Raw genomic sequence first — 71,752 nt, 5'->3', positions numbered from 1 at the left:
TTTTGTTTTGTTTTTTTTTTTTTTTGTTTTTTTTTTTTTTTTTTTTTTTTTTGTAATTCGTTTTCTATATAGGCTTGTTTAAGCCCTTCATTGTACGCTGTAATACCTCTTTATATTAATAAAAGTCAACATTGCTTTATTTTGTACATTCTACCTCTTCTTTCTGAAATGGTTATGCCATGAATAGACGTACTACCATATGACTTCTTTTTTATTTTTATATTCTGAACGATGCTTAGGGTCGAAATCCCAGTTAATAAAAAGACCTTGCTCTGTGCTTATTGAAACTATCCGGCATAATAATACCGATTTGAACAAATGATACTTAGGGCAGAAACCCTTACTAAAAAAAAGAAAAAGATATTATGATGAGCTTATTAGAGCTGTCTGGCATAATAACGCCGACCTGAGAAAACAATACTTAGGGCCGAAATCCCTTACCAAGAAAAAAAAAATGTTATTATGAACTTATTGGAGCTATCGTGTACAATAAGACCGACTTGAAAATGGGTTGTATACCCCAAACTTGAACGAGATGATGGTTGAATGCTCGGTGTCATGTAAGAAGTAATCATCCGAGGATATATAACCCAAAATGAACAACCCCTGATGGTCGCTGAGTAATAAGGCGTTTCGCCATCTTCCTAATGACCTTCATAGACTTAGCCTTTTCTGGTATTTGGTCCGAGGACTGAGCGACTTAGAATTTTTCTTAAGTAGTTGACTTTTCCATAGGTTTGAGTCCGAGGACCATGCAATACCTTGGTTCTGTTCAAAACTTGATTTTTTAAATAGTTGGTTTCCCCATAAGTTTGAGTCCGAGGACCATGCAATACCTTGGTTCTGTCCAAAACTTGATTTTTTAAATAGTTGGTTTCCCCATAGGTTTGAGTCCGAGGACCATGCAATACTTTGGTTCTGTCCAAAACTTGATTTTTTAAGTAGTTGGTTTCTCCATAGGTTTGAGTCCGAGGACCATGCAATACTTTGGTTCTGTCCAAAACTTGATTTTTTAAATAGTTGGTTTCCCCATAGGTTTGAGTCCGAGAATCATGCAATACTTTGGTTCTGTCCAAAACTTGATTTTTTAAGTAGTTGGTTTCCCCGAGGACCATGCAATACCTTGGTTCTGTCCAAAACTTGATTTTTTTAAATAGTTGGTTTCCCCATATGTTTGAGTCCGAGGACCATGCAATACCTTGGTTCTGTCCAAAACTTGATTTTTTAAGTAGTTGGTTTCCCCATAGGTTTGAGTCCGAGGACCATGCAATACTTTGGTTCTGTCCAAAACTTGATTTTTTAAGTAGTTGGTTTCCCCATAAGTTTGAGTCCGAGGACTATGCAATACCTTGGTTCTGTCCAAAACTTGATTTTTTAAGTAGTTGGGGGAATTAACCCCTCGGCTATGGCGTGGGACCTTGGTTTAGGGGGATTAGCTCCTCGGCCAAGCCCCTAGAACCATCCGTGCTGCTGACGCTATGAAGCGCAGCCCCTACTGAAGAAACGTAGCCCCTAGTGGAACTTTACGCTAGAACACTACATCCGGCTGTTGGAAATGATGTGAGGGATTGTCTCAACCCACCACATGTGCCAAGACACAAGCCTTTCCCACAGACGGCGCCAATTGTAGGGACTCGATTCGTTACGACCCCAAGATAATGTTGGGCTCGTACGTAAAGAGGGCCCAAATAATATCATTTGTAGAGTGTGGGTTTGAAAGGCTAGGTCTTGGTCATCGGACGGTAGTTCGGGTTGGCTCCGGTTAGTGAATCTCATTCGAGGAGTCTGGGGAGCTCTATGCTCTTCTTATTCTCCTTGTTTCTAGGACACCATGGTTGGGAGGACGGATCGTCCCCCCCCCCCCTTCTCTCACACTGCCTCTTTTATCCTTTTATACGGGCATTTATCCTCTTACCAGCGTCCACGTGTAAGCTCAATTTCCTAGGACTTAAGACTTGTCCCGTCAACCCATACCTAGAGTGGTTGGGGGTGGTTGTAAAAGCTGAAGAGCATGGCTCTGTCAGGTGAAGAGTATTGAATGGCAGTAATGGCAGCTTTCCCTTTATCCTTGGTCGTTATACTATCCAGCGTCTCCTTCTCTATTGACATAGATATTTTAGATTTTTTCCCAAACTGTTCCTATACCGTTTTTGCCCTTTCTTCTAGGGGGACCTCGGATATGCCGAGGACAGAATCATCCTCGGCTATGTCTCAAGACTATTTGGACTTTTATTACACATCCTCGGCTATACCTTTCCTCAGCTCGGGCCTTGGGCCCCAATGTAAAAGTGGGCCCGGGCCACAAATTATTGGGCCAAACAGTAACTATGATAGTTCTCTCCAATTAGCCAAATATGCGACACGTTCATTTAATTTTTTAAATATCACATGTCTTACATCTAAATAAAACTTAAAGAGAATTGGAGGATTCAATGAGAGGGGAACTTGTCCCAATTTGTTAAACAATAATTTTCAAAAAGTTTGATATGTCTTGGTATTAGACCATGACTTAAATTAGAGGTCATATTTTAGGGGTACATATGTGTAAAATGGCAATCTACATAATATTTTGTTAAACATTTTGTGAATTCTATAGGCTTACTCAGTATTTAATTATCCATGGTCATTAAAATTATTTTATATATGATCCATATTTTATTAATGAATATTAATAAATAAAAAAATAAAATTGAGAATTAGAACAAAATAGCATAACTAATTTAATTGTATTTGGTTTAGAGAATATTATATTGGTTTCTCATTAGACCAGTAAGAGTTTAATTCTTAATAACAAAGAATTGTCACATCATTTAGAAGGTTGTCACGTCATTGGTTCATTAGTAATGTAGACATGAAGATTAATAGTAGTCAAAAGGAAATATAGCACTTATTTTTTAAATGAAAAATTCTTAGTCTACATTGTATTAATAATGTAGACTTATATTATAGACACACAAAATGTGTATAATATTGTACACATCAATATATATATATATATATATATATATATATATATATAAGCAGAGATCCTATGCGAGAGAGTATGAGGTTCTACCATGTGGCGCACTCTATGAAGAGAATTGAGATACCCTTAAGCCATATTTAAGATAAGAACAAATTTAAAAGTAGAGACTCTTTATTTCCTTTGGTTCAATGTTTCAAGACTAATTTTTGTTACATTTTGTATTCAATGTTTTAAGACTACTATTTATTTCATTTCATTCAATGTTTCAGGACCTTCCATCTCTCACACACACAAAAAACTCTTTGCATTTCCATTCTTCATTTTTACTTTTACTCCTTTATATACACATGTCCATAACCTTTCATATCATCCTATCTCAAATACACTTAGAAAAAAATGATGTCAATTTAGTTTCAACCTTTCAATGACACCTACATAACTCCAACATTGCAGTATCATTTGATTGTAACCCATATGAGTAGGCTATGACCAAGAAAAGGAGCTTGCGTTTTTTATTCAATGATGGTAGCTTACGGTTTTGATGTTGAAGTTAGACATTGTAGATTTTGTGAAGGTTATGATTCGCTTGGAGCCTTTGGGTGTTTGAGAAAATTATAAATGTATTTTATTTTAGAACTAAAGAAAAATAAACATTCTAATTGATTATTTATGAAATTAGTTTTTTTTTTAAAATAAATTTTGTGTTAGAATTCATAATTTGTAGATTTCTTTGTATGTAGCCATAGTGGTAAAAACAAAAATCGATGGTGACTTAAAATTATTTTTCGCTTTTTTTTAAAGAACACAAAAGCCCAACTAAAGTCAATTGAATTTTGATAAATGAATGTGTTTTTAGCAAAGTTTTCTTTGTTTAATCACGTTCTCTTTATGTTGACACTTACAAATGATTTCCTTAATTCCATTGAGATAATTAATTGGGTGTTTATGATCAAGGTCTCCATATATATATATATATATATATATATATATATATATTGAGAAACCAAGGTCTCCATATTTGGTTGTGAGAATAAAGTGATTGAGAAAGTGTTTGGTAGGTTGCTTAAATTGATGTAATTTTAGGATATAAAAGTATTTTATATTTTGAATTCTTATTTGTAGATTTCAAAATCATTTAATCAGTTTGAAAAATAAAATCTACTTTTAATGGTAAATATTATAATATATTATAATCTTACAATGTTAAACAATTTTTTAAAATAAATTATGAATTAAAAAAAAAATCAAGTTTCAAAGTATTTAACAATATTGCAAACAAACATAAATATTATACAACAAAATAAGTATTAAGTATTATATGTAGATTTTAATATACATAAAAATGATTTCAAATGAAATTGTAAAGTAGTTCGAGCATCGCATGAGATATCATCTTGTTTGCAAACAACGATACAACCAACATGATAGAATAGCCACTCTACACTAAATCTCTAATCTCCAAAGATGCCTTCTTCAAGAAAACTTTCCAGTCCTCTCAATGATGTCCAAAGACAAATAGACTAGATATGAATTTAGAAATATTGTAAACATTTTGTGTGTCTGCGATGTAAGTTTATATTGCTAATATAATACCTATAAAGTCCTTTTAAAATTTCAAATGGATGCTATAAAGCCCTTCTTAAATTTCAAATGGGCGAAAGCGCCCATTTCGCAAACTTTAGAGAACAATAGGTTTGTCCTTTTTTTAGAATCACTTTTGAGACGAAATTAGTAGTTCAACACAAAGCCACTCTACACTAATCTCCAAAGAAGCCTTATTCTTCAAGGAAATTTTCTACTCCTTTCAATAATGCATATCTCCAAAGACAAACATATTATACCTGAACTTAGAAACGTTGTATACATTTTGTGTGTCTACAATGAAAGTTTACATTGTTAATAATGTAAACCAATAAAAATTGTCAAATGGACTCTATAAAAGCCCTTTTTAAATTTCAAATGGATGAAAGCGCACATTTCACAAACTTTAGAGAACAATAGGTTTTGTTTTTTTGTTTTTGTTTTTGAGAATCACTTTTGAGACAAAGTTGGTAGTTTAGCGCAAAGTCACTACACTATCTCCAAAGATGCCTTCTTCAAGGAAATTTTCTAGTCCTTTCAATAATCTCCAAAAACAAATAGATTATACCTGAACTTAGAAACGTTGTATACATTTTGTGTGTCTACAATGTAAGTTTACATTGTTAATATAATGTAAACCAATAAAAATTGTCAAATGGACTCTATAAAAGCCCTTTTTAAATTTCAAATGGATGAAAGCGCACATTTCACAAACTTTAGAGAACAATAGGTTTTGTTTTTTTGCTTTTGTTTTTGAGAATCACTTTTGAGACAAAGTTGGTAGATTAGCGCAAAGTCACTACACTATCTCCAAAGATGTCTTCTTCAAGGAAATTTTCTAGTCCTTTCAATAATGTCCAAAAACAAATAGATTAAACCTGAATTTTAAAATATTGTATACATTTTGTGTGTCTATAATGTAAGTTTACATTAAGTTTACATTGCTAATATAATGTAAACTTATAAAAGTTGTCAAATAGACTCTATAAAAGCCCTTTTTAAATTTCAAATGGGCGAAAGCCCCCATTTCACAAACTTTAGAAAACAATATAGGTTTTGTTTTTTTGTTTTTATTTTTTGAGAATCACTTTTGAGATGAAATTGGTGGTCCAGTGCAAAGCCACTCTACACTAATCTCCAAAGAAGCCTTCATCAACGAAATTTCCCAGTGTCAACGATGTCCAAGACAAACAGACTAGACAGGAACGCAGAAATCATACGATAAGAACACTTTAAATCTTTGTTTTTTTAATTTGATAATTAAGAATACTTTAAATCTGATAGTTGTAAACAGCACCTTCAATGGCAAACAAGACGTTGAAACCAAAGCTGATTGAAGAAAAACTACAGCACCACGTAACTTGGGAAGACAAGAACAAACTTAAAAAATAAAAGAACCTCACTTTCTGAGAGTAAAGAATAATAATTTATTAGTTATTTGGTTTCAACTTTCAAGTTTTAACTTGAACGCATAGATATCTTATTCTTATATATTATTCTTCAAATCCTGCAAGGAATCTTAAAGCTTCCAAGTACCAAGATACTCATGAAGATACCTATCAGCAGAAATGCTTTTTCTCTTTTCTTCTTCTTCATTATTCTTTCCGAAACTAATTTCTTGGCCAAGACACAAAACACGACAATCCCAGTTAATGTGGGTGTCATTCTTAGCGATGATACATGGAATGGGAAGATGGGTTTCAGTTGCATCAACATGTCCCTTGAAGACTTCTATGCTTCCAATAGTCACTACAGAACCAGGGTAGTTCTTAACTCAAGGGACTCCAAAAGTGATGTTGTTGGAGCAGCTGCTGCAGGTTATCTCTCTCTCTCTACCTTATTCTTCTTTGCTGTGAATTCATTCCAGACTGTAGTTAAGTCTCGTGGTAGATGATAAGTCTCGTTTTCTATTTCTTTATTCTATCATTCACTCTCCAATATTTTCCTCTTAGCCCTTCGAAATTGTAGCTATGGGCCGGGATTAACAGATTAAGTGATTAACAATACTATAAAAATCTGATTTTGAGCTCAATAAAATAAGTAGCGGATTAATGAATTTATTATGATCGAATCATTGATTAAGTGTGCATTTGATACCAACTTATTTAGCATTTTGTTGAAAATTTGTTAAAATATATTTGTGTTTTGAAAGGGTGAAAAAAATATAGTTTTAAAAAACTATACATAATTGCTAAAAACTAAAAACTAACAAAATAAGTTGGACACATATAGACACTAAGCTATGAGTTAAGGACTTTGCATGACTTAAAAACTCAGAATTTTCAAGGCATATACCATTCATTAAATTTAGGCCAAAATACCATATTGTTTCCTAAAGTTTACTTCGTAAGCGATTTTCATCCCTAAAGTTTCAAATAATGGTCCCTGAATTTTAAAAAATGAGGGCTTTTAATACTTTCATTGACTTCCGTTAGTTTCTTTGCCTATGTATCTAATGGAGCAATGATGTGGCAAAATTTTTGTTAAAAAATATTGGGAAAAAAAACTACCCCCCTTTATGTTTGGGACAGTTTTCAATTCTCCTCCTTATCTTTGAAACTAACCAATTTTCCCCATTATGTTTTGGAAATGGGCAAATACCCCAAATCTGTTACCCTTTTTTTTTTCCCTAGTTAAATCCAATGAAACCTTTAAAAAAAATTATTAGTCTTCCACAGCAAGGAAGAGAAAAAGTTGAGAATTGCATTATTTTTTTTTTGGATTGCATTTGTAATCATTTTGATTCCATTAGATTTAATTATAAAAGTATAGGATACCAAGTGGGGTTTTTAGGTCTAGGTTTATTACTTCAAAGTCACCCTTTTTTCCCTTTGACATATTCTGTACCTATTTTTCTCCATCTATGTTTGTAATTGAACTTTCCTTCGATTTGTGCTTTTTTTTTTTTTTTTTTTTTTTTGTGTTTTCCAAATGGTTTTGCAAAAAAGCACGCTGCCGTTCTAAATTTCAATCTCGTCAACCAGCCAAATCTAGACAAGATACTTAAAGCCGAGGTTTTTTTTCACAGTGATGGTCAGTTATGAGCGGCCCACCTCATCCTTGACTACAACCCTCTTTCGTCGAGTTTCTAGGTGCCGAAGTGTGTGTTAAAGGAAAAGGACCTGTGCTTGCACCTGATCAACGATACTGTGCCTGGCTCTCTCAACCTAGGTCTGGGACCACAAGGTGTACAAAAGGTAGAGCCATTCCTTCAGTACAAGGCTGAGGACAAAGTAACCCCTTCACAGCCAGCCACCAAAGAGGAAGAAGAAGAAAAAGAAGAAGTAGTTGAAGTGCTTGATTCCGAGGACAATTTCGAGGTCTTCAACCGAACTTAATCCCTAGAGGCTCCTACCGGTGACTTCAGTCATCTACCTTCAGCATAAGTAAGCCAGACACAAGGAGATTCCTCCGTTCTAGAAGTTATGGGGATACAGCACAAGCCTAGGGCTAGTCTTCTAAAGATCATGGAGTCTCAAGTTGGGGGCAAGGCACCTGAGGCGGCTGGTCAAGTTAAACACTTCTCTCTCCCCACTCTTCATAACCCTCAGCCCAAACTTGCAGACAAAAAGGGGAAACAGGAGCAGAAGGGGAAGGACGTGATGGAAGAGGGACGAGGTGTCCCTCCCAAAGAGAATGAGCCTCAAAGAGGGGCCAAGATAGCCAAGACTACCCAGACGAGGTCCTTGAGCGATGGGGCACCTAGAGACAGGGGGCGTGATCTTCGCACCAGGGTTCCAAACTGGAATCCCCCCTAGTGTTAGACAGATCCCCTCTCCTTGCGAACTCCTCAATAAAGGACTTCCAGTAGGGGAAGGCCGGGTACGTAGCAGACGCTATAAAGCAAGCCTTGCTACTACCCGACGACATGGCCGATCTGAAGACCATGAAGAGACATGGGGTGTTTCTGGGTCTGAAGAAAGACCTCGCCATGGTAAGTATTTCAAGGTAAGCTCCCTTTCTCTTTGATGTTCTATTATTTATTATATATATATATATATATATATATTTTACTTTTGTCTTTGCTCACTGCTACAATTCCTTTGCAGGCTGTTTAAGCCACTTTTAGGGCTGAGGAGTTGGTGAATATCACTCATCGACAAATGAAGGACGAGGAGGGCAGGCAAATTGCTGTTGTTGAGGCCTTTAACGTGGCAGAGAAGAGGGTCAAGGAGTTGAACACCAAGTTCACTGAGGCCGAGAGGGAGAAGAAAAGTGTTGAGTCGGCCTTGGAAGGGGCGGAGAGGCAGGCTAAGACTCAGCACAAGCAACTCTGCCTGGCCGAGGATGAGCTTGTTGCGGCTTAGAAGCAAATAAAAGTGCTGAAGAAGAAGTTGGACGATGATGAGAAGGCTAGGGACCAGGTCAAACAAGATGGCTACGACGTGGGGGTAGCTGAGACCGAGGAGGCCCTCAGGGCTGAGGTCTTGAGGGTATGTAGAGAAAACTGCCTCCAGGTGTGGAATGAGGCCCTCAACTTGGCTGGGGTTGAGGCTTCCTCAACACTTAGGAGAGCGGAGAATGTTTACTACCCTTTACAATCTGGGCACCGGGCTCCTCAGCCTCCTAGGATGATGCAGCCTTCAAAGGTACGAGCCCTATTGAAGAGGTTCTGACCAAGGACCTTCGTCCTCCCAGTAGTCCTCCAAAAGAGGCAGAGCAAACTGGCGTAGCCGAGAAGGAGAAAGAAAACCCCAAGGAGGTCGCCCTTGAGATTACAAAGCCCTCAGCTGCACCCAAGGATTCTTCTGAGGGAGGGGTGGTTTCCCAAAGCCACGAGTTGGTTTTGGAAACTTTCTCTATTCTTGCCAAGGAAGAACCCAAGGGTAATGGCCCAGCATCCTCAGCAGCAGCAACTGCCCAGCCCACTAAGACTCCAAAAAACAAGCTTATAATAAAAATGAAGCCATAAGTTGTCTTTTTTTTTTTTTGGACTGTTTTTTTTTTTGTTTCCAAGATTTGTAATCAATTTACCCTTTTATAATTTATTTTCCTTTTTCTAAGACTCAGCTTAATGATAATTATAAGCTTTTCTTTCATACTTGTACTGTTTACATGAATCTTAACATACTTTCTGCTTCATTTAACACTTAACCAATGTGACAATGAGATATAGCTCCATTTAGTTATCTGCATAAGTGGTAGCACAGTTACTACATCCCACATGATCAGCAACAGGATAAGCTAAACCTACTAAGTCTACCATCTCAACAAAGTATACCCTTAACTTCAAAAACATACATAATGATAGAGCATCCATCCATGTCAGGCTCCACCTAACCCTCCATTTATCAGTAAGTCTAAGGAACTGGTGGTGATAATCAGTTCTCAAACAGATCATAGATATCTTACAAATGCTTTAAATGATGCTTATGAGTGCCCATTTGATCAAGTCACTACAATGAAGATCTTTGCCATTCAACATAGCTGGTTCTATTTGATACTTAAATAAATAATAGAAAGTATTAATTTACCCAAGGCACGTGGCCTGAGGAACCAGACATGACCAAGCTTCTATTTAACACTTAGACAAATAATAGGAAATGTAAATTTACCCAAAGTATGTGGTCCGAGGAACCAGACATGACCAGGGTTCTGTTTAACACTTAGAAAAATGATATGAAGTATTAATTTACCCAAAGTATGTGGTCCAAGGAACCAGACATGACCAGGGTTCTATTTAATACTTAAACCAATTATGAAGAGTATTAATTTACCCAAGGTATGTGGTTTAAAGAGTCAGGCATGACCAAAGTTCTGTTTAACACTTAGAAAAATGACATGAAGTAGTAATTTACCCAAAGTATGTGGTCCAAAGAGCCAGGTATGACTATAATTTTGTTTAATATTTAAACTAATTATGAAGAGTATTAATTTACCCAAGGTATGTGGTCCAAGGAGTCAAGCATGACTAAGGTTTTGTTTAACACTTAGAAAAATGATATAAAGTATTAATTTACTCAAAATATGTGGTTCGAAGAGCCAAGCATGACTAAGGTTCTGTTTAATACTTAAACCAATTATGAAGAGTATTAATTTACCTAAGGTATGTGGTCCGAGGAGCCAAGCATGATCAAGGTTCTGTTTAACACTTAGAAAAATGACATGAAGTATTAATTTACCCAAAGTATGTGGTCCGAAGAGGCAGACATGACTAAGGTTCTGTTTAACACTTAGAAAAATGACATAAGTATTAATTTACCAAAAGTATGTGGTCTGAAGAGTCAGACATGACTAAAGTTTTGTTTAATACTTAAACCAATTATGAAGAGTAATGCATAACGTCATAAACAGAAAATATGGCAGGAATGACTTTCATTAATAATAATACCTTTGCAGGTTATTTATATTCCAGGGGCGTGGTACAACCTTTTCATCTAGATTTTCCAAGTAGTACGCCCCTATTCCAGCCACCGAGGTGATACGATATGGCTCTTCCCAGTTGGACCCTAACTTTCTCTATGCTGGGTTCTTTGCAGTACCCAAAACTTTTCTTAATACCAAGTCTCCAGGTGCTAATAGCCTTAACCTCACGTTGGCGTTGTACCCTTGCTTATGCTTGTGTTGATAATACGCCAACTGAACCATTACATTTTCCCTTCACTCTTCAATTAAATCTAAATTCTTCTCTAACAGCCCATCATTGTTGCTCGGAGTGAAAGAGCTCATCCTCAGTGTTGGGAATCTGTCTCTAGAGGGATCACAACTTCGGCTTCATAAGTCATTGAAAATATTGTCTCTCCTGGTGATCTACGAGGTGTAGTCCGATATGTCCAAAGAACATGTGACAGCTCTTCCACCAATTTTCCCTTTGCATCATCCAATCTCTTTTTGATTCCATTCACTATGACCATATTGACAACCTTGGCCTGTCCATTCCCTTGTGGATAAGCCGGGGTCGAATACCTATTCGTAATGCCTACGTCACAACAATACTTCCTGAAGGCTCAGCTATCAAACTGAGGACTATTGTCCGAGATAAAGGTATGAGGATCCCAAACCGAGTGACAATATTTTTCCAAATAAATCTCTTGGCATCCATGTCCCTGATATTTGCCAATGGTTCAGCTTCAACCCACTTAGTGAAGTAATTCGTGCCGACCAACAGCCATCACTTATTCCCTACTGCCTTAGGGAAATTCCCTACAATATCCAAGCCCCATTGAGCAAAAGGCCAAGGGCTGGACAGAGAATTGAAGACACCCCATGATTGATGAATGTTTGGGGCAAATCTATAGCATTGGTCACACTTCTTTATGTACTCTTGTGCTTCCTTTTGCATATTCAGCAACCAATATCCCTGAGTGAGGGCTCTGTAAGATAAAGATCTACCTCCTGTGTGGCTTCCACAAATCCCATCATGTAACTTTTTTAGGAGTAGCTCTACTGCCTCAGGGTGTATGCATAGCAAATATGGTCCAGAAAAAGAGTGCTAGTACAACTTTTGGTCCTCAGACAGCCAAAAACAAGGAGCCTTTCTCCGCACGTTGTCAGCCTTGGACTTTCCCTTATGCAAGATATCCTCTTTAAGGAATAGCACAATAGATTCCATCCAGCTAGGTCCCACCCTTATTTGATGAATATGGACCATCTCCCTCTTCATCTCAGTAGGTTTGCACAAGTTTTCAACAAGGATAACCTAAGGTAAGTTTCGCGCCAAGGAGGTTGTGAGAGTGGCGAGAGAGTCAGCATTTGTGTTTCTGCTTCTAGGGATTTGCAGTAAGTTGAAAAACTCAAAACCTGATTGTAAGTGCCTAACCTTACTAAAATATTCTTGCATTCTCATATCGCTGGCCTCCAACTCTCCCTTCACCTGGCCTACAACTAGCCTCGAATCTAAATATACCTTCACTGTTCTTCCTCTCATTTTCTGAACCATAGTCATTCCAACCAATAAAGCCTCATACTCGGTCTCATTGTTTGTAGCCGAGAAACCCAATCTTAAGGATTTCTCAATAGTGATCTTCTCAGGAGATATTAAAACTAACCCCACTCCAGATCCTTTTTGATTAGCCATATCATCAACGTATACCCTCCAGGATAAAGGCTTTTGCTGGGAGACCACACCAACTGAGTTTCCATCCATATTCTACTTGTCTCCTTCCTTTTTTAGTGGGGATTCAGCAAACTCGGCCACCAAGTTAGCAAGGATCTGGCCCTTGACAGAGATGCGAGGCATATACTTGATATCAAAAGCTCCTAAGATTGTACCCCATTTGGCAATCCTTTCTGTGTAGTCAGTCATCCGAAGTATTGACTGAAAGGGGAGTTGGGTTAGAACTACAATTGTGTGAGCTTGGAAGTAGTGAGGGAATTTACGTGTAACATGTACCACTGCCAAAATGGCCTTCTCTACTGGTAAATAATGAACTTCTGCCTCATGCACGAACTTGCTCACATAGTAAACTGGCCTTTGCAAATCACTATCAACCCGTATCAGCATCAAGCTCACGGCATAGGAAGTCACACCAATGTAAGCAAACAAAACCTCATCCACCTCGGGCCTAGACATAACAGGTGGTAGAGAAAGGTATTCCTTGAGCTACTGGAAGGCCAAGACACACTTCTCGGTCCACTTAAATCTCTTCCACTTATTCAACAACTGGAAGAAAGGTTTACACCTGTCCGTTGACTGAGAGATAAATCGGTTCAAAGCGGTAGTCATTCCTTTTAATCTTTTGACTTCTTTGGGATTTCGAGGTGGTTGTAAACTGTTAATTGCCTTAATCTGATCAGGGTTGACCTCAATTCCACGATGAGTGACCATATAGCCCAGAAATTTACCTAATTCCACGCCAAAGGAGTACTTGGAAGCATTGAGGCGCAGTTTGTGTCTCCTTAGTATTTCAAAAATATTCCCGAGGTTCCCATGTGCTTGGACACTACCTTACTTTTCACCACCATATCATCTATATAAACCTCAATATTTATGCCTAATTATGGCTCAAACATTCTAGTCATCATCCTTTGATAGGTAGACTCTGCATTCTTCAATCTAAAGGGCATCACCTTTCAGTGGTAATTTCCAGTAAGAGTAACAAAAGTCGTCTTCTCTTGATCACCCATAGCCAGTGGTATTTGATGGTATCCCTCAAAGGCATTCAAAAAGCTCATCCGAGGATGGCCTACAGTTGCATCAACTAGCTGGTCTATCCGAGACATGGGAAAAGGGTCTTTTGGACAGGCCTTATTTAAATTTGTGAAGTCCACACATACTCACCACTTTCCACTCTTCTTTTTCACCACTATCGTATTGGCTAGCCACTTACGGTAAAACACCTCTTTAATAGCCCCGGCTTGCTTAAGTTTGATCACCTCGTCCTTAATAGCATCAAAATGCTCTTTAATGAATGCCGAGGTGGTTGCTTTTTGGGGACGACAGCCGGGTTGACATTTAAATGATGGAAAATGAAGTTTGAGTCCACCCCAGGAGCTTCGTAAGCACGTCATGCGAACACATCAATATTCCTCTTGAGAAACACTATCAGCTCTTTCTTCTCTTGAAGAGGCAGCTGAGCTCCGACTTGAAAAATTTTTCCGAATCATCATCTATAACATTCTTCTCTAACTTCTCACACTTTGCCCCTCCTGATTCTGCATCCATGGATAACATCGAAATCCTTAATTGCTATAAGGCCCTGAATCTGGTCCTTGGATGGATATTTCACTTTCAAGTGCAAGGTGAAAGAAACAGCCCTCAGGGCATGAAACCAGTGTCTTGCCACAATGGCAATGCAGGGGGAGTAAGCATCCATTACAATGAAGTCCACCTCCACCACTTCCGAACCTACTTGCACCGGTAATCTAATCTAACCATTTGGAACAATAACTTTCCCATCGAAGCCTAACAAGGGTGAATCATAACCTGTCAAATCCTTAGGTTTCAAGTTTAGCCCATTATACAAATCAGGGTACATGATTTCTGCCCCGCTTCCCTGATCTACCAACACCCTCTTCACATCATACCCTTCAATCCTGAGGGTGACTACTAGGGCATCATCGTGTGGCTGTAGGGTTCCAACCTTGTCCTCATTCAAGAAACTCAATGTTGGTCGGACCTCCATTTTAGCCCTCTTCGGCTCAGGGTTGGAGTCCTCCGCAGGTGGCGGAGTTACAAACATTACCCTAGAGGGGTAAGAACCAGTCCTTCTTGGAGCGACGAGGATGACATTAATTGTGCCTAAAGATGGCCTTGAAGAAGTATCTCTTTGAGATCTGGATCCCGCCTGGCTGCTTTGCCCACTCGGTTGATGTAGAAATTTCTTTAACTTTCCATCTCTGACCAGCTGTTCCAGATGATTCCACAAATTTTTACAATCTTCTGTGGTGTGTCCTCGCTCTTGGTGGTATTGGCAATGAAGGCTTTGATTGCGCTTCATAGGGTCTCCTCCTATCTTATTTGGCCATTTAAAGTATGACTCATTCTTAATCTTTTCCAAGACCTGATGCATTGGTTCCCTGAACATTATGCCAACCACCTAAGTAACAATAGACCCTGACTGCCCAGCAAAGTCCCCTCGGGGCCAATTATTGTTGTATCTGTCCCACCTGAAATCCCTCCTATCCTGAGGGATAACCTTAGACTTTCCTTTCCCTTGTTGTTGGTCTTCCTCAACTTGCTTATACTCGTCAATATGGTCCATGAGCTAACGTACACTCCTAGCAAGCTTCCTAGTCAACGACTTTCTCAAATCATGCTCGGCGGGTAGGCCAACCTTGAAAGTCCTTATAGTTATGTCATCGAAATTCCCATCAATCTCATTGAACATCTCCCAGTACCTGTTGGAGTATATTTTCAAGGTCTCCCCCATTCGCATGGTCATGGATAACAAATAGTCCAAAGGCCGAGGAACTCTGTTGCAAGTAACAAAATGAGATCCAAACGCCCAAGTGAGTTCCTTAAAGGAATCAATAGAACTTCCTCCCAGGCCATCAAACCATCTCATTGCCACAGGCCCCCAACTGAATGGGAACACCTTGCATATCAAGGCCTTGTTCTTGGAGTGAACAGCCATCCTCTGGTTAAAGTGACTCACATGTTCTACAAGGTTTGTTCAACCATTGTACATGGTGAATGTTGGTTGAGTAAACCACCAAGGGAGTTTTCCTCCTTCAATTTTGCGTGTGAAAGGCGATTTGAAAATTTGGTTTAACGCTTTGCTTATAAAGTCATTTCCCAAGCCTTTGCAAGACGAGCTCTTATTTCTGCGTTCATGGTGGCTGTCCTCATCACATGAGAAAGACTTACTGGGGAGAGTCCTTGACCTGGGCCTGTAACTGCCATCTCTATCATCGTCAGAAGAGAAGTCAGAATTGGAAAGAGTTTGTCTTTGTCTTTTGTGATACAACCTCCTTCTCAGACGATTAATCTCTAGTTGCATGGTTCTGGTATTCTCCTCATGAGAGATGTGGCTCCCACTTCGAGACTGGCTCCTGCTAGTATGGGTAGTATGCACACTAACTTCTTGATCCATTCTTCACTCAAGATTGAGAAAATGATCTTGACATTGGGATCCCGTAGATTCCTCCCGATTCAGACCTGAACCTACTATAACTAAGCGTTAAACTCACTACAACACAAGAAATCCCCATAGACACCACCGATTGTAAGGACCCAATTTGAGTCCCATGTCCAAGATTCAAAAAGATCTTGGCCCAAAGAGCTCAATACAATGAATTTGTAGAAAGTGGGTCAAAAAACTAGGCTCTAATGAATTGGACAACAATTATGGTGGGTCTAGATGACCTAAAAGCAAAGCTAAACAGGTTTTATCCAAAGAAAATCGTCATTGGCACAATCCGAGGAGATGTGTTCTTATATATATCTCTTTTGAATTTGATTACAAGTTATGTTCCTGTTGTTAAAGTGTTTTTCCTTTTTTTTTCGATCCCCCCTCCTCATTGTATTCTTTCTCTTTTATATTGTCTTCCTTCTTTCATCTCCACCCTCCACGTGTAGACCAGGCTTCTGGTGTTGATCCCTATTCCATCTGTACCTTCTTGATGTCTTTGGGAGTAGATATAAGGCTTAAAATTACTGTTCAAATATCACTTCCACATTAATGCGGTCAGAGAGTTAGCTATAGAGCATTCAATGTGGTGGTAGCAACTTTCTATTAGATATTTCATAGTTCCCCTTTGTCCTATGCTTTCATGATGTGTATCCTTATCAATAGAATCTCCCGGTTGCTTTGGATGGCAGACCACACCTTCTAACCTCTGCTTTGCTTAGCCGAGGAGGCATTCCTCTTCGAACCACCTTCCTGAACCCTCATGACCAGACCCCATTTCTTCATTCACTAATGCGGATTTCTATGATAACGTTTACTCGTCCTCGGACTACTAGATGTCCTCGGATTGGCCCCCGGCCCAACATATATATAGATATATACTACTGAGCCTATCATACCTATAGTTTTTATTGTGTGATTTTTTCTTATTATGATAATAATTTATTTAGATGAAACTCTATTAACCAAAATATTGTGTGACTAATTAATTACTAGGATAGTATACTGTCCAAGTTTAGATGAAACTTAAATTCTATTACCAAAAGCTTCTAGAAGACTGGGCATGGTGGGTGTTGAACATCTTCTCACTCTGTAACTTAATCTTCAATTTTAGATTACTGATTTGTACATTAAGCTTTATCATATAATTTTAATTCTTTTAGAATGTAATTAGGAATCAAATCCATGTACTTTCTTAGATTGTATCTAAGACTAATGCAATGTATTTTTTTCCTATCAAATATAAATTCAAAATTTAAATTAATAAAATGATGAATTCTTTTATTATATGGTTTTTTTTTTAACCTTAAATTAAAATAAGTTGTAATTCCAAGTGTAAAACCCTTAATTTAGGGCAATATCATCAGTCGGAAGCACCACTTTGGAAGACAATAACACAATTTTATCTATTCATATGAGTTTGGTCCAATGAAACAAATGGGTTAAATTCACAGTTTCTCATGGACCCATAAGTTAACATGATGTAGCATTGGGATTCAAGCTCTTTTTTATATGCCCATTAATGAGATGGCTGTTAAAGGCCATTTCAACTTGTAGTTTGAAAACTACAAGTCATTTGGTAATTTTTACTTTCTCTCTCTCTTAGAAACAAAAATAAAATACAAAATAAAGGAGAAATGAAAGAAATATGACAGTATTAATAGATTTTAGGATACTTAAAAGTTAAAAAAAAAAAGAAAAAAAAAGAAAAAAGAAAAAAAAGGGGGCATGATTACAGTTGGAACTCCAACCATAATGGCAATTTGGATAGAGAGTAAGAGAGGGAGAGTAGAGTACAGTTTGCCGGAATTTGAATTTTTTTTACCACTAGAGCTACCCCTAGCCAATTGTAATCATGCCCTTTCCTTTTTCTTTTCTTTTTGTTTTTGAAGGAAAGAATTTCTTAGAAAGAATCACATCATTTTTTTTAACTAAATGGTCAAAGAGTTCAAAACCTATTTAAATTTTTACATTAAAAAATTATTTAATTTTTTATTAAGGTTTTAAATGGTTTTTTTTCTCTTTCTATCTTAATAAAAAATAGTGAGTTAATCTCACAATGGAAAATGAGTGTGAGTAAAACAGGTTTAAAACCTGTGTTGTGTATCCAAAAGTTAGGCTTTTTTGGATATACATCACTGTAAGTTTCTTTAAAAAACATTTTTCCTTCTCCCCATAAAAGAGGTTTAAAGTCTGTACTGTGTATCCAAGAGTTAGACCCTTTTGGATATATACCACTGTAAGTTTCTTTAAAAAACATTTTCCCCTCTCCCCATGTATGCATCTGTTAAAAATACTTATTATTCTCAAAAGAAAAAATAGTGGGTTAATCTCACATTGAAAAATGAGTATAAGTAAAAGAAGTTTAAAGCCTGTGCTATGTATCCAAGAGTTAGGCCATTTTGGATATACACTATTGTAAGTTTCTTTCAAAAACCTTTTTCTCTCTCCCTGTGTATGTGTGTGTTAAAAATACTTATTATTCTTTAAAAAAAAAAAATCTTAATAAAAAAAGTTACTAGACTACTAGCAAAATATATATTTAGTATGCATGATTTAGTACAATCACTTAAGTATTTTAGTGGTTAGATGTGTGGTATAAAGATTTACTCTCTCATGTCTCACATTCAACTTCTAACCTGCAATTGGGGGGCTACTAGGCTGCCATGGGGTATTTGGTGACCCATAACCTAAGGTTTGGAGTCATTTTGATTTTTCTCTCAAAAGTTTCAAAATTTTGATTCACTCCCTTAATGTTAGGGGGTCATTTTAAGTTTTTAACTAGCAACCCCACTATCTATTTTCTGTTGATTTGTCTGTTAAATGATACCTCAACTTGCCATGTATGATGTATCATGTATGTTGATTGATCCAATGAAATCATGACATATGTTGTTTACAATTCCACATCAAATAAATAGCGTAAATCACTTTAAAGAAATAAAATAAATTCTTTAAAATTCAAAATCGCATAAATCATAAACAAATTAAATTAAAGAAAACTATTTTTTTTTTTATCTTCAACATTTACTGGGTATCCAAACAAAGAAGACTTTCTCAACATCAAATCCAACCCAGCAACAATCAAAATTATCCTCACCTTCCTATCCAAGTTAAGAACTATAGACTAGAGTTGTTCTTAGGACAGAATAAGAGAAACCCATAAACAACAAATTCTTCTAACTGTAACTAGACCCATGAAACATAAGTTTCTTAACTAAAAATTGTGTTTACGTAATTTTCATAATAAACTTAACAAAACGTATGAACAAACTTGAGCTAATTTAGGAAACTTAATGAAAGTATATTAACAGTTTTCAAGGGCTCTTTCTGGGGTTTTTGGACTCTCTTGATTTGGGTGGTCACTTAACTCAATAGCTAGTGCTAATTGAAATGCTTGACCATTTGGATCGGGATCACCAGATTCTCTAGTAGGCATTCCGGATTCTTCTGAGAAAGAAAAGTGGGAGTTCGTGTGGACTAAAAATCTTGATGAATTTTGTGGGCAGTTAGTGTTTGTTGAGGCATCAGTTGTTCCAATAACGTGATCACTGTCTTTGCCATTTCGAGGTGCACTATTCCTAAAAGCATGCGAGCTGAGGTCTCTTCTGTCAAAGATTCTTAAGGTATGATAAATTCTTCTCCATATTGAGCTTTCTGAATTAAAGCGAATCAAGATTTGTTGTCTCTCCTTGTAAAGGAACATAGAAACAGATATGATGAGAGCAGACAAGGAAGCAATCCCCGCAATGAGGAACAGGCCAGAAAAGCTTGCAAAACTGAGGCTACCAGAAGAATCTTGGGTGTTAGAATCTGGACAATTGGTTTGTTCCCCTAGCCATTTTTTTTCAATCTCTTTCATCTTCTCTCCTTCAGTTACATTTAAGATTGCTCTTGAAACATCAGATACTAGAGGGGAACCTATTGGAAAGACCTATGACACATTAAAATAAAAGAAAACTACATGAGCAACTACACACATAAACAAACAAACGCACACATGAGAGAGAGAGAGAGAGAGAGAGAGAGAGAGAGAGAGAGAGAGAGAGAGAGAGAGAGCTTACAAAGCCAAACCCATCAGTTTTATATATCGATCCAACCATAGTATATTTGGAGCAATATTTTCGTTGAAAAAGCTTCATGCAAGGGGTGTTACCAAAAGCAGCAGCTATACCACCATTTGCACTTCCTTTTGATAAAAGTTCATCACATTCTTCCATAGATTTATATTCCTTCAGCTTATTTTCATCAAAATTCATTTCTTTTAGGATTCCCGAAACAAAAGAAGCTTCATGGTAGCCAACATATGCCCCACTCTTAATAAGTTGGTTGACATCAGTAACAGTTGGTTGAAGCTGTTGAACTGTTAAGAGTGATGCCAAACTCGCTGTGTAACTTTGAGTGAGAATGAGCACCACAAAAACCCATATGATCATCACAAACCTAGCAAAGTTGCTTACCAATGCCTCCCCTACAAATTATATTCAAATGGGTTTTGGAAAAGAACATAATTGCATCATATATATGAAAAGTTAATATGAGATTGAGATATTATCCAAGTATACCATTAGTCTATGGGAAATGTTAACACTATTATCGCTTTATTATAAAAATCTTACAAACTAACATGACATTGAATGTGATTACTATCTCTTCAATAACATAATAAATAAATATTTGAATCGCTTTTGTGATTAATGACATATCAATTTGTAATATTTATATGGTAACATTTATACTATCACTATCATCCCTATTAGTTTGACTTGTTTTTATGCATGATAAAAGAGAATTTAAGGAATCTTAGGCAGTAATATTATAGTTTCAGACAATTTTTTGGCATTGTAGATAGGCATGCAGGATGGACAAATAGTTTACTACTTGATTGTTTTTGAAGTATGGATATTCCTTACTTTCTGGTTTCTATGAAAGAAGTTTCTAAAGCTGTAATTAGCCTACAAGAGGTGAATATATGTAGTTGATGCATTTTGCATGGTCCTTGTCCCAAGTATTTGAACTATTCATTAGTATTATAATAAATTTGAAAATGGTGAAGGGAACTCACTTTGCGCAAAAACCATGGTTGAGAAGGAGTACCACAAGCTTGTTCCAATCTCATGCAATGGAGGCCCGCGGAATTCATCATTTACTCGATGTTCAAGAACCCAAACTACAAAGCCAATGAAGACAAAGAAACAGCCACTTGTCATCCAAAGGTCCCAAGTTAAAGGCTTCAAGAACACCCATGCATTTTTCCTATTGTTGTCATTGATTGGCACTACCATTGTTACCCCAGATTCCGTGTATGGCAATGTGAAGTCGACATAGTTAGACCTGTTTGCAATAATAGTTGTATCTCCTACCACAGCATCAAAATTCTGTCAAAGTAAAATATTTATATCCGTCAATCTCAGTACTAATTAAGCACCATTGTTTAGATATAGTAGGGAATAAACATGATTTCTAGATATATTGGACATATCTTTCTAGAAATGTACTTAGTATTATTCATGTATGAAATTAATTATATTCATGTATAGCATTAGGAGTTATACATGTAACAAATAATTGTTTATACCTATGTAATCTTCTCACTTGTTGTAAGAAAAAAAAATATTGTGTTCTTAAGTGTTTCTAAAACATTTGGAGTAGTCAAGTGTTTCTCATATCCCCTCTACGTACTTGTGTGTGCCTTCAAATTCCAATAAATTGGTATCAGAGCACCATATTTCTGGAAAATATAGCAATGAATGGGATGCACTTTTGGCAATTTAATACTCGGATCATAAGATGTTTGGTAGATAGTTGAGAAAGGATATATGGAGCCTGGAAATTAATGAAGCCACTTTGAATCCAACTCAGAAGGATTAACAAGCCGTTACTCATTTATCCATTACTAGATGATGCCATATATGAGAAATTGGCAAATGCAATAAGTGTGGGAGATTCTCCAAACCTCTCACAAAGACATCAATAAAGTGAAAAAGACTCACCTTCTAACACAAATAGGAGAGTTTGAAGCTCTTCACATGAAGGAGCCTGAGTCAGTTTCGAACTATTTCACAAGAGTCTTGGTACGTAGTTACAAATCAAATGAGGAGAAATAATGAAGATGTCTGAGGTGTTTGTATCATTGAGAGGATTCTTACTCTTTGAAGCTAAAATTTGAACATGGTGTCGTGGCCATTGAAAAGTGAAAGAACTTGGACAATTTCGTTTGATGAACTCATGAGGTCATTGCAATCCCGTGAAGAACGGTTAACTAGAAGTACGTTCGAGAGGAGCTATTGAGAAAATTTTGTTAGTTTTCTCTAACTGACAAAAGGACATGCTCGACATCAAAGTCCAATAGTTCAAAGGGATCGTGATCTTGGTCGTGGTTTGTTGGGAAATTTCTGAATAACAATGGAAAGATGAAACAAGTAAATAAAGAACAAGACCTGGTACAAACAGTCGTTTTCCTTACTCAATATGTGTCCCCACACCTGTTGCTAATGAGTTACTACAAATTTGTTCTCAAAATACAACCAAGTCTAACACTTTTGAAAAAGACCCACACTATTTTTATTGTTTCTAAGATAAATATGTGAAGTTTTTGTGTAAAATAAAAAATAAATATTATTAAAAAATTAGAAACAATTTCCCGTCATTAGAAACATTTACATATCAATTATTACAACTTTTGGCTAAAAAACTGCGAAAAACCGCAATTTTTTCTGCATAATTTTGCCTCACACACTTCGCTCCTTCCAAGTGTCAAGCGAACTATGAAAATTTCAAGTCAGAGGGCACATAGAGTTTGCCTTTTGATTTTGCCTTTCTCTTGTGAGGCGAATTTTCGCCTCTCTCTTCTATGGTACAAAAAATTTCATATCTCTCGGCAAATTTTCTACTTGTTTCTTTCACTCTACCTCACCTATAGAGGTAGTCACACTTTTCCACATGCACAAAACAAGATTAGAAAGCAAAATCTAAATGAATACATACATATATATATATATATATATAAAATAAAGGTTCTCCTTGAATGTTTGGGCAATCAGTCTATTAGTGACAAATTCACCCACAGAATAAAATGAAATGAATTTCTATCATCATCAGTCCTTTTTTTGGCTAATTTCTTCTTGAATAGCATGAGTATTTTCATTGTAGGAAATGGTTTAGCTCAAAACATATTTGAAGCCTTGAACTCCAACTTCCAATAAGTTACTTGTGTTCTTTCACGTGCAATGCACATAACATCACTTGATTGATTGGGTTAAGTGAGTCATGTGTATTGCACATGATAAGGATTTAATGTCCTCTTCCTATTAGTGGTTGAAGCACAAGGCTCTAAATATGTTTAGAGCCAAACTTTGTCTTTTGTGGTATGTATGTACTTATATTAGATATAGTTCAAAATGTAGTAAGATGTAGTTTGTTACTAACCCCAAGATATACTTGATAGACCATATCATTATATGTACCAGCGCTGTCCCCATTAGGCTTTGCAAAGGGAATGAACTCGTAGCTAACAGCATATGGCAGTGTTTCCATTGCAGCTTTGAAGATGTCTATGCTATAACCTGTGACATGTTTTGTGTTAGTGCTAGGATCATGTGTCACCTTAACAAATTCAGTACAAGCATCCTTCACAGGAACTCCTATTCTCAACTTCTTCCCGTTTGGTGGAATTTCCCAACCTTTTGGGACACACCTTGAATCACCCGGCCATATAATGGGTCCTACATTTTCCTTGGAAGTAGAATACATGCTTTCGTTGGTAGAATTCAATTTCCTTATGAGTCCATTTTCTGGAGTCCAAAATGCAATCACTCTTTCTCCATTACCATTCACATTAATTATCTGAAAATTCGATGATTGTTGTTGCCCATTATGGAGACTAAACTCTCCAGCAAGGCCATTAAATCTTGTGCTCAATAATGCTTTGCTAAGTTTGGGACCATTTAGAGAGATTGCAAGATCAGTTGAGTTACTTGAAGTAGTTGTCTTTTCAAAGCCAAAATTTGTAGTCCAAGCCTTCTCAATTGCCCTTGCTAATGCTGAAGCAGCATCATATGCCCATAGACCTATAACATCTAATTCAACATTCAAAATGGTTGGGTTGTCTTGATGGAATTTCCTTTTCCATCGAATTGTAAAATTTTCAAGCTCAGATGTTTCTAAAATATCAGTCTTTACACCCAATACCCCTTGCATTGAGTCACGGAGTACTAAAGATTTTATCAGGTGAATGGAATTGGTGATAGCACTGGTCATGATCCAAACATAGCCTTCACTCATCATTCCTATCTCTTTTGCATTGGTGAAAAGCTGAGAACCAAGATTGGGTGGCATGTGCACTATGAAGACTCTAGTTTGCATTGTTTTCAACTTACAAAGTTCTTGTTCAATTTGTTCATCTGTGGCCATTGGAGGAATGACACTTCGATAGGAGATATGAGCATCAACATCTTGCAAGGCATCAATCAAGAAAGGTATTATACTTTGCCCATAGTCATTATCTATATAGATTGGCACAACTTCTCTCCAGCCGAAGGCTCGGATAATTGCACTTATAGCTTTTAGTTGAGATGAGTCATTTTGAGCGACTCTGAAAAAATATGGACTGCGAAGGGAAGTAAGAGAAGGACTTGTTGCTGAGAATGATATAATGGGCACTTGGGCTTTCTTCCCAAGATCAATGACGAAGTTGGCTTCCATAGAATTTTGTGGCCCAATAATGGCTTCCACTTCCACAGTTTTAATCAGGTCTAGGGCTGTAACTCAAAAACAAAGAGAAATCCAATCAAAATCTAAGTGATTAGGAAATTAAATTCAAAGATAAAATTTGGTAACTATCCATTATACTTAACTAACTTATAACACGGTGCATATGCATAGTGCGTTTTAAAATATGCAATTAGATGTATTTTATAATTCTTACATAAGCTAAACATAGTGATTATTATATTTTGCTAACTCCTAATTCCTAAAAAAGCCTTGTAAGAATATTCTTAGTAGAAAGTACAAATTGTTCATGCTTATGTATTTTAATTGAGAAAAAATATATTATTTTACTTCTTAACTTAATTTTTGTTATTGTGATGCAATAAATTTATTTCATGCATTCATTTTTTAAATAAGAAATGAAAAATTAACTTCTAAAACATAATATAATTTTTAATTGAAATTTATATTTGAACTAGTAATAAGTTTTTGTAAGAAAATTTAGGTTTTAAATAAATTGGACGTAATTTCAAATGGAATCTAAATAGAATGAGTTAGAAATATTTTTAGATTAAGTAATTTTAGATGGACTTAAAATAATTTTATGTAGGTTAGAAGTATCATACATTCAAAATTGTATAAATAAGATGAAATGACAGTTAGCACAAATTGAAACCCATTTAAAAAATAGGGACATTTGGCCTCAAATTACTTGTCTATAGTACCATCGATATCTCAGATTTGATATAACATAACTTTAGCTTTAGCTATATGGTAGTAGTTTATTTGTATTAGTAAGTCTAATGAACCAAGCCATGCTTGCAAAGCAATTTTGGAGAATAAGCCATAACCCTTAGTCCCTTCTTGCCAAAACTTTCAAAGCCAAATATTTTCGTAGGTGCTCTATACATAATTGTTCACCTAAACCTCACCACTCCTAGTTTGGAGGAATATCATCAAACAGGATAACCCAAAACTTAGGGAAGGCAGATGGTGGATTGGAAAAGGGTCGGATATTCCTCTTAACCACCCTGATTGGTTTCCATGTCATTCACAGAACCTGCAAAACCCAAGCCTAACCACAGGCACTGCAGCTGATCTAATTGATCATGGTTCTGGTGCTTGGAAATCTGACTTGGTTAGAGCTATTTATCCTTTCCCTCAATGCCCTAAAATTATGAGAATTCCCATCTCTAAGACAGGTGCAGTTGCGGATAGACTTCTGTGGAAACATTCTAGCTCAGGGGATTTTAAAGTCAAGAATGCCTACAATTTGCTGCTTAAGGAGTCTGCTCACCCTCCCCCCAATTTAACACAGGCCAAACCAATTCCCTTCTGAGGTGTGGAATCTCATATGGAAGGTGAAAGTCCTCCAAAAAATTGGCAATTTTGTGTGGAAACTTAATGCATGACGGCCTCCCTACCTTCCTTACCTTAAGAAATAGAGGAATCCCAACTACCAGTACTTGTCCTCTGTGTAATGCAGAGGATGAATCTGCTTCCCATTTGTTCCTCTATTGCACCTTTGCTAGAGCCTGCTGGCATGGTTCTCCTTTAGCTGTCCACACATCTGAGTTAAGCAGTACATTGGTTCAAGTCTGGGTTGGTAACATCTTGATCAGATATAAGCAGATGAATAAAGATATGATGGACTATCTTCAATCCATCTTCACCTACCTTTGGACTATGTGGAATCACAGAAACCTTGTGGTTCATGAAGGCAAGACACCCAATCCTATGGAAGTAATACTAACTGCTCAAACTTGTGACAAGAATCAACATTAGGCAGCTTGTGAATCACTGTTCAGCAAATCAAAGAATTGGAGGGCCTTGGGATTTAATCATCAAAATTTCTGTAGCTAGGAGAAAAAATCAAAAAGGAGTGCCTATGCTTTTGAAGCCACTAACCTTCAAGGAATGACCATGTTCACGGGGTGTACTAGTAGTGCAGCAGCAACAGGTTTTGATGCAGCTCAGGAAGCTCTTGTGGAGGCAGCTATTCGAGCTAGGAGTCTTGGGTTTAACAAGATTTTGGTTTTGAGTAGCAGTAGAAGAATAGTCCAAGTCTACAATATGTAATGTGTACCTAGTTGGCAAGAAAAGTCTATGGTTGCCGATGTCCTAGCCCTACAGCAGCATGGTCTTGTTTTTAAAGTTCTTTTTGTTTCCAGGACTATTCTTAGTAACGTTTACTCTTTAGCTGACTTGGCAACTAGAGTGCCTATCCATCACAGCTGGGTGCACCCAGCAATTTTGCAAACTCAAGTTCTAATGCTTCCTTTGATTGGTATCCAAAAAAAAAAAAAAGTATTTTGTCTTTTGTCTTCTTTTTTTTTTTTTTTTTTTTTTTTGGTTTCTGGACTATTATAGTTTGGCTTTTGTTGTTGTATTATTTGGTTTTCTTTTATTATGTCTATCTTATGACTTTGATCTGTGTTATGTTTTAGAGTCAGTTTTATAAACTATGGTTTTGATCATTATATTTTAATTCTTGATGGAGACGTTGGAAAAATAAAAAATGAGAGTTCAATTTTTTCCTTTTAGATTTTATTCTTGATTATATTCTTAATTTAAGTTTAAATTTTCCCTATATTATGACTTATGTTTTTTAATTATAGTTTTAGAAAGATTTCATTCTTGAATTATCTAACTCAATTCAAATTCAAAATAATACTCTTTCTATCAAATGATAAGGGTCTTTTTTTAATTTTTTTTAAAAATAAAGATTTGTCTAGTTGTCTAAATAAAAAATTTTAAATTAAAATTTCTGTGGGGTGTAGAAATTTGATGAAGTGGTGTTGCCACGTGTCATACCTAAACCCGAGGAGGCCAATGCCGTTCCAAGGAGATCACACCCTCGGACGATAAGGCCCCGTCAATGGCATGTTGCTAGAGGAGGTCCTACCATTGAGAAAGAGCTACGGAAAGGGGGTTAGCCCGGACATGACTGAGGGGATGGTGGTTGCCTCCACATTTAATGCATCCTATGAAATCTCTTGGCTGCATTTATGTGGAGAAGACCCTTGAACAATATTGCCCTGGCTGCCGTAACTCACAAGGGGTTTGGGAAGGTGTTTGATGGGACAAGCACTCAAGTAGTGGCCTAGACGATTAACAAATGAAGGGCCAAGATCATCTAAAGGGAGCTATATAACGTAAGAGACCCTCCAGGGAGAGAGGACCAAAACATCTGTAGAGAAAACACTGTAGCAACAAGAACTGAAATTGTACTCAAGTTTAAGAGTGATATATATATATATATATATAAGGACCACTCTCCTCGGATTTAGCCAAGGAAGGTTTTCTTAGTACAAAACTTGTTTTCCTTTATTTTCTTGCTATATTTGATTCACTGTGCGTGTTGTTTAATCCATTGAAGTCTAAATTTTTAGCCCACTCTCTACAAATTCATTGTATTGGGCTCTATGGGCCTTAACCCATTCATCTTTTGGGTTTAGGAACCAAAGCCAAGCCCTACAATTGGCATCGTCTATGGGGAAGGCTTGAGCTTTAGTGAGTTCAACATCCAATCATGGTAGGATTAGGGCAAGAACAGGAGGAGTCTATTGGTTCCCAACGTCAAGATCAGTTCCTCAACCTTGAGCGGAGGAGGGACCATGAGGTTAGTGTGCACACCACGCATACTAGCAAGAGTCAGTCTTAAGGCAGGAGTCACATCTCTCACTAGAAGAATACCAAAAGCTTGCAATTGGAGATTAACCGTCTTCGTAGGAGGCTACGCCACGAGCAATGAAGAAGGACTCCCTCGGATTTTGAACCTTCTTCCGATGATGAGGGAGATGGTAGCTACAGGCCTAGGTCCAGGACTCCTCCCAATGAGTCTTTTTCGTACGATGAAGACCATCATTACAAACGGAGGAGTAAAAGTCCACCTCGCAAAGGTCTGGGCAATGATGCTATGAGCAAGGCTCTTAACCGAATCTCTAAATCATTGTTTACACATAGGATTGAAAGAAAAAAGCTTCCCTGGCGTTTTACTCAGCCAACATTCACCATGTACAATGGAAGAACGGATCCTGTGAAGCATGTGAGCCACTTCAACCAGAGAATGGTTGTACATTCTAAAAGCGAGGACCTAATGTGCAAGGTGTTTCCATCCAGTTTGGGGCCTGTAGTGATGAGGTGGTTTGACGGCTTGAAAAAAGGCTTTATCAACTCCTTAGCTTACTCGACCTTTGGACCTCGTTTTGTGACTTGCAATAGGGTTCCTCGGCCTTTAGACTCTTTGTTGTCCATGGCAATGCGGAAGGGGAAGACCTTGAAAACGTACTCTGATAGGTACTGGGAGATGTTCAATGAGATAGATGGAGATTTTGATGACGTAGCTATAAGAACTTTCAAGGTCGGCTTGCCTGCCGAGCACGACCTGAGAAAATCTTTAACCAGGAAACCAATCAGGAGTGTGCATCGACTCATGAACCGCATTGACTAGTATAAGCAGGTCGAGGAGGACCAGCAATAGGGAAAGGGGAAAGTTAAGGTGGTCCCTCAGGATAGAAGGGATTTCAAGTCGGATAGGTACAATAACAACCAACCTCGGAGAGATTTTGCGGGGCATTCAGGATCTACTACTACTCAAGTAGTCAATACAGTGTTTCGAGAGCTAGTACACCAAATCCTAGAGAAAATTAAGCATGAGTCATACTTTCAATGGCCAAATAAGATAGGAGGAGACCCCACGAAGTGCAACCAAAGTCTCCACTGCCAATACCACCAGGAGCGGGGGCACACTACTGAAGATTACAGGACGTTATCGAGTCACTTAAAATAGTTAGTCAAAATTGGAAAGTTGAAGCAATTCATGTATCAGCCTAGTAGGTAAGGTGGTCAAGCGAGGTCGAGAGCTCAGAGAGACGCTTCTACAAGACCACCTTTGGATACAATTCATGTCATTCTTGCTGCTCTAGGAAGGACTAGTTCTCGACCATCCAGGGTGCTGTCTATAGCTCAGCCATCTATCGAAGACTCGCCCCCTGATTCGAAGAGGAGTAAAGTGGGGGTCCAACCAGCTTTAAGCTTTTCCGATGAGGACAAAGTTGGGACCTTGCAGCCACATGATAATGCTCTGGTGGTTACCCTTAGAATAGGTGGGTATGATGTGAAGAGAGTGTTGATAGATCAGGGCAATAGCATAGAGCCCTGACCTATTTAAGGGACTGAAGCTGAGGTCCAAAGACCTAAACTGCTATGATTCCCCTTTAATAGGGTTTGATGGGAAGGTTATCTTTCCAAAAGGCTAAATTCGACTATTCGTTTAGATAAGGATAGGGGTCGTGGAGGTGAACTTCATCATGGTAGATGCATCTCCCTTACACGGCTATTATGGCAAGGCCTTGGCTTCACGCCATGGGGGTCATGCCTTCCACCTTGCACTTGAAAGTGAAGTATCTGTCTGTGAATTGGGTTGAGGACCTAGTGAGGAGCCAATCCATGGCCAGACAATACATGGTAGCCGCAATTAGACATCAAACCGGGGATGAGTCCTCAGCTTCTATAAGGACGAACTTTATAGCAATCCAAGGTGCCAGTGCTATCCATGGAAGTGGAGGAAGAAGGGTTGAAATGCGAGCAATTGGAAAGAGTTGTCATTGGCGATGATGAGGAGAAATTCTTTCAGTTCGGAGTTCAGATGCCTCCTTGGGAGAAGGAAGAGCTGATAGATTTCCTTTGAAAAAACATCGATGTATTTGCATGGAGCGCCTACGAAACCCTTGGGGTAGATCCGGACTTCATTTTTCATCATTTAAACGTCAATCCATCTGTCGTCCCCAAAAGGCAACCACCTCGGTGCTCATCTAAGGAACATTCTGATGCTGTCAAGGATGAAGTACTTAAACTTAAGTGGGCTGGGGACATAAATGAGGTGCTTTTCCTAGAGTGGTTGGCCAACACAGTAGTGGTGAAGACGAAAAGTGGAAAATGGCGGGTGTGTGTGGTCTTCACAGATTTAAATAAGGTTTTTCCAAAGGATCCTTTTCCCTTACCTCAGATAGTTTAGCTGGTGGATGCGACTGCGGGACACCCTTGGATGAGCTTCTTGGACGCTTTCCAAGGATATCATCAGATACCGTTAGCTCTGAATGATCAGGAGAAGACTTCTTTCGTTACGCCCACAGGGAATTATCATTACAAAGTGATGTCCTTTGGGCTGAAGATTGCGAGGTCTATTTATCAGAGAATGATGACCAGAATGTTCGAACCACAACTAGGCAAAAATACTGAGGTCTACATAGACGATATGGTGGTAAAGAGTAAGGTGGAGTCTGAGCACATAAATGATCTCACAAATATTTTCGAGACACTGAGGAGACACAAATTGCACCTCAATGCTGCTAAGTGTTCTTTTGGAGTAGGCTTTGGCAAGTTTCTGGGTTATATGGTTACCCATCACGGAATTGAAGTTGACCCAGATCAGATTAGAGCAATCAATGACTTGCAGCCTCCTCGAAATCCCAAAGAGGTCCAGAAGTTGACAAGAATGACTGTCACTTTGAATCGATTCATTTCTTGGTCAATGGACAGGTATAGGCCCTTCTTCCAGTTGTTGCATAAGTGGAAGGGATTCAAATGGACGGAGGAGTGTTCCTCGGCCTTCCAGCAATTGAAGGAATATCTTTCTCAACCACCTATTTTGTCCAAACCTGAGGAGGATAAGGTTTTGTTCACTTACATTGCTGTAGCCCACATGCGGTGAGTCTGGTACTGGTGCGGGATGATAATGGGGTGCAGAGACCAGTTTATTATGTGAGCAAATCATTATATGAGGTAGAGGTTTGCTACTTACCACTAGAGAGGGTCATCTTGGCAGTAGTGCATGCTATGCGAAAGCTCCCACATTACTTCCAGGCTTATATTGTTGTGGTTCTAACCCAACTCCCTTTCCGATCACTGCTTTGGAAAGTTGATTACACAAGGAGGGTTGCAAAATGGGCAACGATCCTAGGAGCCTTCGATATTAAATACATGCCTCGCACTTCTATAAAGGGTCAGGTCCTTGCCAATTTAGTAGCTGAGTTCGTTGAGCCTTCATTTAAAGAAAACGATGAAAGACCGAGTATGGATAGAAAATCAGTTGTGATGGTCTCCTTGTAGGAGCCTCTATCTTGGAAGGTGTACGTTGATGGCGTAGCAAACCAAAGGGGATCAGGAGTGGGGCTGGTTATAGTATCTCCTGAAAGGATCATCATTGAGAAATCCTTAAGACTGGGCTTCTCGGCCACGAACAATGAGGCTGAGTACGAGGCTTTGCTGGTAGTAATGACTATGGTTTAGAAAATGGAAGGAAGAGCAGTGGAGATGTTTTCAAATTCGAGGTTGGTTGTAGGCCAAGTAAAGGAAGAATTGGAAGCCAAAGATGTGAGAATGCAAGAGTATCTGAACCAGGCTAGGCACTTGCAATCAGGATTTGACTATTTTTCCTTACACCAAATTCCTAGAAGTAGAAATACACATGCTGATTCCCTTGCCACTCTTGCAACCTCCTCGACGCAGAGTTTACCTCGGGTCATCTTGGTCGAGAATCTATGCAACCTTATCGAGATGGAAAGGAAGAAGGTCCTGATTCATCAACTTAGGGTGGGACCTGGTTAGATGGATCCTATTGTCCTATTCCTTAAGGATGACATCTTGCCCGAGGAGAAAGGGGAGGCTGACAAAGTGTGAAGAAAGGCTCCTCAATTTTGGCTGTCCGATGACCGAAAGCTGTACAAGCGCTCTTTTTCAGGGCGATATTTGTTGTGCATCCATCCTGAAGCAGTGCTCCTAGAAGAATTGCATGAAGGGATTTGTAGGAGCCATATAGGAGGCGAATCCTTGTCTCATCGAGCCCTTACTTAGGGATATTGGTGGGCCAATATGCAAAGAGAAGTATAAGAGTACATGAAGAAGTGTTACCAATGTTAGAGATTCGCTTCCAACATTCACCAGCCAGGGGGCATTCTTAATCCTCTATCTAGTCCCTAGCCTTTTGCTCAGTGGGGCTTGGACATTTTAGGGCCTTTCCCCAAAGTAGCAGGAAATAAGCAATGGCTTTTGGTCGGCATTGATTACTTTACTGAGTGGATTGAAGCTGAGTTGCTGGCGAACATTAGGGACGTGGATGCCAAAAGGTTTGTGTGGAAGAACATTGTCACTGGGTTTGGGATTCCTCACACCCTCATCTTAAACAACAAACTTCAATTTGATAGCAAAGCTTTCAGAAGATACTGTTATGAATTAGTATTATAAATAGATATTCCACTCCAGCTTATCCCTAGGAGAACGGGCAAGCCAAGGCTATCAATAAGGTCATAGTGAATGGACTTAAAAAGAGATTGGATGATGCAAAGGCCAAATGGGTGGATAAGCTTCTACATGTCCTCTGGACATATCAGGTTACCCCTCGTAGGTCGACGGGGGAGACACCCTTTTCAATGACTTACGGGGCCGAGGCTGTGACTCCTCTAGAGACTGGATTCCCAACGCTGAGGACTAGCTTATTCGCTCCAGACAACAACGACCACCTACTAGAAAAGAGCCTAGATCTAGTCGAGGAGCGGAGAGAAAGTGCCATAGTTCAATTAGCATACTATCAGCAGAAGCTCAAACAGGGGTATGATTCAAGTGTAAAGTTAAGGCCATTGGCCCCTGGGGACTTGGTACTAAGAAAGGTTGTGGATACTGCAAAAAACCCAGCATGGGGGAAGTTAGGGCCCAATTGGGAAGGGTCATACACCTTGGTGACAAGCATAGGTGTGTACTTCCTAGAAGATTTGGACGAAAAAGTTGTACCGCGACCTTGGAATGTAAATAACCTGCGAAGGTACTATTATTAGTGAAAGGTAACTCTGCCATGTTTCCATTTATGACATTATGTGTTGCATCAATTACCTGTATGAATATTAAATGAAACCTTGGTTATGTCTGGCTCCTCGGACCACATATCTCGGGTAAATTAATATTCTTGATTACCTGTAGGAATATTAAATAGAACCTTGGACATGTCTGGCTCCTCAGATCACATACCTTGGGTAAATTAATATTCCTAGTTACTTAAAGTGGATATTAAACAAAATCTTAGTCATGCCTGGCTCCTCGAACCACATACCTTGGGTAAATTAAAACTTCCCATTATTTCTCTCAGTATTAAACAGAATCTTGGTTATGCCTGGGCCCCTTGAACCACATACCTTGGTTAAATTAATACTTCCCATTATTTCTCTAAGTATTAAACAGAAATTTGGTCATACCTTGCTCCTTGGACCACATACCTTAGGTAAATTAATACTTCCCATAATTTCTCTAAGTATTAAACAAAATCTTGGTCATGTCTGGCCCTTTGGACCATATACCTTGGGTAAATTAATACTTCCCATTATTTATTTAAATGTTAAACAGAACCTTGGTTATGACTGGTTCCTCAAACCACATGCCTTGGGTAAATTAATACTCTCCATTATTTGTTTAAGTGTTAAACAGAACATTGGTCATGCCTGACTCCTCGGACCACATACCTTGGGTAAATTAACACTTGTACTTATACAAGCCCCCTATGGAATGAAGTGCTAAGTGAAATTATAAGTATAAGGGCCTTCCTGGATTATGTACCTTGAATAGGCATGAGCTTCATTATCATTTGAGGTTAAGGAGTAAATCCAAAAGTACCCTTCATCCTTTGAACTATTTACCTGGGGTACACAGAGTTTGTTTCTTAAAGTTGAGTTACTAGGTGCCAAATGCCCTGAATAAGGTAAAGCTGTCCAACCACACTGCTAATCACATGAAAGACAATAGTTGGACTGTTAATTGCATGACTAACTATTAACTTAAGGGGTCAGAATATATCTTAGTCAAGGTGATGGTCATCCTTTTCACTATTTACACGGGTTTAATTCATTTGACTTAGCAAAAATTCATTACTATTAGCTTTTGTTAAAGTATGGGTATTCACCCTTAGAAGCAACATTAATCTAAAGCCTCAGCAAGGAGCAAAAAAATAACTACAGCCAACCAAAGACAAATATTGCAAGAAAAACAAAGTCCCACAAAAGCAAAAGTCTATGTCTTTTCATTGATTAAGAAAGGAGTTACATCTCAAACATGGAAAACTGCCATAACAAAGGAAAATTATATACAAAGAAAAGGAAAAAATAACAATAAGTAAAAGGAAAAGATCCTAAAGCTATGCCTTGGTTGGAGAAGGGTCATCTTTGCTTCCCGGCTGGGAGACAGGAGGATTGGTGGCCTTGGGATCAACTTCCTTGGATTGGGGATTAGGCTCCTTTACCTTGGGAACAACATTCTTGGCCTTGGGAGCGGCATCCTTGAGCTTGAGGGTAGCTTCTGGACCCTTGACCTCTGGCAAGGGCTTGACCTCCTTGTCCTTACCCTTGTCCTCTGGCCAAGAACCACCCTGGCCAACCCTTTTACCTTTAGCCACCTCAGCCCCCTAGCCTTGGTCACTAGCCTTGTCAGGTCCTTTGGAGACCTCAGTAGGAGGAAGAGAGGCCTAGGTGATGAAGGGCTGCTCAGAGGAGGTTGGTGTAAGGGCAGCGAGAGGAGGGACTGCAGTTGGAACTTCATAGATGTCTGTAAGGTAATAAATGTTCTCAGCCTTCCTTCACTCGGAAGCAGCAAGGACACCTGCCAGGTTGAGCGCCTCTGCCCACACTTCTTGGTAATAGTCCCTACAGGCCTCCGCCAACTCCTCTGCCAAATGGACCTCGGTTTCCTGCACCCCACGGTCATAGGATGCCTACTCCGAAGCCCTTGCAGCTTCCTTGGCCGTCCGAGCAACCTACTTGGCCTTCTCTAAATCTGCCTTCAGCTCCAAGACCTGCTGTCTGGCATTGGCCAACTCTATTTCAGCATAGTGAAGCCTTTTGTGCTACTCCTCAGCTTGGTCCTAAGAATTCTTCAGGCCAGCCTCAGTGCTCTTCGCTCCCTTTCCTCAATTGTCAACTTCGCCATGAGCTCCTTTTTCTTTTGTTCAGCGACGCCTAGGGCCTTGTTGGTCTAGCACGGGGGTTGGCCTCGACCCTAATCTCATTTTGGAATACCCTCACCCATTCCTCGACTGTAAACACCTCTTGGATGGCCTGCACAAAAACGACAGATGAGTATGTTATTAAATAAGAGAAAAATGACCTGACATGATATTAGTAAGGCATGCCGAGGAACTTACCAAGGCCAGATCCCTCTTCAAGGACAGAAAGAGGTCTGGTTGCCTCATATTCTTCAACGCAGCCATGTCCTTTGGTAGAAGGAGAGGCTTTAAGGCCTCAGCCAGGTAGTGGGCGTGCCCTTTCTGGAACTCCCTGATGGTGGAGTTCCATGGAATGGCTGCCTCGCCTAGCTCCAGCCGAGGGCCCCATGCAGGATTTTAGAGGCCCACGTCAGTAGAGTGCTCGGCCTCCTTACTTTCAACTGAGGAGGCCCTCCCCTGGCCCTTGGCCATCTTCTGCTACTTGGGCTCCTTTTGGGGGACCACCTCCCCTTTCTCGGCCACCTCCTTCTCCTTCCTTTTCTTCTTCAGATTGGCAATGACAAATGGGTTTACCATGGGAGGAGGAGGGGGAGGGGAGAGCAGGAAGAGGCTGGGACCCTAAGGTGTCCTTGGGCGCCGGCCCCTTATTCTTTTCCACAAGGGGCCCCTTATTCCTTTCCGCAAGGAGCTCTTTCGGCCTTTCTTCCTATTCAGGGCCATTTCTTCTTCCTCCTCGAAGCTGTCGTCCACTCGGGCAATTATGAACTTGGGGGAACGAAGGATGGGGGGCCTATTAAGCTCGCCCTCCGAATCAGAGACCTGAATCACAGGCTCTTCTTGCTCCTTTCCCTCTTCCTCGAGACGAAACTGGCCTATCTCCACCTCAAGTGACAAACGCGAAGAAGCTATCTCTTCTTTCGGAACTGCCACTTCGAGGGGAGCGCGATTGGAGGGCAACTCAACGGGCACAATGTCTTCTCGGGCCAAGAATCCAAGCACCGAGACATCAATTCGTGCTAACCAGAGGTCACCCGCTTTGATCGCGTTGCCCACGTCCTAAAATTTTTCAGACAAAGGCTTGAAGTCGAGGATGAGATAAACGGCTCGTAGCTGTCTGTCCTCGCTCACGAACACCTCGGACCTCAGCACCTTGTTAAGATCAGAGACGTTGACAAAGTTCAAGTTGGGAGCCACGTGTCTCTTATCTGCAAAAACTGCTGAGAAGCAAAATCACGATTAGAAAGACGAACCCCCAGTCAGAAGAAAACAAAAGTGTAAAGGAACCAGAAAAAGAAAAAGAAAAAGAAAATGAAAAGAGGGCGGACCACAGAGCTGAGCCCTGTGTCAAAGGACCCAAACCTAGGGCACCCCACCTGGTTCCCCCTCTTGGGTTGGGTAGTGAAGATTGTCATGCCATTCACCGGAGGCGATTAGGTACTCGTCTTTCATGCATTTGTTGGATTTGGGGAGACACGAAACGAGCCTAACGACAAAAGACCTAGACATAAGGTAATACCCCAAACCTGCGAGCAGATGGCACTCGTACATCCAGACGACGTCGTGCTAGGTGAGCTTCAACCTCATTTGTTCATTGAGAGCATCTACACTACCTAAGACCCTAAACAAGTTAGGCGCACATTGGTGGGGGCACAGCCTATGGGTGATTAGATAGTCCCTAGTCACGCTACCTATGGGAAACCTTATTCCCCCTTCTACGAAGGCTATCATGAGAATGACAACCTCCCCTTCCCTTCTGTGGGTAAACCACTCGCCTGGAGAGTAGTATCGTAGGGAAACGCCCCGGGGAATGTGGTACAAGGCCCTAAACCCTTCCATACATGCGAGGGTGTCAACTAAATGAGTGAACCTACCCATCAAAGCAGACTAGAGAGAAGTGAAGGAGGTATTTGTGAAGAAGAAACAAAAAGTAGAAGGCCGAGGAGTAAAGACAAGGGTCACTTTTGAAGCTTCTTGAAAGTTTGAGGTTTGTGAAGTCTTAAAAGATGGAGGATTTGAGAAGCCTTGAGAGTGCAAAGATTTTGAAAGTGGGGGAAATAAATCCCTCAGGCGCCTTATACAGGAGGCGCAATTGAGTGGGAGTTATCCTGCCTAAAATTTGAGGAGAGATGCCAGCCGTAGGATCTCCATCTCACTGCAGGACATGGGGAACAAAGCGTCGTCTGGAGCATTTAATGAAGACGTTGCAGACTTCGAAGCACTAGAACGGTTACGAGGCACATGAAGTGACGTTCTCACGTGTGGAATTCAATGAAGCGTGTGGAATTAATTGTCTAGGGTCAAAACCCCACTTTCCTCCTCCGATGAGAGAGAAAAAACCAGACTTTTGAGGGGCTATTGTGGAGTGTAGAAATTTGACGAAGTGGTGTTGCCACGTGTCATACCTAAAGCTGAGGAGGCCAATGCCATTCCGAGGAGATCACACCCTCAGACAGTAAGGCCCTGTCAATGGCATGTTGCCAAAGGAGGTCCTACCATTGAGAAGGAGCTATGGAAAGGGGATTAGCCCTGACATGACTGAGGAAATGGTGGCTGCCTCCACATTTAATACATCCTACACTGTTCAAGGGTCTTCTCCACATTTAATGCATCGAAACATTTATAGAGAAAACACTATAGCAACAAGAACTGAAATTGTACCCAGGTTTAAGAGTGATATATATAAGGACCACTCTCCTCGAATTTAGCCGAGGAAGGTTTTCTTAGTACAATACTTGTTTTCCTTTACTTTCTTGCTATCTTTGATTCACTGTGCGTGTTGTTTGATCCATTGAAATCTAGCTTTTAAGACCACTCTCTATAAATTCATTGTATTGGACTCCTTGGGCTTTAACCCATTCATCTTTTGGGCTTAGGAACCAAAGCCAGTCCCTACAATTTCAATATGCTATAGAATTCTTATATTTAAAAAAGAAATAGTTCTTATTAAAAGTGGTGCCACATTTTAATATGTAATAAGTGATAAATACTTGCACCAAAATTAATAAATTAATTTAATATAATTGGATTTTCTCTCAACTTTAGAGAAATTCTAGAGAGACAACATTATTTTTTATAATAATTTCACAAGAAGTCCTATGTGGAAATTATTATTGAGAAGGAAAAGGTTCTATCAGTGGTGGGTCCAAACAATGGTGGGTCCAAGAATGTTTTTCAGATGCATTATTAAGAAATTTAATTTTTTTAAAAAATTAATAAAAAAAGACTTCAATATATCAAGTTATCAAAAAAAAAAAAGAATCAAATACATGAAGTCTTACAATTTCTTTCTACTAGCTTTCATATTTTGAAATCATTACATATATAATAGTTTGTTATCAGTTTGCATTATCTATTGTCAATGTGGGTGGCTGTGACCATTTTATTTTGTTAAGTTTGTCTAAAATTTATATTTTTATGCATTCGTTATTGTCTATTTGCTATTTTTTTTATAAAGCTATTTTAAATTAAATGACAAAACTCAACATACTTGCACTGTATTAACTACACTCATCAATACATAGATAATACACTAAGGGCACGTTTGGTAGACTGTAATGGTAATTACATAGGAATAGGAATAGGTGTTACAAGGAATACAAGATGTTGTAATGTAATACTTATTACTATTCATTTGTTTGGTGATAGCAGAATAATAGAACCCCGAAGACAACGGAATGAAAGCATTTTAAATCAAACTTAAAATATATTTTAGGAAATATCTTACTCATATAATTATATTTCCTAAGAAATAATTTTTTTTAAAAAAAAATTTGAAAGAGAACTTAGTTATTTCTTTTTATGATTTTTAATTTTCATAATTGTTATGTGCATGTGGAAAGTTTGTTTATTTGGAAATATATTAATTTTACGAATTAATGCACTCACTAAGAAATAGTTATTACAACCCTTTTAAAAATGAATAGTTATTCCTCATTTTAAAGAATAGCAATTCATAAAGAATGATTATTCCTTGTAATAAAAACATAACTAAACTACTAAATAGCTAAATCATAAAAATAACTATTATATTACCGTGTCTATTACAATCTACCAAATGTTTGAACAATGACTAAATTTTCTATTACAGTCTAAGTGTTTATTTAACCAATCAAATGTTTGAACAATGACTAAGTTTACTATTCTTTTTCTTTAATCACTAACTATTTAACAAAAAGTTATTATAACATGATAACAATGGACACACATGTAACAAACACTTTATATTTCCTAATTATTAAATTATATAAAGTTATATTATATTTATACTATACATGCACATATTCACACACATCACAATTCACAAAAATAATGTTATAATGAAAATAAACAAATTATAACACACACATTCAACATCAGACACTCTCACATGCACACGCAAGCGCGTGCACCTTCACACACATATATCTATATATAATAATAATAATAAACGAAATGTTTAACTTTTTATTAACATCTTCTAATTACACCACGTGGCTACACAAATTTATACCACGTTTACATTTAAAAATTTCAAGGAATTGTGTATTTTCATTTTTGGTTGCATACAATGCAGTATCAAAGTGACAATTGGTAACTTCTACGGCATAGATGAAGAATAAGGTGAGAGTTTGAGGTGGGGGGAGAGAAATAGTTGTTGTTCTGAAGCCATTGAATGGCTTTATGGGCTTGAATTCAGTATCACTTTTGAAATTTTTCTTCTTCCCATGCTTCATGACTCTATGTACAATTGTCCAGTTTCTTTTAAGAATTTCAATTCCCATTCATAGTCTTCGAAATTTTTTAGGTAATATATTCTTCAATTTTAATTGCCTATTATTAACTACTTCTTTCCTTTTTTGCATTGTTGTTGTTGTTGTTTTTTTTTTTTTTTTTTTTTTCCTTTGATAAATTCTTAAATTTATCCAATAAATAAGATTAATTAGGAGAAGACAAAAGCGATGCTGCCATTGAAATTGGTATATTTCTTTCTTTTCAAATATTAGTGGTGTCCTAATATGTTATATTAACTACTCAATTGAAAGCTCCCCAAGATGTTATCCCCCTAACAAAGAGTATGTTTGAGCCGTGACGACTCTTCCTTCTTTTGCTATGACGTCATTCTTACCATAAACAAGTTTAAATAATGAGCATGAACATGAAGATAACTCTTAGGAGAAAGTTTTGTTGTGGAGAAATTTGGATAGTGTTAATGTAAGATTAATTTAAGGTAAATGAGAATATTATTGATATGGTCAATATATAAAAGTCATGTATGTATTGTGATTTTCATTTTAGCATATGCACACTTGTTTACTCTAAATGGTAGATTACTATTAGGCCAAAATACACTATTAATTAATAAAGTTTAGCTAGTTAAAGTTTATTTAATGGGTGTTAATTTTCCTTAAGTTTCAAATGAGCACTATCAATTAACCATTTTTTAAAAAATAAGTAAACAAAATGTTCATTTTGGAGAAGAACAATGGTCTCTCTCTCAAACGGGTATGGGTTTAAATTTGGGAAAGTATGAATGTTTTCTAGATTTGGGTTTGAATTTGGAAAAAAGAAATGGGTTTGGGTCTAGATCACATGTGTAATTTTGTTGGGGAAAAAGTTTTTTTTTCCCCCTTTATATTTGGGGTAGTTCACAATTCTCCCTCTTATCTTTGAAACCAACTAATTTCCTCATTTATGTTTGGAAAATGAGCAAATTCCCTCAATCCTATACTTTTATAATTAAATCTAATGGAATCAAAATGATTACAAATGCAATCCAAAAAAATAATAATGCAATTCTCAACTTTTTAAAGGTTTCATTGGATTTAACTGGGAAAAAAAAAAAAAAAAAAAAAAAAAAAAAAAAAAAAAAAAAGGTGTAACAGATTTGGGGTATTTGCCCATTTCCAAAACATAATGGGGGAAAATTGGTTGGTTTCAAAGATAAGGAGGAGAATTGAAAACTATCCCAAACATAAAAGGGGAAAGTTTTTTTTCCCCAATATTTTTTAACAAAAATTTTGCCACATCATTGCTCCATTAGATACATAGGCAAAGAAACTAACAGAAGTTCCTTCTCAAAAAAAAAAAACTAACAGAAATCAATGAAAGTATTAATAGCCCTCATTTTTTAAAATTCAGGGACCATTATTTGAAACTTGAGGGATGAAAATCGCTTACGAAGTAAACTTTAGGAAACAATATGGTATTTTGGCCTAAATTTAATGAATGGTATATGCCTTGAAAATTCTGAGTTTTTAAGTCATGCAAAGTCCTTAACTCATAGCTTAGTGTCTATTTGTCCAACTTATTTTGTTAGTTTTTAGTTTTTAGCAATTATGTATAGTTTTTTAAAACTATAATTTTTTTCACCTTTTCAAAACACAAATATATTTTAACAAATTTTTAACAAAATGCTAAATAAGTTGGTATCAAACGCACACTTAATCAATGATTCGATCACAATAAATTCATTAATCCGCTACTTATTTTATTGAGCTCAAAATCAGATTTTTATAGTATTGTTAATCACTTAATCCGATAATCCCGGCCCATAGCTACAATTTCGAAGGGCTAAGAGGAAAATATTGGAGAGTGAATGATAGAATAAAGAAATAGAAAACGAGACTTATCATCTACCACGAGACTTAACTACAGTCTGGAATGAATTCACAGCAAAGAAGAATAAGGTAGAGAGAGAGAGAGAGAGAGATAACCTGCAGCAACTGCTCCAACAACATCACTTTTGGAGTCCCTTGAGTTAAGAACTACCCTGGTTCTGTAGTGACTATTGGAGGCATAGAAGTCTTCAAGGGACATGTTGATGCAACTGAAACCCATCTTCCCATTCCATGTATCATCGTTAAGAATGACACCCACATTAACTGGGATTGTCGTGTTTTGTGTCTTGGCCAAGAAATTAGTTTCGGAAAGAATAATGAAGAAAAGGAAAAGAGAAAAAGCATTTCTGCTGGTAGGTATCTTCATGAGTATCTTGGTACTTGGAAGCTTTAAGATTCCTTGCAGGATTTGAAGAATAATATATAAGAATAAGATATCTATGCGTTGAAGCTAAAACTTGAAAGTTGAAACCAAATAACTAATAAATTATTATTCTTTACTCTCAGAAAGTGAGGTTCTTTTATTTTTTAAGTTTGTTCTTGTCTTCCCAAGTTACGTGGTGCTGTAGTTTTTCATCAATCAGCTTTGGTTTCAACGTCTTGTTTGCCTTTGAAGGTGCTGTTTACAACTATCAGATATAAAGTATTCTTAATTATCAAATTAAAAAAAACAAAGATTTAAAGTGTTCTTATCGCATGATTTCTGCGTTCCTGTCTAGTCTGTTTGTCTTGGACATCGTTGAGAGGACTGGGAAATTTCGTTGATGAAGGCTTCTTTGGAGATTAGTGTAGAGTGGCTTTGCACTAGACTACCAATTTCATCTCAAAAGTGATTCTCAAAAAATAAAAACAAAAAAACAAAACCTATTGTTTTCTAAAGTTTGTGAAATGGGGGCTTTCACCCATTTGAAATTTAAAAAGGGTTTTTATAGAGTCCATTTGACAACTTTTATAAGTTTACATTACATTAGCAAAGTAAACTTAATGTAAACTTACATAATAGACACACAAAATGTATACAATATTTTAAAATTCAGGTTTAATCTATTTGTTTTTGGACATTATTGAAAGCACTAGAAAATTTTCTTGAAGAAGACATCTTTGGAGATAGTGCAGTGACTTTGCGCTAAACTACCAACTTTGTCTCAAAAGTGATTCTCAAAAACAAAAACAAAAAAACAAAACCTATTGTTCTCTAAAATTTGTGAAATGTGCGCTTTCGTCCATATGAAATTTAAAAAGGGCTTTTATAGAGTCCATTTCACAACTTTTATAAGTTTACATTATATTAGAAATGTAAACTTAAATTATAGACACACAAAATGTATACAATGTTTTAAAATTCAGGTTTAATCTGTTTGTTTTTTGACATTATTGAAAGGACTAGAAAATTTCCTTGTAGAAGACATCTTTGGAGATAGTGTAGTGACTTTGTGCTAAACTACCAACTTTGTCTCAAAAGTGATTCTCAAAAACAAAAACAAAAAAACAAAACCTATTGTTCTCTAAAGTTTGTGAGATGTGCGCTTTCGTCCATTTGAAATTTAAAAAGGGCTTTTATAGAGTCCATTTGAAAATTTTTATTGGTTTACATTATTTTAACAACGTAAACTTACATTGTAGACACACAAAATGTATACAACGTTTCTAAGTTCAGGTATAATCAGTTTGTTTTTGGACGTTATTGAAAGGACTAGAAAATTTCCTTGAAGAAGGCATCTTTGGAGATAGTGTAATGACTTTGCGCTAAACTACCAACTTTGTCTCAAAAGTGATTCTCAAAAACAAAAACAAAAAAACAAAACCTATTGTTCTCTAAAGTTTGTGAAATGTGCGCTTTCGTCGATATGAAATTAAAAAAGGGCTTTTATAGAGTCCATTTGACAACTTTTATAAGTTTACATTATATTAGAAATGTAAACTTACATTATAGACACACAAAATGTATACAATGTTTTAAAATTCAGGTTTAATCTGTTTGTTTTTGGACATTATTGAAAGGACTAGAAAATTTCCTTGTAGAAGACATCTTTGGAGATAGTGTAGTGACTTTGTGCTAAACTACCAACTTTGTCTCAAAAGTGATTCTCAGAAACAAAAACAAAGAAACAAAACCTATTGTTCTCTAAAGTTTGTGAGATGTGCGCTTTCGTCCATTTGAAATTTAAAAAGGGCTTTTATAGAGTCAATTTGAAAATTTTTATTGGTTTACATTATTTTAACAACGTAAACTTACATTGTAGACACACAAAATGTATACAACGTTTCTAAGTTCAGGTATAATCTGTTTGTTTTTGGACGTTATTGAAAGGACTAAAAAATTTCCTTGAAGAAGGCATCTTTGGAGATAGTGTAATGACTTTGCGCTAAACTACCAACTTTGTCTCAAAAGTGATTCTCAAAAACAAAAACAAAAAAACAAAACCTATTGTTCTCTAAAATTTGTGAAATGTGCGCTTTCGTCCATATGAAATTTAAAAAGGGCTTTTATAGAGTCCATTTGACAACTTTTATAAGTTTACATTATATTAGAAATGTAAACTTACATTATAGACACACAAAATGTATACAATGTTTTAAAATTCAGGTTTAATCTGTTTGTTTTTGGACATTATTGAAAGGACTAGAAAATTTCCTTGTAGAAGACATCTTTGGAGATAGTGTAGTGACTTTGTGCTAAACTACCAACTTTGTCTCAAAAGTGATTCTCAAAAACAAAAACAAAACCTATTGTTCTCTAAAGTTTGTGAGATGTGCGCTTTCGTCCATTTGAAATTTAAAAAGGGCTTTTATAGAGTCCATTTGAAAATTTTTATTGGTTTACATTATTTTAACAACGTAAACTTACATTGTAGACACACAAAATGTATACAACGTTTCTAAGTTCAGGTATAATCTGTTTGTTTTTGGACGTTATTGAAAGGACTAGAAAATTTCCTTGAAGAAGGCATCTTTGGAGATAGTGTAATGACTTTGCGCTAAACTACCAACTTTGTCTCAAAAGTGATTCTCAAAAACAAAAACAAAAAAACAAAACCTATTGTTCTCTAAAGTTTGTGAAATGTGCGCTTTCGTCCATATGAAATTTAAAAAGGGTTTTTATAGAGTCCATTTGAAAACTTTTATAAGTTTACATTATATTAGAAATGTAAACTTACATTATAGACACACAAAATGTATACAATGTTTTAAAATTCAGGTTTAATCTGTTTGTTTTTTGGACATTATTGAAAGGACTAGAAAATTTCCTTGTAGAAGACATCTTTGGAGATAGTGTAGTGACTTTGTGCTAAACTACCAACTTTGTCTCAAAAGTGATTCTCAAAAACAAAAACAAAACCTATTGTTCTCTAAAGTTTGTGAGATGTGCGCTTTCGTCCATTTGAAATTTAAAAAGGGCTTTTATAGAGTCCATTTGAAAATTTTTATTGGTTTACATTATTTTAACAACGTAAACTTACATTGTAGACACACAAAATGTATACAACGTTTCTAAGTTCAGGTATAATCTGTTTGTTTTTGGACGTTATTGAAAGGACTAGAAAATTTCCTTGAAGAAGGCATCTTTGGAGATAGTGTAATGACTTTGCGCTAAACTACCAACTTTGTCTCAAAAGTGATTCTCAAAAACAAAAACAAAAAAACAAAACCTATTGTTCTCTAAAGTTTGTGAAATGTGCGCTTTCGTCCATATGAAATTTAAAAAGGGTTTTTATAGAGTCCATTTGAAAACTTTTATAAGTTTACATTATATTAGAAATGTAAACTTACATTATAGACACACAAAATGTATACAATGTTTTAAAATTCAGGTTTAATCTGTTTGTTTTTGGACATTATTGAAAGGACTAGAAAATTTCCTTGTAGAAGACATCTTTGGAGATAGTGTAGTGACTTTGTGCTAAACTACCAACTTTGTCTCAAAAGTGATTCTCAAAAACAAAAACAAAACCTATTGTTCTCTAAAGTTTGTGAAATGTGCGCTTTCGTCCATTTGAAATTTAAAAAGGGCTTTTATAGAGTCCATTTGAAAATTTTTATTGGTTTACATTATTTTAACAACGTAAACTTACATTGTAGACACACAAAATGTATACAACGTTTCTAAGTTCAGGTATAATCTGTTTGTTTTTGGACGTTATTGAAAGGACTAGAAAATTTCCTTGAAGAAGGCATCTTTGGAGATAGTGTAATGACTTTGCGCTAAACTACCAACTTTGTCTCAAAAGTGATTCTCAAAAACAAAAACAAAAAAACAAAACCTATTGTTCTCTAAAGTTTGTGAAATGTGCGCTTTCGTCCATATGAAATTTAAAAAGGGTTTTTATAGAGTCCATTTGAAAACTTTTATAAGTTTACATTATATTAGAAATGTAAACTTACATTATAGACACACAAAATGTATACAATGTTTTAAAATTCAGGTTTAATCTGTTTGTTTTTGGACATTATTGAAAGGACTAGAAAATTTCCTTGTAGAAGACATCTTTGGAGATAGTGTAGTGACTTTGTGCTAAACTACCAACTTTGTCTCAAAAGTGATTCTCAAAAACAAAAACAAAAAATATTGTTCTCTAAAGTTTGTGAAATGTGCGCTTTCGTCCATTTGAAATTTAAAAAGGGCTTTTATAGAGTCCATTTGAAAATTTTTATTGGTTTACATTATTTTAACAACGTAAACTTACATTGTAGACACACAAAATGTATACAACGTTTCTAAGTTCAGGTATAATCTGTTTGTTTTTGGACGTTATTGAAAGGACTAGAAAATTTCCTTGAAGAAGGCATCTTTGGAGATAGTGTAATGACTTTGCGCTAAACTACCAACTTTGTCTCAAAAGTGATTCTCAAAAACAAAAACAAAAAAACAAAACCTATTGTTCTCTAAAGTTTGTGAAATGTGCGCTTTCGTCCATATGAAATTTAAAAAGGGTTTTTATAGAGTCCATTTGAAAACTTTTATAAGTTTACATTATATTAGAAATGTAAACTTACATTATAGACACACAAAATGTATACAATGTTTTAAAATTCAGGTTTAATCTGTTTGTTTTTGGACATTATTGAAAGGACTAGAAAATTTCCTTGTAGAAGACATCTTTGGAGATAGTGTAGTGACTTTGTGCTAAACTACCAACTTTGTCTCAAAAGTGATTCTCAGAAACAAAAACAAAGAAACAAAACCTATTGTTCTCTAAAGTTTGTGAGATGTGCGCTTTCGTCCATTTGAAATTTAAAAAGGGCTTTTATAGAGTCAATTTGAAAATTTTTATTGGTTTACATTATTTTAACAACGTAAACTTACATTGTAGACACACAAAATGTATACAACGTTTCTAAGTTCAGGTATAATCTGTTTGTTTTTGGACGTTATTGAAAGGACTAAAAAATTTCCTTGAAGAAGGCATCTTTGGAGATAGTGTAATGACTTTGCGCTAAACTACCAACTTTGTCTCAAAAGTGATTCTCAAAAACAAAAACAAAAAAACAAAACCTATTGTTCTCTAAAATTTGTGAAATGTGCGCTTTCGTCCATATGAAATTTAAAAAGGGCTTTTATAGAGTCCATTTGACAACTTTTATAAGTTTACATTATATTAGAAATGTAAACTTACATTATAAACAAACAAAATGTATACAATGTTTTAAAATTCAGGTTTAATCTGTTTGTTTTTGGACATTATTGAAAGGACTAGAAAATTTCCTTGTAGAAGACATCTTTGGAGATAGTGTAGTGACTTTGTGCTAAACTACCAACTTTGTCTCAAAAGTGATTCTCAAAAACAAAAACAAAACCTATTGTTCTCTAAAGTTTGTGAGATGTGCGCTTTCGTCCATTTGAAATTTAAAAAGGGCTTTTATAGAGTCCATTTGAAAATTTTTATTGGTTTACATTATTTTAACAACGTAAACTTACATTGTAGACACACAAAATGTATACAACGTTTCTAAGTTCAGGTATAATCTGTTTGTTTTTGGACGTTATTGAAAGGACTAGAAAATTTCCTTGAAGAAGGCATCTTTGGAGATAGTGTAATGACTTTGCGCTAAACTACCAACTTTGTCTCAAAAGTGATTCTCAAAAACAAAAACAAAAAAACAAAACCTATTGTTCTCTAAAGTTTGTGAAATGTGCGCTTTCGTCCATATGAAATTTAAAAAGGGTTTTTATAGAGTCCATTTGAAAACTTTTATAAGTTTACATTATATTAGAAATGTAAACTTACATTATAGACACACAAAATGTATACAATGTTTTAAAATTCAGGTTTAATCTGTTTGTTTTTGGACATTATTGAAAGGACTAGAAAATTTCCTTGTAGAAGACATCTTTGGAGATAGTGTAGTGACTTTGTGCTAAACTACCAACTTTGTCTCAAAAGTGATTCTCAAAAACAAAAACAAAACCTATTGTTCTCTAAAGTTTGTGAAATGTGCGCTTTCGTCCATTTGAAATTTAAAAAGGGCTTTTATAGAGTCCATTTGAAAATTTTTATTGGTTTACATTATTTTAACAACGTAAACTTACATTGTAGACACACAAAATGTATACAACGTTTCTAAGTTCAGGTATAATCTGTTTGTTTTTGGACGTTATTGAAAGGACTAGAAAATTTCCTTGAAGAAGGCATCTTTGGAGATAGTGTAATGACTTTGCGCTAAACTACCAACTTTGTCTCAAAAGTGATTCTCAAAAACAAAAACAAAAAAACAAAACCTATTGTTCTCTAAAGTTTGTGAAATGTGCGCTTTCGTCCATATGAAATTTAAAAAGGGTTTTTATAGAGTCCATTTGAAAACTTTTATAAGTTTACATTATATTAGAAATGTAAACTTACATTATAGACACACAAAATGTATACAATGTTTTAAAATTCAGGTTTAATCTGTTTGTTTTTGGACATTATTGAAAGGACTAGAAAATTTCCTTGTAGAAGACATCTTTGGAGATAGTGTAGTGACTTTGTGCTAAACTACCAACTTTGTCTCAAAAGTGATTCTCAAAAACAAAAACAAAAAATATTGTTCTCTAAAGTTTGTGAAATGTGCGCTTTTGTCCATTTGAAATTTAAAAAGGGCTTTTATAGAGTCCATTTGAAAATTTTTATTGGTTTACATTATTTTAACAACGTAAACTTACATTGTAGACACACAAAATGTATACAACGTTTCTAAGTTCAGGTATAATCTGTTTGTTTTTGGACGTTATTGAAAGGACTAGAAAATTTCCTTGAAGAAGGCATCTTTGGAGATAGTGTAATGACTTTGCGCTAAACTACCAACTTTGTCTCAAAAGTGATTCTCAAAAACAAAAACAAAAAAACAAAACCTATTGTTCTCTAAAGTTTGTGAAATGTGCGCTTTCGTCCATATGAAATTTAAAAAGGGTTTTTATAGAGTCCATTTGAAAACTTTTATAAGTTTACATTATATTAGAAATGTAAACTTACATTATAGACACACAAAATGTATACAATGTTTTAAAATTCAGGTTTAATCTGTTTGTTTTTGGACATTATTGAAAGGACTAGAAAATTTCCTTGTAGAAGACATCTTTGGAGATAGTGTAGTGACTTTGTGCTAAACTACCAACTTTGTCTCAAAAGTGATTCTCAAAAACAAAAACAAAACCTATTGTTCTCTAAAGTTTGTGAAATGTGCGCTTTCGTCCATTTGAAATTTAAAAAGGGCTTTTATAGAGTCCATTTGAAAATTTTTATTGGTTTACATTATTTTAACAACGTAAACTTACATTGTAGACACACAAAATGTATACAACGTTTCTAAGTTCAGGTATAATCTGTTTGTTTTTGGACGTTATTGAAAGGACTAGAAAATTTCCTTGAAGAAGGCATCTTTGGAGATAGTGTAATGACTTTGCGCTAAACTACCAACTTTGTCTCAAAAGTGATTCTCAAAAACAAAAACAAAAAAACAAAACCTATTGTTCTCTAAAGTTTGTGAAATGTGCGCTTTCGTCCATATGAAATTTAAAAAGGGTTTTTATAGAGTCCATTTGAAAACTTTTATAAGTTTACATTATATTAGAAATGTAAACTTACATTATAGACACACAAAATGTATACAATGTTTTAAAATTCAGGTTTAATCTGTTTGTTTTTGGACATTATTGAAAGGACTAGAAAATTTCCTTGTAGAAGACATCTTTGGAGATAGTGTAGTGACTTTGTGCTAAACTACCAACTTTGTCTCAAAAGTGATTCTCAAAAAAAAAAAAAAAAAACCTATTGTTCTCTAAAGTTTGCGAAATAGGCGCTTTCGCCCATTTGAAATTTAAGAAGGGCTTTATAGTATCCATTTGAAATTTTAAAAGGACTTTATAGGTATTATATTTGCAATATAAACTTACATCGCAGGCACACAAAATGTGTACAATGCTTCTAAATTCATGTCTAGTCTATTTGTCTTTGGACATCATTGAGAGGACTGGAAAGTTTTCTTGAAGAAAGCATCTTTGGAGATTAGTGATTTAGTGTAGAGTGGCTATTCTATCATGTTGGTTGTAATGTTGTTTGCAAACTAAATGATATCCCACGTGATGCGCAAACTACTTTACAATTTCATTTGAAATCATTTTTATATATATTAAAATCTACATATAATACTTAATACTTATTTTGTTGTATAATATTTATGTTTGTCCGCAATATTGTTAAATACTTTGAAACTTGATTTTTTTTTAATTCATAATTTATTTTAAAAAAATTGTTTAACATTGTAAGATTATAATATATTATAATATTTACCATTAAAAGTATATTTTATTTTTCAAACTGATTAAATGATTTTGAAATCAACAAATAAGAATTCAAAATATAAAATACTTTTATATCCTAAAATTACATAGATTTAAGCAACCTACCAAACACTTTCTCAATCACTTTATTCTCACAACCAAATATGGAGACCTTGATCATAAACACCCAATTAATTATCTCAATGGAATTAAGGCAATCATTTGTAAGTGTCAACATAAAGAGAACGTGATTAAACAAAGAGAAATTTACTAAAAACACATTCATTTATCAAAATTCAATTGGCTTTAGTTGGGCTTTTGTGTCCTTTAAAAAAAAGTGAAAAATAATTTTAAGTCACCATCGATTTTTGTTTTTACCACTATGGCTACATACAAAGAAATCTACAAATTATGAATTCTAACACAAAATTTATTATTAAAAAAAAAAAAAAAAACTTCATAAATAATCAATTAGAATGTTTTTTTTCTTTAGTTCTAAAATAAAATACATTTATAATTTTCTCAAACCAAAATCTCAAACACCCAAATACTCCAAGCGAATCATAACCTTCACAAAATCTACAATGTCTAACTTCAACATCAAAACCGTAAGCTACCGTCATTGAATAAAAAACCCAAGCTCCTTTTCTTGTTTATAGCCTACTCATACGGGTTATAATCAAATGATACTGTAATGTTGGAGTTATGTAGGTGTCATTGAAAGGTTGAAACTAAATTGACATCATTTTTTTCTAAGTGTATTTGAGATAGGATGATATGAAAGGCTATGGACATGTGTATAAAAAAAAGTAAAAGTAAAAATGATGAATGGAAATGCAAAGAGTTTTTTGTGTGTGTGAGAGATGGAAGGTCTTGAAACATTGAATGAAATGAAATAAATAGTAGTCTTAAAACATTGAATACAAAATGTAACAAAAATTAGTCTTGAAACATTTGAGCCAAAGGAAATAAAGAGTTTCTACTTTTAAATTTGTTCTTATCTTTAATATGACTTAAGGGTATCTCAATTCTTTTCATAGAATGCGCCACAAGGCAGAACCTTATACTCTCTCGCATAGGATCTCTGCTTTTATATATATATATATATATATATATAAATATTTATATTTATATTGATGTGTACAATATTATACACATTTTGTGTGTCTATAATATAAGTCTACATTATTAATACAATGTAAACTAAGAATTTTTCATTTCAAAAATAAGTGTTATATTTCCTTTTAACTACTATTAATCTTCATGTCTACATTACTAATGAAGCAATGACATGACAACCTTTTAAATGATGTGACAATTCTTTGTTATTAAGAATTAAACTCTTACTAGTCGAATGAGAAACCAATATAATATTCTCTAAACCAAATACAATTAAATTAGTTATGCTATTTTGTTCTAATTCTCAATTTTATTTATTTATTTATTAATATTCATTAATAAACTATGGATCATATACAAAATAATTTTAATGACCATTGATAATTAAATACTGAGTAAGCCTACAGAATTCACAAAATGTTTAACAAAATATTATGTAGCTTGCCATTTTACACATATGTACCCCTAAAATATGACCTCTAATTTAAGTCATGGTCTAATACCAAGACATATCAAACTTTTTGAAAATTATTGTTTAACAAATTGGGACAAGATCCCCTCTCATTGAATCCTCCAATTCTCTTTAAGTTTTATTTAGATGTAAGACATGTGATATTTAAAAAATTAAATGAACGTGTCGCATATTTGGCTAATTGGAGAGAACTCTCTCAAATTCAAACTCAATTCCCAAGGTCTCTAAACTTATATTATCCCTCATTATTTTTTCTCTTTCTTATAGTAATATTTATAGAATAATAATTTTATATTTTTAGTTAATTGTATTTATACAAATATAAGTATAAAATACAAAGGATACTGAACAGTCCACCACTTTTGAAGATAACAATTAACATTAGTTGCGAAATTTATGTAACAAGTTATTTCATTGTTTTAAGATTAAATTATTTGATACTCAAATACACATGGATTGAGAATTGCAAATGATAGACAAATGATAAAATGATAAAATTATTTTTATAAATTTTTTATTTAATTTATAAGGTCATCAAAAGCCCATTAAAAAAGCTCATGGGTAGCTCATTAAAAGAGAATTAGGCCCAGTCCTATAGTCTAACCTACTAAAGATAAAATGGGTATTGTTCAAGGGTGAAGTCATGAGTTGGGGTTTTCCATCATTGACCTATAAATATTGAAGCTTAAAAATAAATAATAAATAAAATTAAAAATTAAAAATAAAGAAGTAAAAATGAAATAGCTCGTGCCCATTGTAAACCCTTACCTTTTTTCTTTTTTTTTAATACAAGATAGAAATTCTACTCTAGCCTAATCTAAGTGTATATGTGTGTGAAAGCTCCCTACTGAAGACTTGAACCCCGGTCCTTGTCCCCCACATCCTACAAGCACTTATACTTGTGGAGTAACCATCGCATCAAGGGTGTGCGGTGGTGAAATGCTCTTTTTTCAAATGGGTGATATTGTGTCACCATCAAAAAGACCTTTGGTAAAAATTTTGTGGGGAGGTTTGGGGAGTTGGAGGAGGGAAATGAAAAAAATAAAATAACTCTAGCTAAAATACTAACTTAGCCTCTAAACTTAACTAAAAGTTTGTTTTTCGACTCTAAACTTTAAAAAATTTGTGTTTTGTCCTTAAATTATTGAAAAATTCATCTTTCGTTCATAAATTATTGGAAATGTTTTACTTTTTGCCCTTAAACTTTAAGAATTATCTTTTTTTCCTGCCTAAACTATAGAAAAAAGTTTTTTTTCTTCCCCATCCCCATTTTTGTCTCTAAATTATTTTAAAAATTGTTTACAAGGTTTATGAATGAAAAACAAATTTTTGGTAAAGTTTAAAGACCAAAATAGGATTTTACTTAAAAAATCATATATAATTGTGGGTGTTAAACATAGAGTCTATCTCAAAAAAAAAAAAAAAATGTGATATTAAAAATTGAGAAGTGCTACGTCCATAACATTTTCACAACAAATTTTAATTGGCAAGTTAATACAGGTTTTTAATTTGAATTCACAACTGAAATTACTTTCTTACCCACTAATAATAGCAAGTAATAAACTGGCACATAAAATTTGTTATGAAAATATTGTGAACATAAATATAGCATTTCTCTTAAAATTTTGAACTAAAATTTTAGAGAACTCTAACTCTACGTGGGTGTTACAGTGTTAGAATTCAAATGAAAAATGTAACAGCAATATTCATAAATCCAATATTATTGGACAAACATGTAAAACTTGAATTAAAATTTTGGAAAAATTGTAACACTAATTCATTTTAGGAAAATTATAACATTTTTTTTTTTTTTTTTTTTGAGAATGAGGAAAATTATAACATTAAACCTTAAAGGCTGGCAGATAGATTATAGCTTCACTGTAACCCAAAGATTTTTTTGTCCCTACATAACTTGACCGAAGGTGGCCAACAAATAGAATAGCAGAAGATATCAAAACGGTACACCTGGGCAGAAAGGAGGGTCTAGAGTGAAAGAGAACCCCAAAGGCAGCGAGCACCTGAGATTTTCAGCATCTTGCTCATGTTCACAGCTGAGATTCTCTTTTATAAAGTGAGTAATTTCTTTCATTTCAGCACAGCTTAATATGTTTAATTTTCTCTATAAAGCTATCATCCATGGAACTAGTTGTACGATTAGAGGCAAAGCCCATCAGAACTTGTATACTTTAGAAACCCACGAAGCATTATTAGTTAGATGCATTTCAATTTCAAGCACTTCAAATTCAAACCAACACTCATTCACACTCTCATACCTCATAAAATCATGTGGGTTCTCATTGGAAGCTGCTGTTTCAGCCTCTAAATATGTTAATTTCGAAAACCCAGATAAAGCAGACTTAGTCGTTAGCTTTTTCAAGAAACATGGTTACTCACAATCTCAAATCTCAAAAATCATCACTGGACACCCTCCAGTTCTGGTATCTGATCCTCACAAGACCCTTTTGCCCAAATTGCTGTTTTTTCAATCCAAAGGCTTTACAAGCTCTGACATTGCTACAGTCTTGTGTGGACAACCACAAATATTGAAACGGAGCTTGAAAAACCACATAATCCCTTCTTTTGATTTCCTTACGAATTGGCTTGGAACTGTTCAGAACAGTAGCATAGCTATTAAACGTTGTCCGGCTATTTTAATCACGAAACTTGATACTTGTGTGGTTCATAATGTCAATCTTCTGCGAGAAAATGGAGTTCCTGAATCGAATATACGGGCCTTACTTAAACAGAATCCTAGAGTTATTGTGTCATATCGATTGAAAGAAATTTTAGAGAAAGTAAAGGAAATAGGATTCAATCCTTTGAAGTTTCGTTTCGTTCATGCTGTTTATGCGATGGTGGGAGTGAATAAATCCAAATGGGAGAGGAAGATAAAAGCTTATAAGAGGTGGGGTTTGTCTGAGGAAGAGATTCTCTTAGCATTTAGAACGAGCCCCCACTGTATTCTAGCATCTGAGGATAAGATCACGCGGATAATGGATTTTTTAGTCAACAAGATGGGTCTGGAGGCTTCCCTTATTGTCAAACGCCCAGAACTCGTTTCTAATAGCTTGGAAAAGCGACTTATTCCTAGGGCTTCGGTCATTGAAGTTTTGCTATCAAAAGGTTTGGTGGTGAAGAAGAATATATACTTTCCTACAATTTTTCAGTCTTCAGAGAAGTCATTCCTGCAGAAGTTCGTGACACCATATAGGGAGGAAGTGTCTGACCTGTTGAAGCTATACAAGGAAAAATTGGATCTTTCAAAAATGACTACAAAACAAAATATGTATCGGTCAAGGAGCGGGATGAAATAATTATAGGCTATAGCTCACATTATGAATCAATTTTCCCTTGTTTTGAGTTACTTTATCCGATAGAATCCATTGATATTAATCCTTGGGTAACAGACTTCTGTTCTTGCCTTCTGCAAAGAATATGTCCATGCTTGTGGTTGAATCTAATCCATGGATTCTACTGATTTTGGTATTCCATATCCCACATACTTACATTTGGCAAAGGACTTTGAAGTGTTCATTTGGCAAGACCGGATGAGGAAATTAGAAAGGAAGTGGCTCTTCTCCTTTGTTGGTGCCTTGAGTCCTGCCAATGCCAAGTCAATTAGAGAGCAATTTGTTAATCAATGCAAGAACTCCAATGGCTGCAAGCTGTTGGAATGTGATTTTGGGGAGAGAAAGTGTCATTCTCCAAGCAGGATATGCAGATCATACTGAGCTCCTCTTTTCTGCCTGCAACCTCAGGCTGAATCATACGCTAGAAGATCAGCTTTTAAGTCTTGTCTCCATGTTAGCTGGTTTCTTATCTGTCTTCTTCAACACAATAGACTTAGCCTCTTCCAAGGAATTATACAAAGTATTCGGTGTTCATTCCAAAGGATTGCATCCGTAAGAGGAATGTTAGCATAGAGTAAAGGCTTCTTCAAATTTCTCTTGAGCAGGTAAAAATCATGAGGGAGGAGGTTATGTCTTATTCCATGGCTGGTGTATGCAGATCCTCACTCTAAATTGGAGACTCTTATAGATGCATAATGCATTTGATGTTTCTGTACAACAGTCATTGACAAAATTACCAAGCTGAGGAGGGACGTCATTGAATGTCATACAGATGGTATTTTATTGAGGAGAAAAGTTGGAAATATGCTCTGTTGGAAGGGGGGCAGCATGAAGTGGGGCCTCATTGGTGGGATCCTTTCCTTTTGAAGCCATATAATGGCAATGAGGGTTCTAGTGATGCATCTGCACAAGCTACAAAAAATTCATGGAAGAATGAGTGGAGATCTCAATCATGAAAGAGGTAATGATCTGTCAATATAATTACGGTAATGTCTAAAGCACAGAGAATGCAGCTTAGAAGAACACTGCCCACCTAGTCAGGAAGATTACCGGTATGAACCCTTCTCAGGGCTTGTCATGAACCCATTGTAGAGCTTATCGTCAAGTTTATCAGCCCATATCCTTGTTTAGGACCAAAACAAAGACATAGTCACTGCTTATATGTTTTTTTATAGGACATTTACTTTTTGCAATTTCGAATCTGTTTGTGATACTTTGTAAAGCTGAGGTTTCATCATATTATCAACTTTATGTTAATTTCCCATCAATGCATACAGTAAATAGTAAGGAGTGATTAATGATCATTTCAAAGTTTTAATATAGGGATTTAGAGGTTTGATTGTAACTTTACCCGGATGCAATAATCTTAGCCTAAATTACACCACTACGTATTTCATCCTTGAAATTTTGTTTGAAGTTTTATTTTTGTAAGTTGTGGTCTCAATTCTGAAATTTTAGAAAATATTGCTTTCAGTCTTCGGTCCATCTGTAATTCAAGAAATTTAATAGATATCAGACAAAGTATTGATATAGCATATTAAAACACAGATGTGACCTGAAATAAATTAACTGCAGATGAATGCAAAGACAAGTTTGATGCATTTAAATTTTTTAGTGAGAAAATTCTAACCTTCTCAATTTGAGGGATGCAAGTTATTTGTGTTACGATACTTTACTACTCCAGCATATATATATTGTCTAGTTTATGATGAGTTTTGACACTACTTCATGTTGTATACATAGGTATATACATGAATATGTTGTAATAATGATATTTGAGTTTGCAAAATATTGTTTCATAAAGTCAATAAAGTGAAAATTCAAGTTTTGGAATTTTCTAAGTGAAAATTTGAAATTTAGTATTTTCGATCGGTTGAAACTTTTGCTCGATCAATCGAAATGGTAAGGAAATCTATCCTGGAGTCTCTGGATAATTCAATCGTTATTCGATTCTTGTTCAATTGCTCGAAAAGAGCATTCGATCAACTGAAAGTAACTCTCAACCAATCGAAACTCGTAAAACTGAGTTTTCTGTAGAATTTTTTGGTTATTATTCTGAATGTTTGAAAAAGTTTCAAGCCTTGTGAACGGTTATATGAAATATTTTGACTCTCCATATATGCTTTCTGATGAAATATAACCCTATGGGTATAAATAAAGACTTATGTTCACTTGAAATCTTGTGGTCATTTTCCAGAATTGCTAGAGAAAAACACACAAAATTTTATGGTCATTCTCCAAAATTGTTATCTATAGAACCCAATAACTTGGTTGTATCTTGGAGACAAGTTTGCAATAACCCTCTAGCAATAAGAGTTGGGGGGGAGGGGGAGGGGGGGATATTGTCTAAGGATAACAATGTTGTGCCTCTAAAAGTTATCCACTTCTGTTTGTCTTTGTGTTATCCTTGTTCTTCCTTCATTACTTTGTGTATTATCCCCATCACTCCATATCTGTTGTCTGTTGATCTGGAGCTGATTCTTTAAGTTTCATAATTCATAAGTTGCACACTAATGATGTTCTTAGTTCTTAAAGCTCTAGCCCCTCTGCAAAATTGCTGGCTGTGCAATTTGAATCTCTATGGCTACAGAGACATGTCCAAGTAGGTTAGGATATTTCGTGATGATATTGCATGGAGAAAAGTTCGCTTAAACACATCACACTCTACATGTTGGGTGCAAGACTATCTTATGCTATTCAAGTGTTACAAAAACAGGCAGCAATTACCCTATGCCAAATTGCTGGCCTTGCAATTTGCACGCTTCTATAATGATACGTCTAAATTAAAGTATCATATTTAATTATTACTCATATGACTATATGAGGCAAGTGTTTTATCTTCTGCTATGGCGCATTCTGTGACTATTTGTGGCCAAAAACAAAAGCAACCCATAAAAAAAAATTAAAAAAAAAAAAAAAAACAAAAACAAATGAAGAGAAAATTCATTGCCTTAGCGACCAACTTTAAAGATCACACGAAGATTGGGTCAAACCAGTCTATCAGATGCCATCGACCATCCATCATATAAGAGGTTTCACTAATCTTATCTTCACCTTCACCCCAAAAGAATGGTAAAAGAAAAGCTAGATGCAGTTGACCAGATCAAGTTATCAACCTTCTAAAATGTACCTGTCATGCATAAAATATGAAATAAATAACTAAATATATGAACTTTTAAAAATAAAATATAACATATTTTTGAGGGAAAAAAACTAGGTGTCATTGATCATATGAAGTTATCAACCTCCTTAAGTATACCTGTCACTTGTAAAATAAGAAATAAAGTTAATTTACCTACAAAGATAACTAAATATATAAACATTTAAAATAAAATATAACATAATAACATGTTAGATAAAGGAAAATTAGTTAGTAATTAATACTAGCCTATTGAGTGCGTGTTCAAAGGCCTTTTTTTTTTTTCTTTTTCTTTTTTAATTTTCATGTGGTACTCTTTTATCAAAAAGAAAATTTCAAAGTGTCCAGATTCTGGGTTGATACAATTATCCGAGAAGAGAATTGCTTTCTAGTTTACCCAAAAAAGAAAATTAATTAAAACCCTTAGATGCCCTCATTTTGGGGGATTGAGATTAGGTGCAATATCTAGTGATACAATTCCTATGAATGGTTGAGATTGATGATTGCAAAAAGTAACTTTCAATCTCAACCATTAATTAAAAAAGTTAAGAAAAAAATGAAGAGTAGTAAAAAGTTTTTTTTTTTTTTTTTTTGGTGAGAGATGGTAGGATGAATTGCACCGAATCCTAATCCTATTTTGGGATAATACAATTAAAATGGGTCATTTCATGTTGACACGAATAAATTTCTGTGTATAATTGTGTTAATTGTAGGTCAACATGCAACACGTTGCTTATCATGTCAATTGTGGGTTGACCTGATTTTCGCTCAAACCTATTAAAGTTAAACCCTAACCCTCCAAAACATGGGTCATGTTCATGTCGTGTTCAAGGGTTGTATCAAACATTACCACCCTAACATTTTGAGGTAAAACTTAGGTACAATTCCTTAAATGCAATACATTAAGTTCCCCAATAAAATTCAAATACAAGTCTGCTTTGCATTTAAGTTTTCTTGGAAAAGAAAAAATTGGGTTTGCTTTATTAGTCAACACACCATGTGTTATAATTTGTTAGGAACTTAATATATTGTGCATAAGGAATTTGTATCTAAGTTTAGTCCCACATTTTGATTTCTTATTAGAGACAGAGAGCACTTAGTGGTAAAAAAAAAAATACAAACTTTACCACATAAAGCTTATAAACTAATATGACAATGAGTATAATTGATAGGCTTCAACTATTTAATAAATAAATGTTGTTGTTATTATTATTATTTTGGTGTAATAAATAACACATCAGTTTGTAAGTTCTATACAGTAAAATTTGTAATACTTTTAGGCTCCAGCAGATTGCAGGGGAGCTTGAGAATTGAGATTATTAAGGGGTCGTGTGGAGTGAAGACTAAACTAAAGGCAAGTAGTGCCGCACGAGGAAAGGGAAGTAAAGATGCAAACTTAGAGCGTGTGTATAAATGCACTCACTCAGAACCATGCATTTATTGAATGCAACCATTATACTATATTCTCTCTTTCTTAGTACACTTTATCAGGAAAAAGAAAACCCATCTGAAAAAAATTCCAAAAACAACCAACAAAGATTCACAGAATTTGAATCTAAAGGATTTATACTATGTTAAATGTATTAAATCTAACCAAAACATCTCGTGAAGCTTCTTAGAGCAAGAGCAAGTTCTATTAGTTTTAGCTCTCCCAATGAACCACACAGAGAGCCTCACTGTCCGTCTCTTAACAAAGGATCCTCGTGATGGAGAGCTCTTAAGTTTCACGAGTTTCATATTTCACACTCAGAATTCAGAAATGCCTCTCAAACTCAAACCCAGTTTTGAATTCTCTTCTTCTTCTTCTTCTCCTTCAAATACCTCACAATTCTTCCACAAAATCCTTCATCAAACTCCAACCACCTTTGTCTTTGTCTTACTTATCTCTTACTATGGAATTCATAACCGTAACTCAGCTATTCTTCTCCACCCTTTTTGTCTGCCTAGTTTGCCTCAATGCTAACACTCTCCAAACCTACATGGTTCACCTCCACCCACATGGTATGACCAGCTCTTTGTTCACTTCCAAGCTTCACTGGCATCTCTCATTTCTTGAAAAAACTGTTGCTTCTCAAGAAGACCCTTCACTTCGCCTTCTCTATTCGTACCATACAGCCATGGAAGGTTTTGCAGCTCAGCTATCTGAGGCCGAGGTCAAGTCCCTGAAAAAGTTGCCTGATGTTATTGCAATAAGACCTGACCGGCGACTCCAAATTCACACTACCTATTCTTACAAATTCTTAGGCCTAAACCCCACAAGAGGAGGTGCTTGGTACAAGTCTGGATTTGGTCGTGGAACAATAATTGGGGTCCTTGACACTGGAGTTTGGCCCGAGAGTCCAAGCTTTGTTGATCATGGAATGCCTCCAGTTCCCAAGAAATGGAGAGGCATTTGTCAAGAAGGGCAAAGCTTCAGTTCCTCAAATTGTAACCGGAAACTCATTGGTGCAAGGTTCTTTACCGAGGGTCACCGAGTGGCTTCCAAGTCATCAGCACCAAATATTGTTCAGGAATATGTGTCCCCAAGGGATTCCCATGGGCATGGAACTCACACATCATCAACAGCTGGGGGAACTTCAGTTCCAATGGCAAGTGTGTTTGGTAATGGAGCTGGTGTGGCTCGAGGAATGGCTCCCGGTGCCCACATTGCCATGTATAAAGTTTGCTGGTACAGTGGCTGCTATAGCTCCGATATAATGGCTGCAATGGATGCTGCAATTCGCGATGGAGTTGACATCCTCTCCCTCTCTCTAGGTGGCTTCCCACTGCCAATTTATGAGGATAGCATTGCAATTGGCAGTTTTCGAGCAATGGAGCATGGAATATCAGTTATATGTGCAGCAGGAAACAACGGTCCAATTGAAAGCTCAGTTTCCAATGAAGCTCCTTGGATTTCTACCATTGGTGCAAGCACGCTTGACCGGAGATTTCCAGCTATAGTTCGACTGGGTAATGGACAAACCGTCTATGGGGAATCCGTGTACCCTGGGAACCATTTCATGACAACTGGAAGAGACCTTGAACTGGTTTATGTGACCGGTGGGGATAGGGGAAGTGAGTTTTGCTTCAAAAGGTCTCTCCCAAGAGACAAAGTTCGTGGTAAATTGGTAATTTGTGACCGAGGTGTCAATGGAAGAGCAGAGAAAGGACAAGTTGTGAAGGAAGCTGGTGGTGCTGCAATGATATTGGCAAATACAGCATTAAACCTGGAGGAGGATTCAGTTGATGTCCATGTTCTGCCTGCAACATCAGTCGGTTTTGATGAATCAGTTCGCTTGAAGGCATACATAAACTCTACAATGAAGCCTATGGCTCGGATAGAATTTGAGGGAACTGAGATAGGCAAATCCAGAGGTCCAGCAGTAGCTCAGTTTTCATCAAGAGGGCCAAGTTTTACTAACCCTTCAATCCTCAAACCAGATGTGATTGCTCCTGGGGTCAACATTATTGCTGCTTGGCCTCAAAACTTAGGTCCTACTGGCCTTCCAGAGGATTCTAGAAGAGTGAATTTCACCATCATGTCTGGGACTTCAATGGCTTGTCCCCATGTCAGTGGAATTGCTGCTCTTATCCACTCAGTTCACCCCAAATGGACCCCTGCTGCCATTAAATCAGCACTAATGACAACTGCTGATATAACTGACCATTCAGGAAAACCAATCATGGATGGGGACATACCAGCCGGAGTTTTTGCTACTGGAGCTGGACATGTGAACCCTGGAAAGGCCATTGATCCAGGGTTAATCTATGATATCAGGCCAGATGAGTATATCACTCATCTATGCACACTTGGATACACAACAACAGAAATATTCTCCATCACTCACAGGAATGTCAGCTGCCATGAAGTTTTGCTGATGAACAGAGGTTTTAGCCTTAACTACCCCTCAATTTCTGTGACCTTTAAGCATGGAATGAGAATGAAGATGATCCAAAGGCGACTAACTAACGTGGGAAGTCCTAATTCAATTTACTCATTGGAAGTGACAGCACCTGAGGGTGTTAAAGTGAGGGTTAAACCTCATCGGCTTATTTTCAAACACATAAACCAAAGTCTGAGTTATAAAGTATGGTTTATATCACGGAAGAGCACAGGAACAGAGACGACGAGGTTTGCACAGGGGGATTTGACATGGGTGCACCATAACAACAGTTTTTATAGGGTTAGGAGCCCCATTTCAGTCACATGGAAGGGTAAGGAGTACTAGTAGATTACAATAGCTATGATCATTTAGGTCGAATAACGTATTGTTATCACTCAGGACCATAGAGACTTGCTGTTGGAATTGTATTCTGAATTGGAGTAGAAATTTTCAGAACAACATCTAAAATGCCTTTTTGTCATCCCAAAAAGGAAAGATGAATTAATTATATAAACTTCTAGTCTTCTGAAAATCTACAGATTGTTTGGAACTTGAATGTTTTCACTTTAATTATCTCTTTATTGTGATTATTGTCCTCTCTTCTAGTTAAGCAAAGAGGCAGATATAAACTTGCAGAAATCTGCAAAATTAAAATGTATTTATTCCTATCATCTTTGTTTTCCATCACATACAAACACACAAATAATAATAATAATAATAATAATAATAATAATAAATATAAATATAAATATAAATATAAAAAATGACAATATATATAAATATAAGCTGACATATTGAGCATCAGGGATGCATTTGGAAGGTATAAGATGATTGTCAATAAATTTTTTGATTCAGTTGCTTAATCTGCAGCACATTAAACAAGCTACACAGGGTTTACAACTACCATTTCATTGACATAAAAGGCTATAACAGATTACTTAAATTTGAAACATGTGCTATATCCAACCCATGTATAAGAAACAATAAATGAATTAAACATTGCCACATTCATTGAATGAGAAGGAGCATGTGGTATGTCATATTCACATGAACCAAGTCTTCCAAAGTTTCACTTGACTAAATTACAAAAATCCAACATGACAGATGAAAGGGCAAAACAAGAGACAAATATTGACTCATTTTTTTATGAATTGCAAGCCATTCGCATTGGAGTATCTCTCCATGAATCTCATGAATCTGTCCCAATCTCGAGGAGTCCGCATCACATACTTAGCTTCAATTCCTGCAGGCTTTCCGTTGACAAATTTGGCATTTACATCAACTGACTGAAGAACCCCTTCCTCATCAATCATGTAAAAACCAGTGATATCACCAACTTCACCGGATGAATCAAAAACTGAGGGCTGATCAAACCTGAAGATAGCCATACCATTTGTGCCATCTCTGGACTTGGTTAGCCTCACATCTGGTACTGTCTGTTCATCAGTTCCTTGGATGAACTGAATTGCTGGTTTGACCATCATTATAATGGATCCATGGGAGTTCTGTCTTAGCGGAGCTACCCTCAGACGAGGCAAGTGAAGAGGTAGGCCATTGAATAATGACTTTGCACTTCTATGGACAGCAGCCCAAGATACTATGCCTAAAAATAGAACAAACATGTATGGAATTTATCATTCATGGATAGCCATCTCTATTATTTCATATATGCTAGCATTTTAAGGACATCTCTGAATCTCTCAATTGAAACATTGTCATAACCTACTCAGCATTTGTGCCCAAAGAGTGATCTGGCAAAGAGATATTACGATAATGCTCATTGTTAAACATGAAATTTGGGTGTAAATGATGCTCCCCAATAAGGCTGATCAACCATATTACCGTGACACAATCAATTACATATATTGAAAATGTTTGATAGAAGGGTCCTAAATCCCCTTGAAACTTTTATGTCCTAGTCCTAACTTTGTTCCTTGGATTTTGTCCTTACCATGAGAGAGGTCCATTCTTCTTTTGCATGTAATAGTTATTTTAATGTTAAGTTCATTACAAAGTATTTTTACATAGATACCTCAACATATAGAGCCAGACAATTATGTGATGTGTGCATTCCATGTATACTAAGACAAATACAAAACACCAAAAATCTTTAGAACAAATATTACCATGAAATTTGCAAGCCTGTTAAATGCAAAAATCTTCCAAATGAAATGATATTTCATTTTTTTCAATTTGTCTTGGAAAGAAGGGAAAGTATGAGAACTAAATTCCAACTGTTTGGCATTGCAAAATGCTACCGTTAATTTTGGAGAACGCATATTGTCCTTTCTACATTTCATTTGGAAGATTTGTCTTGGAAAGAAGGGAGAGTATGAGAACTAAATTCCGACTGTTCGGCATTGCAAAATGCTACCGTTAATTTTGGAGAACGAATATTGTCCTTTCTACTCCTCTTTAATATAATTTCCATACTCTCCACCACACCCCCCCTCCCCACTAAAAAATGGTAAAATTACATTACCCTCCCTTGAGTTTATTGAAATATACTTCCCCCAAACATTCATACAAATGACAACCCCCATTCCCCTTTTGTGGTTTTCATAAATGCAACAAATAAGTCCATGCCCTTTCAAATTGTGGTTTCACTCACAAAATGTTCCATTTAATATATATATATATATATATATATATTCTTACCAAGTTATGTCATTTAAAAAAAAATCCTTACCAAAATTATGGACAAAACAACAATCCCTTTCTTGAGGTTTGTGGATGAATAACATCCCCTCTATTAGGTATGTATAAATTAATAGGATTTTTTTTATTTAAAAAAAATAGAGAATATTCTAGTAATGAAAAAATAATTGTTTCATTTATATAATAAACCTCAAGGGGGAGAGTGTCATTTCATGAAAAGTTTTTGTGTGTGTGTGGGGGGGGGGGAGTGTCGTTTCAATAAACCGTAAGGGAGGTTGGTATAATTCACCAAAAAAAAGGAGAAAGAAAGTACCATCTTATTTTCAAATTGTACTAGCAATCTAGCATCATAAATTCATTTGGATATTTTCCCATTTGAAATTTCATATTACTCCCTTTGTCTAATGTAGTTTCAGGAATCCGGAACCCTCTACCAAGCCTATGAGAAAAATTTTGTCAAAGAAAGAAGTCTTATGTAGGAATAGTGGAAGTCCTTACTTCCTCTCACAGAAGGAGAAGAATGAGAAGGAGAGAACAACAACAATTATATATCCCACGTCATATCCACCATTATTATTGTTCCTTCTTCCTGATTTGGTCTTTAGAATTGGTAACTGTTTTTCACAGAAACAGAATTCACTAATCTACCAATCTAAAATGTTCCAGAAATTCACAATTTCACTATAATAATTGAGTGCCATACTCAAATTGATGTTCAACCATCTTCCTATTTACCAATAACCAGTAACATTTATTAATAAACAGTTTTCAAAATCATAAGGACCCACCCATGTTACATAAACCATTAATTTTCCATATTACATTCTTCTACAATTATATACTACCAAATTCTTGAACAATTTCAAGTAAACCCATATACCCATTTCACATATAAATATCCTTTCACCTATGGCTTCCACCATCCCTCCAACAAAAATGAGGAAAATAGCATAAAAAAGCAAAATTTTAAGTAGAGAAGTAACATACAATCCAGCATTGATAAAACCCACTTGCTGAAAAGTGAGGATCACTTACTTTTCAGTTGACATGAACTAGCAAGAAAGAAAATGTTACAAATTTCTGAAGAGAGAAAGAAGAAGAGTACCTGAGGAAGAGCGTGGCTGCAGCAAATGGTGTGAGACTGGAGAGGTCAAAGCAAGAGAATGCAGGGTTGCCATTGTGAGAGAAAGAGAAAGAGAAAGAGAAAGAGAAGCTATAAAAAGAGAGAGTTGGTGTGGTTTGTAGGGAGTGTGGTGTGTAAAAAGGACAGCCATTCACTTGGAAACATTCTTAGCTTTGCAAAATGGATTGGTCAGAGAGAGAGAGAGAGAGAGAGAGACACTTGAGTTTCTTTCTCGTATGCACCATGCAGAGTCTGGCAATTCACTACAACAGGACACGTGGCACCTGTTATGGGTTGGCCCAACCCTATGAAAGTGTTGCCCCCAGCCCACTAAATATTGCTTGACACTTGATCCTTTACTGTTACTATAACTTTCTATTAGCTACAATGAGAGCATTCGCTTCAGCTGCAAAAATTTATATTTATTTTAACATAAGAATTACTTTTCTATTTTATTTCCATAACCACTTTTCAAAACATTCAACATCAAATAATTTATTTTACATTATATTTTATTAAAATATTAATTTTTCTTATTTATTAATTTTCTTTTTCTTCATGCACAACAACTATTAATTACTTTCTTCATTTATTCTCATGTAAGGAAAATTTTTATAAAAAAAATTAAGTGCAAATGAATAGTATTAGTATAAATTTACATAATTATTATAGTGACCATATAATTTTACAAAATTTTGTGTGATGGTAAATTTTGAACTTTTTTTTTTTTAGAGAGTTCTAACTTATAGCGTCCAGTTCTAACTTATAGCGTCCATTTCTAATGATAGCTTTTTATCATTAGACCAAGACACCAATTGGTTTTCGGTGTAGGCGGGAATTGAACCCCAGATCTCTTATTCAGCCATCAGAGACTTTACTAGTTGAGCTAACTAAAACCCACAATAAATGATTGGCTAAAATAAATTAGAGCATACATTAATTGGACCCTTATACAATGAGTTTTACTACTTTTTATGAGAAAATAAAAAAATAATTAATTTTTTTGACAGTTTTTTCAATTTTTAATAAAAAAATTTTCTAAATGAGATGATTAATAAGTGGAAACTTATACAATAACTAGTAAGAATGCTCAAAGACTAACACAGCAAATTCACAACATTTTTTAAATTGTTGAGATGATTTAGTTTACACGGATTCACATTTATAAGAATTTGCTGATTTATTTTATATGAATGTTAGTCCTCAAAGGCAGGCTATTAATGGCGTGGCAATTTATTCTTGACCATAACTAAAAAGAGATTAAATTTAATAAGGATGGGGTGTAAACCCTTTAGTTTACACCAGCCAATAAGTAAATGCCACATCAGATTTTTACTTAAATTCATTGTAAAATCAATACATCCTAATGCACCTAATAACATCTCAACAAACAAATAATTAAAACTTATTTCACGTTTCCCTAGAATCTCATATCACTTTTCAGCTCATGCGTCTCCAGCCCATCCTCACCGAACTGACGTTTGCCGCCGCACTACCGCACCGAACCTCTGTTTGCCGCTGCACTATCTTGCTGGACCTCTATCTGTCGTCGCACTACCTCGCCAGACCTAGGTGATTTGTTCTTATTCTCAATTTTTTTTTGGGTTTTGCTATATTTTGATTGATTTGGCCATTGCTATATTTTGATATCTTTGTGGTTTGGGTATGTTGCTCTTTTGAAATAAGGACAGATATGGGTTTGATCCTAGTAGGGACGATTTTTTTTTTTTTTTTTTTTTTTTTTTTGCTGTTTTGGTTCATGCTATATTTGAGTTCTTCCATTCTTTGGCTGTGTTGAGGCATATATGGAAATTCAAATTGATAGACATAGGTTAAGGATTGACCTCTTGAGAAACTACTTACAAGCTATTTGTCAAAATGTTTGACAGAAATATTTTTGTGACACGAAGACTGTATTTTTGGGATTAAACCTGCAATATATGTTCTGGTTTAATATCAGTAAAAAAAAAAAGGCTAGTAAAGAAGCCAAATTTCTTAAATTGTTGAGATGACAAGGAGCATGCCTCTTACCAAACTTGTCTAGCTAGTTGTGCAACTTATCCTATTGTGAGTCTTATATGGAGCTTAGATTTAGAGTATTTAAGACCATAGTTTTAAAAATCGAACCAGACCGGCCAGTCTAACCGTTTCAACCAGGAACCGGTCTCTAATTCGGTTCGGTTATGATATAAAACCGGAAATAATTTAAAAACCGACAAACAGTAAAATCCGTCCGGTTCAACCTGAGAACCGAAAAAACTGGAGGTTGAACCGGTTAATGACCAGTTAGGATTTTTTTTAACTTTTCTGGGAAAGCTACATCGTTTTGGTCTTTAGAATTTCCACTAAAGTCCTAAAAACTAACCCTAAGCCTAAAGTCCTCACCCTCAGACTCTCTCATCTCACTCACAATCACTCTGCCTCAGCCTCACGAATCACTATCCAAGCTCTTAAATCTCAACTCTCTCATCTCACAATCAGTCAAGCTCAAGCAGTCAAGCTCTCTCTACGTCACGCACAGCGGCACCGGCACGGGCACCGGCACACTCTCCCTCAGATCAGTCAAGCTGAGGTTTTTTCTTTTTTCCAAGCTCGCCCTCGCCCTCACTCTCACTCTCTACTTCACGCACAGCGGCACCGACACCGACATCGGCACACTCACCCTCAGATCGGTCAAGTTGAGGTTTTTTTCTTCTTTTTTCCAACCCCGCCCCCGCCTTTGTCCTCGCACTCACTCTTTGCACTCTCTGCTTCACGCACAGCAGCACCGACACACTCTCCCTCAGATCGGTCAAGCTGAGTTTTTTTTTTCTTTTTTCCAACCTCGCCCTCGCCCTCACTCTCTGCACTCTCTGCATCATGCACAGCGGCACCAGCACCAACACCGGCACACTCTCCCTCAGATCGGTCAAGCTGAGTTTTTTTCTTTCTTTTTTCCAACCCCACCCTCGCCCTCACTCTCTACACTCTCTGCATCACGCACAGCGGCACCAGCACCAGCATCGGCACACTCTCTGAGTTTGTTTGGATGTCCTACATTTTTGTGGTTGGGGTTGGATGGTAACTTGGGTGGATTTGAAGCAAAGCTGGGAGAATGATAAGCCAAGTCACCTTTTTGTATAAATTGTTGAGTTTATTGAATAGAATATGTGTATTTGCTTTTCAAAGGCTTGACTGTTCTGGTGGGAGTTCTGTTATTTAACAATAAGGAACACTGTTGCTAACTTCCCATTGGATATTTGTTTTACTTGACTGTTTTAGTGTTTTTCCCTGTAATTGGAGGAGGATTTTATGATGGGCTTTCAGTGACCTGTTGATAAATGTTGTAAATGTGTGTGGCAGTGAACTCTCTGTGATGGGCTAGTCATGAGCCTAATCATGTTTTTAGTAAATTAAAAAATTATTAATTATTTATATAATTTAAATAAATTAAATAAATATTAATTAAATTATTTATGACATCACCGGTTCAACCATCGGTCGGATCCCGTCCGACCATAAAACCGGTAATTAACTCATTTTCCGGTTCTTTGACCGTACCAGTTTTTAAAACCATGTTTAGGACAAGGACTCCATGACATGGACCCATCCTTATTTTATTCTATTTTTGTTATTTATCTCTTTAACTTAGAAAGTATCTGATGAAGTGACAAATGCTTCAACATCATTTAATTGTCCAACTTCATCAATATGAATTTCCAATGTGTAATTGAATAGGCTTAATGATGTAATTCAATTAGTATCAGTTTGTACCAAGAAATAGTATTAGCTACAGCCATGTAAAATAACAAATTAATCAGAAACAAGTGTCCAATAGCATTAATCAGTTTGTAAGGGATTAAGTCAGTTTTAATATGTACATTAAATAAGAGTGCCTCCTATAAGGGACCAAGTCAGCTTTGATAATTTTATTATGTTTTAGATTTTCATTTTGTAATTGAACAAATCTTGAATGTCTCTTCAACTATTCTTATGAATTTTTCTTAACTTTTATTTTTTCTAGGTTACATTGAAAATAAATATTTACTCAAATTGCAAATATGAGTGTGAGCAATGAAGAACCTGAAATAATCTCTCTTTGTGATGATTTGGTAGAAGACTTGGTGCATGTTGAGCCGGAAATAGTAGAAAATCAAAATGATGTAGACTTGCCTATGAATGATTTGAATCAATCTTTTGCATCTAAATGGCCTTTGGAACCATGTCTTGATATGGTATTCAATGACTCAGAAGATGCTCATGCATGTTATAAAGCATATGCAAGGCGAAAGGGTTTTAACATTCGAATAAATCATAAACGGTCATCCAAAGAAGATAAATCATTGGTTGGAGTGGAATACGTTTGTTGGAGGGAAGGGTTTCGTCATAAAAGTTATGAAAATAAAGAAAGAAAAGGTCCAAAACCTGCAAAAACTAGAGTGGGATGCAAAGCAATGATGAGTTTAAAGAAAAAAGAAGGAGCATGGATTGTAACTAAGTTTGTGGACAATCATAATCATGAACTTCTTACTCCTAAGAGTACAAGTTTGCTTCGAGGACATAGAGTGATATCACGTGCCAAAAAAAATCTTATAGATACACTCAATGAGTTAGGTGTACCTACAAGGAAGATACTGTCAGTGTTGAATAACGAATCTGGTGGTGACTATAATGTTGGTGTGTTGCGGTTGATGTTCAAAATTATTTAGGCAGTAAAAGAAGAAAATTACTTCAAGATGGAGATGACAAAGAATGTATAGCTATTTTACTGAGTGTCAATTAAAAAATCCAGGTTTTGTATATGCAATTCAAGTTGATGAACAAGGGCGCATGGGAAATTGCTTTTGGGCAGATGCTAGGTCAAGAACTGCATACCAACATTTTGGAGATGTCATTACTTTTGATGCTACTTACTTAACAAATTGCTATGGGATGCCTTTTGTTCC

General features: G+C 36.1%; 7 protein-coding genes across 7 annotated transcripts in view; 4 read left to right on the top strand and 3 right to left on the bottom strand.

The window, feature by feature from the left end:
* Nucleotides 1-14,030: 14,030 nt before the first annotated feature.
* Nucleotides 14,031-15,189, bottom strand: LOC126701079 (uncharacterized). The gene is made up of 3 exons (XM_050399217.1): nt 15,095-15,189; nt 14,361-15,004; nt 14,031-14,140 (listed from the first exon to the last, which is right to left on the bottom strand). Exons 1-3 carry the CDS (start codon nt 15,187-15,189, stop codon nt 14,031-14,033), a joined length of 849 nt encoding a protein of 282 aa, XP_050255174.1.
* Nucleotides 15,190-18,974: 3,785 nt separating this feature from the next.
* LOC126698592 (glutamate receptor 2.9-like) lies at nt 18,975-42,722 on the bottom strand. Its single transcript, XM_050395931.1, has 5 exons — nt 42,442-42,722; nt 23,485-24,815; nt 21,122-21,434; nt 20,121-20,527; nt 18,975-19,990 (listed from the first exon to the last, which is right to left on the bottom strand). Exons 1-5 carry the CDS (start codon nt 42,710-42,712, stop codon nt 19,364-19,366), a joined length of 2,949 nt encoding a protein of 982 aa, XP_050251888.1. The 5' UTR covers nt 42,713-42,722; the 3' UTR covers nt 18,975-19,363.
* A 12,077-nt stretch (nt 42,723-54,799) lies between these two features.
* On the top strand, nt 54,800-56,008 carry LOC126701077 (transcription termination factor MTERF15, mitochondrial-like). The gene has a single exon (XM_050399216.1). It carries the CDS (start codon nt 54,800-54,802, stop codon nt 56,006-56,008), a length of 1,209 nt encoding a protein of 402 aa, XP_050255173.1.
* An 82-nt stretch (nt 56,009-56,090) lies between these two features.
* LOC126701076 (xyloglucan galactosyltransferase MUR3) lies at nt 56,091-57,435 on the top strand (the record flags this gene model as incomplete). The annotated part of the gene is given in 5 exon segments (XM_050399215.1): nt 56,091-56,160; nt 56,163-56,492; nt 56,495-56,675; nt 56,677-56,819; nt 56,822-57,435. Coding segments are annotated over 5 exon segments (903 nt in total), but the record flags the coding sequence as incomplete, so codon positions are not given.
* Nucleotides 57,436-60,849: 3,414 nt separating this feature from the next.
* LOC126698591 (subtilisin-like protease SBT1.2) lies at nt 60,850-63,547 on the top strand. The gene has a single exon (XM_050395930.1). The coding sequence runs from the start codon at nt 61,076-61,078 to the stop codon at nt 63,389-63,391; it is 2,316 nt and encodes a 771-aa protein (XP_050251887.1). The 5' UTR covers nt 60,850-61,075; the 3' UTR covers nt 63,392-63,547.
* Nucleotides 63,548-64,034: 487 nt separating this feature from the next.
* Nucleotides 64,035-66,977, bottom strand: LOC126698590 (photosystem II reaction center PSB28 protein, chloroplastic). Its single transcript, XM_050395929.1, has 2 exons — nt 66,810-66,977; nt 64,035-64,649 (listed from the first exon to the last, which is right to left on the bottom strand). The coding sequence occupies exons 1-2, from the start codon at nt 66,880-66,882 to the stop codon at nt 64,183-64,185; spliced, it is 540 nt and encodes a 179-aa protein (XP_050251886.1). The 5' UTR covers nt 66,883-66,977; the 3' UTR covers nt 64,035-64,182.
* Nucleotides 66,978-70,867: 3,890 nt separating this feature from the next.
* LOC126701075 (protein FAR1-RELATED SEQUENCE 5-like) overlaps nt 70,868-71,752 on the top strand; it is a 2,105-nt gene continuing 1,220 nt past the window's right edge. Inside the window, exons 1-2 of the mRNA XM_050399214.1 lie at nt 70,868-71,483; nt 71,599-71,752. The exon at nt 71,599-71,752 is cut by the window's right edge and continues 10 nt beyond it. Coding sequence (XP_050255171.1) covers nt 70,868-71,483; nt 71,599-71,752 — 770 coding nt within the window. The remainder of the gene's footprint in view (nt 71,484-71,598) is intronic.

This window comes from Quercus robur, chromosome 9 (assembly GCF_932294415.1).
Source record: "Quercus robur chromosome 9, dhQueRobu3.1, whole genome shotgun sequence".
In the NCBI taxonomy this organism is placed as follows: domain Eukaryota; kingdom Viridiplantae; phylum Streptophyta; class Magnoliopsida; order Fagales; family Fagaceae; genus Quercus; species Quercus robur.
The sequence above is the reverse complement of the archived record's forward strand: the minus strand, read 5'-3'. Positions and strand labels throughout refer to the sequence as shown.

Bases quoted from the DNA above. Each gene is read 5' to 3' on its own strand.
- LOC126701079 (XM_050399217.1), bottom strand. From the start codon at position 15,189: ATGGACCATATTGACGAGTATAAGCAAGTTGAGGAAGACCAACAACAA. The intron at 15,005-15,094 runs GTGGGACAGATA...CATAATGTTCAG, and splicing joins CAGGATAGGAGGGATTTCAG to GGAACCAATGCATCAGGTCT. The intron at 14,141-14,360 runs GTTAGATTAGAT...CCATGGATGCAG, and splicing joins GAAAGTTATTGTTCCAAATG to AATCAGGAGGGGCAAAGTGT.
- LOC126698592 (XM_050395931.1), bottom strand. From the start codon at position 42,712: ATGAAGATACCTACCAGCAGAAATGCTTTTTCTCTTTTCCTTTTCTTC. The intron at 24,816-42,441 runs GTTATCTCTCTC...TTTGAGTTACAG, and splicing joins TGTTGGAGCAGTTGCTGCAG to CCCTAGACCTGATTAAAACT. The intron at 21,435-23,484 runs GTTAGTAACAAA...TTACTTTGACAG, and splicing joins TCTATCAAGTATATCTTGGG to AATTTTGATGCTGTGGTAGG.
- LOC126701077 (XM_050399216.1), top strand. From the start codon at position 54,800: ATGTTTAATTTTCTCTATAAAGCTATCATCCATGGAACTAGTTGTACG.
- LOC126698591 (XM_050395930.1), top strand. From the start codon at position 61,076: ATGGAATTCATAACCGTAACTCAGCTATTCTTCTCCACCCTTTTTGTC.
- LOC126698590 (XM_050395929.1), bottom strand. From the start codon at position 66,882: ATGGCAACCCTGCATTCTCTTGCTTTGACCTCTCCAGTCTCACACCAT. The intron at 64,650-66,809 runs GTACTCTTCTTC...TTCTATTTTTAG, and splicing joins GCAGCCACGCTCTTCCTCAG to GCATAGTATCTTGGGCTGCT.